Source organism: Gossypium raimondii, chromosome 9, assembly GCF_025698545.1.
Source record: "Gossypium raimondii isolate GPD5lz chromosome 9, ASM2569854v1, whole genome shotgun sequence".
Taxonomy (NCBI): Eukaryota; Viridiplantae; Streptophyta; class Magnoliopsida; order Malvales; family Malvaceae; genus Gossypium; species Gossypium raimondii.
The window spans coordinates 1,465,604-1,537,692 of NC_068573.1; the positions used below are offsets into that span (position 1 = coordinate 1,465,604).

Below are 72,089 nucleotides of genomic sequence, written 5' to 3' on the forward strand. Positions count from 1 at the left end.
GAGTTTAGATGCAATCAAAGAATATTTTGAAAAAGAAGAAGAAAAGATAAAAAAGAAAAAAGAAGAAAAAAGAAAAAGACAAAGGAGAGGTGAAGGCGAAAACCCACAAAGGGCGCCTTGAGACCAAAGGGGCTTGAGTTGAAACTCGAAAAGGGCGACTCAAATTTTGGATCAAATTGGGGCATGAGGTGATCAGAGCAGCTCATATTTTGATCAGATCGGGGCATGTGATGATCTTGCTATACCTGAATCAATAGGAAATGGTAGGCAACATCTTGGGGCATCGACAAAGTCCTGTAGATCTCCTAAACACATGTCAAACTCAGAATGATCTTTCAAAGAGTTTGTACAGAGAAGTTCAAGCTGCGATATTTGGGGCATTTAGTCCTCATACTATTTATGTTGAATTTCTTGTTCTTGAAATACTTCATTCTTTTTCAAGATACGTGTTCCCAATTAATTCCCTTTTTATTCTTACTATCCTTAATAATTTATCCACTTCGGGCTATGCACTCAAATTAATTCTCTTTTATCCATCGTTATGTTCTTTTTGCAATCATGTTGCATTAGAATAATGATTAATGGACTAATAATACTTTCACAAGGGAAGTTTTTCATATTACTTTAGGGGTTTCAAAATAATATAGGAACCTGAAACAGGACTATTGTTTAGAAAACACCAAGTTTAAAGGGTGAAATATCTAAGAAAGAAGAGTCTAAGTTAAAGACTGTCCTTTCAGATTTTGTTGTCCAAACATTGGTTGAACAAAATGACAAGATGCCGTGTTGGTGACAAAACTTCAATGAACAAACAAGCAATGATCACCGAGTGATAAGAAAAGGAAGTTCTGCAATTGTGCATAGTCATTTGGTACGACACCTTGGGAGTGGTAAGGCCAATGAGATTCAGATCCTGTATCTTTGAATTGCAGTGGGAAAGATTTGGGAAGGAGCCAGATCTTATACTCAGTGGGAGAAAGATAGTTCAAAATTTATGTCCCAAAATTACATTGGATTGAACCTTGAAGATTATAGTGGGGGCAATCCGGTTAAGTAAGAGATGAGTGTTACCTGCCGAGCAAGGTAGCATCCTGACGTATTGGTAATGTAGCCTTGATGAAGATCGAGCAATAACAACTCAAACATTAGTGGATTATTTTCATGACATTTTACATTCATATGCATCTAGTTAGGAGCATTTGATTCATTCTGATCATGTCATCCTAATCACTAGGCACAATTAGGTTCATAAAATAGAACATACAGGTCATGTTCCTCAGAGAACAGATCAATAAAGATAGCAGATCATGCCTTCCTGTACTGATGGCAAAGCAGATTGAAGAAACCAGCCTTGCCTTCCTGTACTGACAGCGGAGCAGACTGAAGATAGCAGATCTTGCTTTCCTGTACTGGCAACAAAGTAGATCTAAGACACCAGCCTTGCCTTCCTGTACTGACAGCAGAATAGACTGAAGATAGCAGATCTTGCCTTGCTGTACTAACAGCGAAGTAGATTGAAGCCATTAGTCACTATCTCCCTAAGCAGTAGTGAAGTAGGTTGAAGATTGTAGATTCTATCACCCTAAGCAGTAGTGGAGTAGATCGAAGATGGTGAATCTTATCTTCCCAAGACAGTAGAGAAGTAGATTTAAGCCATTAGACCTATCTCCCTAAGCAGTAGTGGAGTAGGTTGAAGATTGCAGATTCTGTCACCCTAAGCAGTAGTAGAGCATATCAAAGATGGTGAATCTTATCTTCCTAAGATAGTGGAGAAGCAGATTTAAGCCATTAGTCCTATCTCCCTAAGCAGTAGTGGAGTAGGCTGAAGATTGCAGATTCTGTCACCCTAAGCAGTAGTGGAGCAGATCGAAGATGGTGAATCTTATCTTCCCAAGACAGCGGAGAAGCAGATTTAAGCCATTAGTCCTATCTCCCTAAGCAGTAGTGGAGTAAGTTGAAGATTGCAGATTCTGTCACCCTAAGCAGTAGTGGAGCAAATTAAAAATGGTGAATCTTATCTTCCCAAGACAGTGGAGAAGAAAATTTAAGCCATTAGTCCTATCCCCCTAAGCAGTAGTGGGATACATCCGTACCTATGTCTTCGTGAGATTTTCATCTCCGTGCAGCCATAGGGAAATGTATTCCCCTGAACCGAACTCGGTCTATATGAGTCTATAATGGGTCAAGATCGAGGAATCTGCTGGTTCAGGTACCCTTACTTTAGAGCCAAACCTCATATAGTGAACCTTAGGAGCCCACCCTAGGTAGAACCACTTCAAACCCACCCGAATAGGTGTTCTATTTATTCTTGCTTGTTTTTGCCTTATACTAACCTATTTTCTTTTGTTATGATTGCATTGCATTTTCATAATAAAAAAGAGGTGTTGATTCACGTTCGGTTGTTAAATAGAGAGCTTGTCATAAGGAAATGGGTTTCTTGATAAAGTGGATGATAATACGGTTGCCCGAATATGTTCTGAGAAAACACAACGAGAGAAGGATGATAGTTTAATGGAGGAACACACAACTATTGTTCCGTTGTCCGAGGATTCAAGATGAAAAATATTATTCGAGAGCCTCTGAACTTTCTTAAAGAGAAGCCAATGAGTGTCACGAGGATAAATGATTAACGAGTCGCGACCCGGATCAAGCAAAAGGGAGATAGAAGAGACATCCTTTTGAAGAGATCTTGAGATTTATCTTAATGCGAGAATGAAGAAAAGGATTGTTGTGCTGGGTTTCGATTTCTCTTTTAGCCAAATAGCCAAATACGCTTTTAAAGTTTCAAAGTATAGGTTTTTGAAACGATAAGGTAATCTTGGTTTTGAGAGTTTAAAATATCGTATCCTAATGTGCTGGATGTGATATTCTTTCGGAACAAGAGAATCTTAAATTCCAATTCATATTATTCAAAATTTATTTAGGATCGTATTTTTAAAATTCTTCAAAGTTTTCAGTTTTTCGACACTAAGACATTAAAAAATCAACTAGGTACCAATTTTGGGCGTATCGAGGGTGCTAATCCCTCCTCATGTGTAACCGACTCCCGAACCTATTTTTTTGAATTTCGTGGACCAAAACCGTTGTTTTAATAAAATCAAATCGTTTATTAAAAACAACTACTTTTCAAGGTGACCCGATCACACCTTATCAAAAAGGATTGTTGACGACTCCCATTTTTGTTTTCATTTTCAAAATCCAAGTCGACCCCGTTTTCATCAAAAAAATGGTGTCAACAATAAGCATTAAAAATGATAGACATCCACCCAAATAACTCCAACCCAGAAAAGATTTAGTACATGGGTGGAAAAGTAAACACCAAATTTAAATCATTCATCAACGTTTAAAGAAATTTAAATCATGAGAAATCAGGAAAACTAAAGGCAGAACTACAGTATTTCTCGCCACACTCCAGCTTGTCTTTTATCTTTCGATCGTACGTGAATCCAGGATAGATGTCTCTTCCCCTTCTTCACGTCTGTATTTTACTCTTTTTAGCTGCTACCCTTTCTTTCTTTGAAATTCTCCAATGGAGTTTTTCTCTGTGCAAAGAAAGGATTGTTGTCACCAGTCTTTTTCTCATACAAATTCTCCTCTCCTTTGTTTCTTCTCTCTCCTTCTTTTATTAGGTAGATACGTCCCAACTCAACATACTTTTTTCATTACACTTTTCAGGTTGGATTTTCTGGTGCATGCACAGCTGACTGAGAATGACGTAGATAAAGTGCTGAGTCATCTTCTCAGAATTACCATGGCAAATCTGCTAGCAGTCAATTTCACCATTTTCCATGGAAATATTTCACTTCCTTTATTTTCCCTCTTCATGTTCTTGCTCTTGCTACACTTGTGTTAACACAAAACCACACATTTCCTCCCCAAATGATAAAAGTAACAAATAATGACCATTATATCACAATCCAAGCTTTGTTATGAAATGTTCTAAAAATATCCTAAAAATGAAAATGTATTCACTTAATTACAACCAATTAATTCTATTTAGAGACCTTAAATATAACTCTTTTCAAAAGTTATCACCACCTAAGTTGCTTTATTATCCCTTTTTGTTGTCTTTACCCATTCTACATTAATAATTTACATTTTCAATAATTTCAATATCCAACAAGCTAATTTCAATATCCATATCCAACCAACATTTAAAAATAACAATTTTAATACAATAAACATACATAACATAGAAATGTTAACCCTAAGCCATGACCCTAACAATTGCATTATGGTCTTGATTACGGTTCATCTACATAAAATAATGTCACACAAATATTTGATCATTACAAAAAATAATTTCAATTTGTATTTGAGATCAAAAACTAACAAAGCCAACATTAACAATAAACAATACAAACCAAAAAGATTTTTGAGCTTTACAACAAGTTAAAACTTCAAAAAAAACATAAGTGAGAAACTAAAAATAAACATTCAACTAAAAATAATTGTAAAACCCAGTTTTGGCGGGTCTCTAGATGGCGAGTAAACAAGAATAATCAGTGTGGCGGGATCCTATTCGCTTAATCGATGCTTTTGGCAGATAGTTGGGGCGCATAGTTAATGATAGAGTATAAGGTAAGGATTGTTCTCAAAATGTGTGGATTTGTATAAAAGAGGGGATTGGTAGGAGTATTAAGGATTCGTGGGTGATGAGGGTATCGCCAAAGGTAAGGTACGTCTAGTTGGTCTAGTTATTATGCTAGTTACGTTCTAACGAGATGATCAGGATTGAACAAAGGGATAACTCAGGGATACGTAAAGATTTTGGATCCTTGTATACATTTCTTTACAGCTGTAAGCCACTAATAGGGAAGTTTTGAAAGTTGGTTACACATGTTATGTTCCACTATGAGAAAATGAGTTTTATATATCTATTGACGTGAGCTTTATAAGAAGAGAGGGAGTTATCTTCTTCTTTCTATTTGAAAGCACCATTGCTAACTTACTTTGAAGTTGATCAAGGATATTTCTTGCTAAACTGAAAATAAGGAACAGAGTTCATGCGAGGGGTTGTTTCATATCCTGGGTAAGTATTATGGACTTGCATGTTGACTTCTTAAAGAATAAGTCTGTTTTATGTGCATAAATAGTAAGGTGAGGGAATAAGGTGTTGCATGGAGGTTATTTATGTTTCAGATGATGATAAAAGTTATATGAATGAGTTTTAACAATACCCCTATATATCAAAAGCAGTGATTGAAGGGTTTTCATGTTGGATGTTTGGGATCTGGAGATCAAGCTACTATTCGTAAGTGTCAAGTGAGTCCCGAAGTTGACTTATGTTATTGTATGTTGTTCATTCTAGATATTCTTGTGAAAGATTGTATGAATTGTGACTTGAAACTAAAAAGGGATGGTATGATGAATATGCTAATATATGAATGTTGGATAATATTTGCATATATTGTTGGTATGAATCTGATAAGTATAAAGCATGTGATAAGAAATCTAGAGTCGAAGATATTATTGAATGAGCATGGCTAGAATGTGTAAAATGAGATGTATGTTAAGTTTGGTGCTAATGCATGAAAGGTTTGTTAAGTGTCTCTGTCTGTTCATTACGGTGGAGTCTAAAAGGGTCCGTCAAGACTTTAAATGTGATCTTTGAAAGGAAAGCCCATGGTCATGGCACCATATTATGTAAGACCATAACTGGTGGGCTATGTCATCATATGGAAAGAACTAAAGGAATGTTATTACCTAATGGGTTCTCTGCATGACCCAGGACAATGAGAGGCAAACCTAAATAAATATGAGTCTAGGCGGATCCTTATCGTGAACACGCCAGAAAATGGAAGCCTTTGTGGAAATCTATGAAATAGAAGCCTTTGTGGAAATCTATGAAATGAAAGCCTTTGTGGAAATTTATGAAACGAAAGCCTTTGTGGCAATTAATGAGATGGAAGCTTTTGCGGCGATTTAAGGAAAGGAAAGCCTTTGTGGCAAATGATGAAAGGAACACCTTCGTGGCACACACAAAAGAAGGACCCTTGTGGCATCTATCTAAAGGGATAGTATGTTTGTCAGAATCTAAAGGGATATTATGTATGGTGAATTCTAAATGGATAATATGTCTGGCGAACTCTGAATGAGCGGTAGGCATGATGAACTCTGAAGGAAAAACCCTTGTGGCATATTAAGCTACACTTTCAATAAGATAATCTAATGAGTTTTCTTTGTGGAGAGTGACATGTGAGTTGTTGGGGTGGATCTTGCATGGTCTTAAGATAAGAACAGAGAAACTAGAATGCGCCAGAGCATATGGTGAATTCGGAATATGGGTTAAATAGACTTGAAAAACAAATCTGGGTAAATGCTATGTCTGGTAAATTGAATAAGGTTATCTATCCGTAATTATCATAAGAAAAAGGGATATTCCCCATAAAGAATCAAATTGTATAATTAAAGAATGTATCTTTTAATTGTGTATGAGAGCATGCTTGGATTTCAAAGAAATTATGGCTTAGAGTATGTAAGTAAGAATAACAGTATTTTGTTTGTATAGGCTTCTGAAATGGGTATGGTTAAGGAATCACAATTGTGTAGGGCGAATAACATGAGTAATATATCAAGATGTGGAAAGTAAGGCATGATTTCAGAAATTAGGGGTGACATCTATAGTACGAAGAATGACACTCTAGGAAGGTATTCATTAGAGACAAGTTGAAGAAAAAAGAACAATGATGACGAACTTTATTACTAGATGAGAAATATTAAAACGGTTCCGATAAATGGGTGTTTATCTCATTAATTTCTCATGAACTTACCTCTGTATTTTATGTTACAGGAATGTTGATTTGGGTCTACGCCAGAAGGGACAATGTAAGAACCTTAACCCGTCTCCGTCGTCGGATCAAGATTACGAAGCATTACTGTACAAAACAGAATATTTAACATGGAAACATAATTAACATGCAATTTATATATTAACATTTGATAACATAATTGAATTATATCATAATTACTTTTTCGAGCCTAAAATCGAGTCTTAAAGGCCTTAAAAATAGTTTGGAAACAATCAGGGACTTATTCGAAACAAATCAAAAATTTTAGGCTAAACTTGAAAATTTTCAAAATAAGGGTCACACGGCCGTGTGGCCAAGCTATGTGACATAGCCCAAGCCGTATGAGCATTTGAACTATGGGACACACGGTCGTGTCCCAGCCTGTGTGTCAAACCGTGTAACTCACTGACTTAGGTCACACGGTCATGTCGCGGGTTGTGTGAAGCATGCACCTAAATTAATATGACACACGGCTGTGTGACAGCCCGTGTGCAGCAAAATGTGCCCCTAAAACAAGCCATTTCAAATTTAATTACTTGCATACCGATGCGCACCATATCTAACCTATTTCACATGGTTAAAAGTACATTCAAAGGATAAAAAACATGTCAAATTCTCATTCAACCTATGACAAACCAATATGTCATCAATAGACTCTCCAATTCACACTCCAAAGCTATTCATGAACTAAATTACAATATCATATCTCAATCATATATCATGAATACCAAAAGACCATTTCTTTTCAAATTATACCATCAAAACTTACCAATTTAGATAGGCAAAATTAAAACGACCATATTTATAAAAGTTTAAACATATACAACTCAAATCAAACTATATATATACTACTAGACACAAGAAGAGCCAAAATACACTATGTGATCAAACAAGATAAACACCTATTACATGCCAAAGCACATATATCATTTAATCACTTCAATAAACCAAAAACATGTCAATCAACCATTTCTTTCCTAATTTCAAAAGACGATGCACAATCAGTAACAAAAGATATTAAAACATACCAAAGCTTGGCACAACCCAAAGCATACCAATTTAACATATAACCCTATACATGCCATTTATAAAAATAGGTTAAAACATTCAAAAACCACCAAAACGGATCGATTGATAGTGTGATCGTGCTCTAACGATGTTCCCAACTGATCGAGCTTTCCAATGACGTGCAAAGAAATGAAATAACTAACATAAGCATTAAGCTTAGTAAGCTCGTATGACATGAACTTAGTCTTACCGAACATACAAAATTTAAACCATTCAAACATGAATCCATTTATATGTCAATTGCACATCTTTCATTTTTATACACACACGTTCAAAAGTTAGCAAATAAATCAAAAAAACATATAAATACAACCAATCTTGAACGTGCATAATAAGATTTTCCTTCCAAATTCCATTCAGCACTTAATTCACCATCATCAAATCCTATATCAATTCTTCGCAACATTAATTTTCAATTTATAAATTATAACCATGTAACATTCCATACATATATTCATATTCATTCCATTAATCCTTGATTACCAGATGTACCTAATGAAATAACATCGAATACTTAGAAAATACTCATATATCCATTTTACTCTCTAAACCCACCACAAACATAACTAATTAACATATTTAAAGACTCATGAAACATATAATTACAACAATGCATTTATATTCATCACCGAACTATACTAGTCAAACATTCATCTCATATTCCTATTTGTGATACAAATCTCACCCGAAACATGTTACCTGAATAGCGAATAATTGAAAGATGAGATATCGACTTTTTCGTTGATATCTTTTTGACCTTTTTATTTATATCCTTTTCAACCTTCTTCAATAGATCATTTATACATCATCAACATGGATCAACCTGTTATTGGCACCCGATGCCCGACGGATAAATCGTAACAAAGTTTTGCGCCCAGCCCTAGTCGGATAAACCAATGATAGGTGTGCCCTGCACTAGTCGAATAGATCAACAATGTTTTGCACCCAGCGCTAGTCAGATAAACCGATGATATCAAATGTGTGCCCAACACTAGTTAGATAAACAAACAATCAGTTGCGCCCAATGCTAGTCGGATAAACCGATGATATCAAATGTGTGCCCAGCACTAGTCGAATAAACCGATAATGATTTGCGCCCAGCACTAGCCGGATAAACCGACAAATACATACATAATTACATAATTCCACAATTCTTCAATTCATAATTTAAATCCTTTACATTAATCTTCTATATTAAATTTCTATAACCCACTCCATAACCATCTTCATATATATATATTTCCATAACATTACATTTAAAATACTAATCATTTGAATACATATAATTGACTATCAAATTAACTAATAATCAAACTAATTGCATAAATAAAGTTCGAGTGTAAGGACTACGAACTTACCTCAACTACAACCGTTGTAAAAACTTAATCGAGAACTAATCCAAAACTTTAGCTTTTTCACGATTTAAGTCCGGTTGTTGTATATCTTAGTCTAAATAGTAATTTAATTCAATTAAACAATTCAAATAAATTAAAATAACTAATTCAAGCCTATAATCCATTTTAAGGTGAATTTACTGAATTACCACTAACATTTTAACTTTTGTGCAATTTAGTCTCTAATCCCAAAACTTGCAAATTCACTATTTTAAACTAAAAATCATGCTAGCTGATTTTTAATAGATTCACAAACAGCCCATTTATTCTTCCATTTCACATAATTATCATTAAATTTTACTATTTTTTAAAATAAATCCTTAAACACCAATTCATCAAAAATCACTTAACAAAATAAGTTTATTCAACAACCAAGCTTACTATTATATCAACCAAATTCAAAACACAACCAAACTCATTCTTGGTGAGTCCCTAAACTTTTAACAGTTTTACAAATTGACCTCCGAGTTAGTTAAACTAAGCTAAAACGATCTCAAAAACATAAAATTCATTAAAAACATGGTCAAAATCACTTACCATGCATGAACAAATGTTGACCGAAGCTCTCTAATTCTCTAATGAAGGGTTCTGCTATGGTGAATTAAAGGAAGAAGATGATGACAATGAAATTTGTCATCTTTTGTTTTAAATGTTCAAATACCTATTTACAAAATTAACCTTTAAAAATAAACGCAATATCACCAAATGTCAAGCCACAACTTCCACTATCTAATGGTATGGGATATTTACCATTTAAGCCCACTTGTTTATCTTTCCTTAACTATTTGACAACTTTAACTAATAGAACTTATTTTTGAAGCTTTTATAATTTAATCTTTTTACTTAATTAACTATTTAAATGTTAAAATTTCTTAACCAAATTTCAATACACTTATATAATTATTCTGTAAATATTTAATAAAAATATTTATGGGCTCAATTTAAAGAAATGAGGTCCCGATACCTCACTTTCTAAAACCACTTGACTTGAGGGATATACCACTTGAACCTAATTATTCATTCAAATAACATAAATTATCAAATCAAAATTTATTATATTACTATATTTGACTCGTAAATATTAAATAATAATATTTACGGACTCACTCGTTAGATTTGTGGCCTCGAAACTACTATTTCCGACACTACTAAAAAATGGGTTGTTACAGACGACACCAGAGTTGCGCCAAAGAAGTGGCAGGGCGGGCTATTATGCATACAAAGTGAGTTAGTGAGATAAATGTAGTCAAAAACATTACTTAAGATTTTCACCTTAATGTAATTAAGTTTTGAGGTTTGCTTGGAAGTCTTTGTAATAGAAATTCTTGTACAATAATGGTAATTGTTCATTGTTATATTCAATTGAAATTTTGGGTTGGGAGATTCTAAGTTGTAATAATTTATGAAACTTAGTTATGAGTATTTAAGTAACACCTGAGATTCCGATCCGGCGAATCGGATCGGGTTGAGGGCGTCACAAAAATGATAGCAAATCATTCAACTAAAAAAATCATAAAACTAGAATATCCAAAGATTATGTTTATCCCATAATGGATAGCATAAGAAGATGTTAAAACTACAAATCAAGTTCAACCACGAAAGATTATATTCAACACTCCAAACTAAAATATTCAATGGTCAATCACGGGACACAGAGAGATTGTTTCAACTGCAAAAATGATTAGTATATTTGCCTTGAAATATCGGCATAAGGCTTGCAAACCAAATACTAGGTTTCGTTTCGAAAACATAAAAATTAACAATCCTAGATCGATAATGATAATTGAAAATCATCTCATTTTTCCTGCATAATCCACCCAAGCACCAACAGGAGAAACGAACAAACAAAACAGTGCTACTCAAGAAACATGATCTCAAAGTAATGAAACCCTCAAATCAAAGAGATGCATCTTATAGAGGTCACTGCAGATGAGTGGAAGCATCGACTGGCCCCCCAAGTTATGCAATCGAGATAAATAAAATACAACACAAGTTGAGTAACAAATCAACACAATTAGTGGAGACATTTGCAATGGTTTTGCAGAAATCAGTGAACTTTTCGTTGCAATGTCACAAGAACTGGAACATGATCAACCGCCATTAAGGCAAACTGTGAAACCAAATTAACAATAGCAATGTTTCTTAAGCACCCTTAAACATTGTTGATCTGATAGAACATAATAACAGCAACCTAGATTTTGCAAATTTTATATTATGATCCTTAAAGCAAAGCAAAGCATAATTTTTGCCTTTAGAAGTAGGAACTTCATGGTCGTGCATGCTTTCAGTAATACTCCCTTCTAGAAAAGAAAATAAAAAACAGGAAAAAACCCCCCAAATATTTCATCGAACTCACCAAAAAAGGGGAAAAAAGAAAAGATTAAAAGAAAACCCAAAGGAGAAAAACGAACCCAACAAACAACCCAGATTAGAGACCATAAACAAAAACCAAAATTATGGATCAAAAACGGATTTTTTTATCAAACATGGACCCAATATAAAAAAAATATTGGAGATGAGAGATGAAGCAAAAGTAACTTGTAAAATAAATAAGGAAAGAGAGTGAGCTGCAGAGTAAAAGGCCGGCGAAAAAAAAGCTAAAAATTCTATCAGAAGTAATAAAATTATCTATGTTTGATTCGTGATTGTTCAAGCTTACACTCGAAGCGAAGCGATTTGTGATACGGGAGTAGCGGAGAAGATTGGTTCGATTGAAAACACAAAGCACAAATACTTTTCGGTAAAAATTTATTATTATAAATATGACAAACCAACATAATTTTTAAAATTGTAATTTTCTAGCATGAATTTTATTTCAACATCAACTGATACAGTACAATGCCCACTACCATAATCTAAAAAAACAGTTTTTACCATCAATAGAGCCATAGAAAGGAAGGTTTAGGCCCCGGAAGTACTATAGTTATTTTATTTTTTTATTTTTTAAATTTAGTTATCTTTAAAAAGAATAAATAATCATTAATTGATTATCTAGGACTTGTTTCAAGCAGAAGTCAGGTTGTCTCTTGATTTCGCCTTTGACATTGTACAAATTTCTTAAGTTGAAATGCCTCGAAGCTTATCTCGGTCTCCGTCTCCGTCTCCGTCATACCGGTCTAGGCACAGCCGCCGTAGCCGAAGAGAGCACAGCCGGAGAAGCCGTTCATCCTCTCCACGTCGCCGCAGAAGCCGTTCGCCATCTCATCGACGCCGAAAAAGTCGCTCTCCGACTCCGAGGAGACACCGCCGGCGAACCTCCTTATCTCCTTTGCCCAAATCTCCCTCCCCACCTCCTCCCATCCCTCAAAACAAAAACAATAGGTATCTTTTTTATTTTTCTTTAATTCGAATTTTATTTTTGTTACTTTGAACGAAAGCAAAAACAATAGAGCACAACGTGAAGTCAAATTTTAATAAAATCTAGTATATGGCTAAATCATTGAGCATATTCATATGTAATCGTTTAGTTTTGTTGCTTTGGTTTGTAATTAGGCTTCATCAAGAAGCTGAACTAAAATTATTAGAGGAAGAGACGGCGAAGAGATTGGAGGAAGCAATTCAGAAAAATGTTGAGGAGAGGTTGAATTCGGAGGATGTTAAGTTAGATATAGAGAGACGGGTAGTGGAAGGGCGTAAGAAATTGTTCGATGATGTTTCCACTCAACTCCAAAAAGAAAAGGAATCTGCTCTTGCCGAGGCAAGGCTTAAACAGGTAAGCATCTTCACCCCTTCCTTCTTGTTCTTTTAACTCAAATGTTCTTCCATTTGTATTCTTATATTATTTGGATTTGCATTCTAGACTACAAAATTTAAGCTGATATTAGTGACTTTTTTGGAATAAGAAAGCGTTTGGGAAGAATGTCCCACATAGATATTAGATCCATGGTATGCCTTGATTCATTAAATGAGATTCATCACTTAAAAATTTCTTGGTAAAAGAGTGGTTGGTTAAGTTGGTTTGCTATTTCAAGTTATAATATATACCTATTTTACTTGAACTTGAGGGTGAGAATTGGGTACAAAAATGTGTTTGAAATGAGTATATTCGATTTTATATGTTTTTTCTATGTATTTTGGGTAGAGTGGGTGGGTCTTGGAGATCATATTCCCATATCCATGTCTGGAAATGCATTTGACATGAGTATTGGGCAATATGTATTTCAAGAAAATTGGAGAGTCAAAGCAACATAGTAGTGTCCTATAAACTTGGTCTTAGATCTCCTATGGCGTTTGGTACTTCTTGTAATTGACGTATTGAGATGATGATGGTGATGGTGGCGATGGGGTTTCTTGGCTCATGTGGTGATTAAGTCAACAAGTAGAAAATTGATGTCTCAAACTAATCTAGAATATAATGTACAAAAACTGTGATTGAGATTTTTGAACAATTTACTTAAAAATTAATTTAATAAGCAATTAAAGCAAATAAAAGAATAGAGATAAAAGATCAAATACTATTGATTTATGGAGGTTCAATCTCGTGCCTATGTCCTCTTCTTTAGTCTCATTTGCCAAGAAGTTTCTAATTTGCTATCTTGAATTGATACTTTTAAAGGACGAAGGATATTTTCATAATTCCAATCTTTTATCTAGGTTAAGATAGCAACCTCTTCTATCTTTTCAAAGCTAAGATGTATCTTCTCTACTTTTAACGGCCTAAGTTGAAACCTCCTCTTTATAATAAAGATGTTTGTGTAAACAAGATGAATCTCTAATAGGCTAGATGTTTGTAAGGTTGAGCTCAACAAAGAGAAACTATATATAAGGTGTTTTTATACAGGAATGAAAAGAACGACATGAAATTAAGTTTAGATAGTGAACTTGAAAACTTTGTGAGAGATAATGATATTGCTTTGATCTTTCTCTCTTGGTGTTTCATACTCCTGGAAATGTGGGAGACCCTTATTTAATGCATGGAACATCGAAGTATATGAGTCATTGATATGCAGTCATGTATTTGCTAGAGTTAAAACACATTGTAAGTGAATTTATTTTTAAACGGATTTAAGGTCATTCAACCCAGGTCCAATCCAGTGTACTCCCAAGTCCAGACCATACATCTCTATCTCTACTTAGAAATCCAACTAGCTCCGATAGTTAAGAAAATCTATCTCCCACTGATAGTATCTTAGACAAAATAATAATCTTCACATAAGTTACTTGCTCATTTTAACCCCTTGTAGTACGGGCATATTTAGATTACTAACTATGAAAAGTTTTCTTCCCTCACACAAAAGACCATTGTATGTTTCTATCAGTTTAACTCGGGTAATCAGGGAACCATATTTGTTTTACATTGCTTTACATGCACAAAAATTTTGTGGACAATATATTGCAGAAGAAGTGAATAATGTGTTTGCTTCCAATGATAATCAGTTTGATTGGTTACATTAACTTAAAGTTTAATTAAATTATAAGACTATAGCCTAACGCTTCTTTCTTCAATTTGTTAGTAGGGTGCTATTGTGCTTCTAATGCTGTTATTTATATTTGATGTTTCGATGTTGATTCCCTTTTTATCTTGAAGATTTGAATTCCAATTTTAGGAATCCAGATTGTTTTCCATGTGAAGTTCTAGGAGAAGTGGATCTGGTTACTATTGCTTGAACCAGATGTGTTACCCGTGCCTAACTAACTTTCTCTATAAATTTATATTTGTCCTTGTGTCACATTTTGGTCCCCGTCTTGTTTTGATACGATATCAACAATTTGGGCAGGAACAAGCACGGAGAGAGAGAGAAGAGCTGGATAAGATGCTTGAAGAGAACAAGCGGAGGGTGGAAGAGGCTCAGAGACGAGAAGCATTGGAGCAACAAAGGAAAGAGGAGGAAAGATACCGGGAGTTGGAGATGATTCAAAGGCAAAAGGAAGAGGCTGCACGGAGGAAAAAGCTTGAAGAGGAAGAAGAACATGCAAAGCAGATGAAGTTGGGTAAGAATAAGTCCAGGACAAAGGTTCCATTCGGAATTGGGTTATAACAAAAACATGTACCATATCACGGTATTGTATTGATCTTCAATCTTTTATGTTTCTTTGGCACTTCTGTACCAAGCCCCAATGCCCTTGTTCTCTTCTATACCTTGAGTACGATATTTGATTTACAAGAAAAGGAACTAAAACCTACTTCCTTGGAAAACTGGAAGTGAATTTCTTATGGTTGGTTGGTAAGCTATTTGCCGAGAAAATCAATTGCAAGGATTATGTTTTTCCTTTGGATTTAGGTTGTTTGCTTCACTTTCATGAGTTTTGCAGGAAATTCACTTTTGGGTGTTCTAATGGTAGCTTCTTAAAAAGAGTCCATAGTGAGCTATAGCTTCTGAATTCTATACCTGTTTTTTTTTTTTTTGAATGAAGCAGGTAACATGTTAAATTGTTGTATGTCTTGTAACTTTGTAATATTTTCGGTATACTACTTAATTTCTTACTACATTAGAAATTATTGAAATCTTACCAATTTATTCTTTTCTATTTACAAAATTTTGAATTCCTTTTAACATTGTAAAAATTTTAGAAATTTATTTACTTTTTCCAACTTAATTTATTGAAATTCTTACAAAATTTAATCTCTAAAAACTTTATGATAGACTTAATATATTATTTGGCACATGAGTTTGACATTTTCTCTAATGTGGTACTCGTGACTTTTATGTCCAATATTTGTATTCGATGAAAATGCTATAAATTTAGGTATTGTTTAATTGATTTTAGGACTAATTTGATGAAAATTAATAATTAATAAGTAATCTTAGCAATTATCTTTAATCATATCAACTTTAAAGCCTAACAAAAAAATCACAATCATCAAATTATATTGAACAAATTAAGTATAACATTAAACAAATTTATAATTAATATTATTAGTTTTGATGAATGATGAAATTCATTAATCTAATAATGGAGTTAAATTGCTACAAAAGAATAGAAAAAAAAACACTATATAGTGACTTTAAGCTATACAAATAAATTAATAGGATCAGTTTTATTGATTGATCTTCCTCCTTAACGAGTCTGCACAATCTCTTTAATCTACACTAAGATAACGTCTTCAATCAAGAAAGATGCACCAAAATAGCTCTTTTTCCTCTATCTCCATATCACACACAAATATACACTCACAACAAGCTTGAATATAACAAAAAGCAAGGAATTTTCTTTAAGTTTCAATATTGCCCAAGCTAACTTTTGCCTTCAAGTTCCCACAACCCTATGAATGAAGCAAAGACACAAAACTGACTGCCACACCTTCCTTGAAAAACTGCACTCAAAGAAAATGTGATTACGTCTTTCTACAGCATCTATATAGAAAAAGCAACAACTATCAACTGAAATCCCAAAAGCAAGGAAGTGATCTCGAGTTGGGAGCCTATTAAGAATGACCATCCAAGCAATCCAAAGATACCCCTCTCCTACAAGCAAGATATGGATAAGTTACAAAAAACAAGCTTGATTTCATTCTACTATATTTTTTAGTCCTAAGCCCTCCTCATATTAGGTAAACAAATTGCCTTCCAACAAACACAAGCCCCTCGACCCAAGCCAACTTTCCCTTTCCAAAAGAAGCTAAGACAAAATTGACAAACCTTCTTAAGAACACTCTTATGCATTAGAAATTGACGAATCCAATAAGCTTCCACACTAAAGATCACAGCCTTAATGAGTTGCAGTCTACCAGCATAACTCAAGTGCTTAGTAGACCACCCTTGAATCTTGTCTAGAATCCTATTAGTTAAATCAGCACAGTTAGGCCGAGACAACTTTCGAGAAATAAGAGGAACACCAAGGTACCTCACTGGCAGCCTACCAACTTTAAACCCTATGCAAGTAGTCATGAAAACCAACTCCTTTTGAGGCACCTCAGCAACAAACAATTCACTTTTGGAGGCGTTGAGTTGCAACCCAGAAAGTAAGTAAAACTGCTAAAGAACACAATAAACACCAGCCATTGAATCAATAGTACCCTTAGAAAAAATAAGAAGATTAGCAACAAACATGAGATGAGTCAACAACACTCGAAGGCACTTAAGATGATCCTTGAAGACATTATTTATTGTAGCAACATCCAATAATTTGGATAACACATTCATTGCAAGCACAAAGAGGTAAGGACAAAGAGGATCTCCCTGCCTAATACCTCTCCTCCCTCGAAAAAACTCCACAAGGCTTCCATTAAGGGAGACAAAGAACCGAGGAGTAGTTAAGCAAACTTCAGTCCACTTCAAGAACTTTCCAAGGAACCCTTGAGCTCTAAGTATTGAAAGCAAAAAGCCCCAGTGCAAAGAATCAAACGTCTTTTGAAGATCAACCTTCAAGGCACATCTAGGAGAAATATGTCTTCTACCATACCCTCGCATTAGCTCATGAGCCAATATGGTATTATCAGTGATACTACGCCCTCTAAAAAGGCACACTGACTATTAGAAATCAAAGCAGAAAGAAAAAGAGTCATTCTATTAACCAAAACCTTGGTGATGCACTTATAAATTGCGCTGCAACAAGAAATAGGCCGAAAATCCTTTATATAGCCAGGATTAATCACACTTGGGAACCAATGAAATTGAAGTAGCATTAAAGGCAGTTAAAAGAGTGGAGGATGCAAAAAAAAAAAATACTGAACAATCTTAAAAAAGTCAGGCCCCACTATACTCCAAGCAGATTTGAAGAAGAAAGTCATGAAACTGTCAAGACCAGGGGCTTTCTCATTCCCTTGCCCAAAAATAGTTGCATTTATCTCCTTATTGGTAATGGGGATATTCAACACACGATGAGCATTATTAAACAGTTTAGGCAGTAACTCCTGAAGTAAAAAATCTAGGCACTCAACAACATTGGAATCAACTGTACCGAGAAGATTCTGACAAAACCCCAAAACCACTGCAGAAATTTGATTAAAAGATTCCAACCGATTACCAGCTGCAACAAAAAGAAAAGTAACAATGTGCTTATTCCTCTTCACTGCAACAGTACTATGAAAAAAATTTAGTGTTTTCATCCCCCTCCTAATCCACAACACCGAGCTTTTTGCAGATAAAAACATGACTCGACCTCTTGTAAAACCAAAAGGCTAGCTCTCACCTGACCAATAGGACCATTTCTAACTAGATCATCCCATAACAAAGCAACCTGAAAACTCTCCAGCTTTTCAGCCTTAGCCTTAACTCAAGCAGAAATATTACCAAAAGCCTCAGTATTGAGCATCTTCAAGACAGACTTAAGTCTCTTAAGCTTGGTAAGTAACTTCAACATAGGATCACCTACCATAGTAGGCTACCAAGATTCAGCAACAAACTGCAGAAACTTATCATGCTTAACCCAAAAATTAAAGAATCAAAAAGGATTTAGTAAGGATTGTACAGGCCGCTCCAACCAGACAATAGAAGGACAATGATCCGAACAACCAAGAGTAGCAAACTCAACCCATGAATGAGGCAAAAACCTCAACCAAGCTGCATTAACAAGAACTCTTTCAAGCTTCTTCACAATCGGCCTATCCAATTTATGATTAGACAAAGTTAAAACATGACCAAAATAAGCATGACCAAAATAAACATGACCAAAATAAGCTTGAAAATCCTTCATATCAATAGTAAAAGATTGAAAACTATCAAAAGAAGAACTCTTTTGATCTGTCGTAATTCGGTGTAGTAGATTAAACTAGTTTTTACACTTTAGGAGCTTGAAATTAAACATTATCATTAGGATTTAATTATTTTTTAGTAAGTTTTATTAAGTTCAATAAAATGTGCAAATTGAGTCTTTTATTGACCTTGGGGGCCGAATGAGACCTAAGGGTGAGCTAATGAACTTTATAAGTGTGTAGTAGACTATTAGAAGGCATATTAAACAAATACTGGCTACTATGTCACAACACAAAATGATCAATGTCGTAACATTGGGACACTGGTCCTGGTGTCACGACATACCCCTGAAGATATTCCAAAAGGAGTATACTGATTCCTATGTTGCGATACAGGTCCTGGTGTGTTGCGACATCGACTCAAGACAGGAATTAAACACGAGCCAGGGGGTGTTTTGGTCTGCATGATCAAACTTTAAGCTTGAGAACGTTAGCTAACCTAGGGTTAAGGACGACAACCACCTAAGATCTATAAATAGGCTCCTTTGTCACACGTAAAAGAGACCATTCACTTAGCTTATAATTAGTCTTTTAAATTCAGTTTAGTTCTCTCTTTTCTTACGTTAGAGTTATTTCTATTTGTTCTTTCTTCTATTTGGAGAGATCTGAATTATGGAGACAATCAAACCTTGTAGATTCGCGATCAATCTTAATACAACCAGGCTCCTTCGTGAACTCTATATTGTCGATTTATTTAGCATGCTTTCTATTTATATTGATGTTATATTGTCTATGCAGACCATGAGGAACTAATCCATCTATGGGGGATTAGCGAGTGGAGGGATGATTTGTTAACTATTTTGTAGGGATACTGAACGGATCATCTATTTGGGAAAGGAAGAACGTAAAACAAACCCTATGCCTGACAACCTTGGGAAGTTATCAAGGTAGGAATTAACCTAAAATTGGTATGGCCAATCCGTGAACACTTTCACCTTAAACTAGTATGGACTGTGAAGTCGAAAGACAAGTAGTCCTTGCTGACTCATTGTTCAAGTGGAAGATCGAAATATCCTACTGGGATAGCGACTAGTTGATTGATGAAGAACCCGAAATGACAGTTGATGAGGATTACCGAAGCAAGCTAATCACCCATAATTATATTCGATTATTTATATGCTTCAATATCTTGAATTTTATTTCTTTATGATATTTTATTTTTTATTCATAAAAACCATAAAAACTCCTTCTTACCTTTGCTCTCATTATATAACTGACTTAAATTACTAATTAGATCTTTCCGTGTTTAGGTTAAAATCGATCTAGCACCCGCCTCCCTTGGGTACGATCCTCGAAGTAGTTACGTACTCCGTTGTAACTATATTACAACTAGACCCATACACTTGCAGATACTGACTCATTTTTATATCTTTTACTGTAGTATTAACACTGTGGACATTAGTATGTTAGGAGGCGATCAAGTTATTGGCCCCGTTGCCAGGGAGGCAACATCATCAGTTTGATTTTAATTTTTGCACTCAGAAAGAATAATTAGAAAATTTTTAAGTCATAGATACGATCTTTAATTTATTTAACTAACTAACTTTACTATTACTCATTTTTTTAAGAAGACCGTAGTGCACATCATGAATCAAAACTACAACTAAAGGAGACCGATCAACAGGAGAATGGATGATTTCGATTATATATGGTCAGGTGAAGACTTAGATTACGATGCCGATATTTACAAAGAAAGAGTTTATGAGGACTACGAGATACAGGAGAACCAACAATTATTAATGCTTGAATTAAGCCAACTCCGAGAAGAAACCCCAACTCTTTCCCCAGATGATAACGATCACATTGGTATACCCTCAGAAAGGCATCACGAATCGTCAAATTCATAATTGAACAAAAGAGAGAATACCACTGTAAATGCTTGTGAAGAAAATAAACTCTTAGACTACTATCCATCTCAGCAAACAGAAGAATATCCTGATCAATTGAATGAAACTGCAGCAAGAAAAGATATGGAATTAGTGGGGGAAATGATTAGTGAATAGACAAAGCAGATAGGCATGGAACTTATTGTCCCAACAATCTAGAGTCCTTTCGATAAGACTAAAGCACAAGAGCAAGATAACACAGACCCGCCAATAGAGACAATGATGTTCATGGCTAACTTAGTGGAAGAATGTCTGTCGATTCAGGAAGTCACAGAGCAAAATAAGGAGAAATTAACAGTCCATCATGATAAGCTTGAATTGACCTTAGTTCTAAACCAGGCACATTAGAGATTTGATGGTCTAGGAATTTTCCAGATACTAAACAGAATTGGAAAAATATATGTAAACAGGACTTATGATCACCTAACAAGCCTCAATCAAGCTAGGCAACTAATAAGCATGAGCCTTGAGCTGCGAGTATCTTGGAACGTTCGGACATTACAGGAACCATTCAAGAAAACTATCTATAACAAAATGGACAAATTAAAAATGCCACAAATCCAGAATCCAAGTCTGGTGGTTCAAAATTCCTTACCAATCATCACCTCAAATACCCTGAACAACCATTTCTGGTCGATGAGATGGGCAGAAACATCATAAGTAATGAGTATGAACCGCAATTCTCAACCTTCATCCAAAGAAAAGATGTTAAGCAGAAATAAAAGTGGTTATGCGATTACGTAATACTACCAATAATTAATAGCTATGATTTAAGGAAAGAGCTGTCAGTTGTGAAGGCAAGCCGGAAAGGCAAGTTCAAGGAAAGAGACAATCGCAGACGAATAGAATGGCATGATGGGTGTTGGACCAATACAGACAGAGATAATCTACAAGGAACATCATCGTGTACATTGACTAAGCTGACGGACGAGTCCGGTAGCAAAACCTAACTTTTTTTTTCTTAAAGCCTCTTACTAACTGTACTAAATTGTATATTTCGCTAACCAATTCTTTAAAATATTACAGGTAGATCAAATTCAAAATTTTTTAAAGTACTTGCAAGCACTCTGAAGAGAAAAAATTTGGGAAATTGGCATCAATGTCGCAACACGGGCATTCCGTATCGCAACACAACAGACAGAAGCAAAGAAACAAAAAAAATCATATCAATGTCGCAACACTATTGTCCTGTTTCGTGACATGGTAGACATTATCCAAAATTTTCAAAACTACGGAGTTTGTCGAAACACTGAACCCCGGTGTCGCGACATGGGCGATCTGCTAGGGATGTCGCGACACGAAAGCCCTGTATCGCGACATCACTGCAATTTTAAACATCCCCAATCACGCAACCCAGCATTTTAACCCCTACAATACCCAAATTTTAACCCTAGAAACACTAATTTTAAACATAAAAATACCCCATTAAGTTAATCCAACCTAGTTTTAACATCCCAACTCTTCCAAAACCTCTAATTTCAAAAACCCTTTTTTCCACCAAAAACCTAGGTTTTCAATCCTTCATCCCTAATTCCAAAGCCACATCGGATGAAGCTTTCAACTATCAAAGATGAAGTGCATACGAGTCCACAGAGGTTGAGGTTAAGTGTTTTCGACTCTATTTTATTGTTCCATTGATTACTGTTCATCTATCTTTCTGTTAGAAACATTGTTTATAAAATGCCTCTGCATAAAAATAAGAGAACGACTGTTTCTGACACCAGACATTTCAGACTCCGTTAGATTTCATCATTTGAATGTCGAAAAATATTTTCTCGAGTTAAAAGGGAGACCTTTCATTCAGGAATGAGAGTTCAAACCCACTATGGCCTACTGTAAGGAAATCTAGACTTTAGTTCAATGTCAGCACTGGGAACGGTTATGTATCATTCCCAAAGAAAATGTTGTTATCCTAACAGTTCATGAATTTTATGCTTCTCTTAAGCATCAAATAGTTCGAGATGGTGCTGGGGCATATGTGACTATTGTTACAGTCCGAGGGGTTCCCTTATTCCCTAGTGATATTTGTGAGTTTTATGACATTCCGTTATATGAAAAAGATTTCATTGATGGAGTAGATTTGGATAGATTGCAAAATATTGATATGGATAATGTTATAAAATATCTGAAACAAGGTAGGGGTAGATGAAACTATAGGTCAGATTCGAGTATGCCGACTAATTTCAATCAAGCAATTATGTTCCCGGTCACAAAAATGTGGATTCAATTCACTGGAACCAAAATTGCACCCGCATTAAATTTCTCTAATGTTAATGTTTTTTTAGCTGTTTTGTTGTATGATATTTTGTAGCGTAAACAGATTTGTGCAGGATGTTGAATTTTTTTAGTAATGAAAAGATGTGTCCAGAGTTAGAAATCTAAACTCTTCTTGCCTCACCTAGTGACAGCATTATGCCGAAGGGTGAGTGTGGCAATCAGTGAAAATAAATAGTTCATGAAGCCAACAAAAAGCATAATTGAAGACACATTATACATACAATTCGTTGAGCTTTAGCGAGAGCAAATCACTGAATGGAAACAAAGGAGGAAAGAAAATATGGATGTTTTGGCGTCGCTCAAAGAACAAACAAAAGCCCGAAGAGGAGCTAAACAGAGCATAGGGACAAAGCTTGATGGAATGATTCGATGGATGCAAACGACAGGACTGGTTCTATAGGAATTTGCACGAATGAATGGATTACGAGCCCAAAACTATCCACCTGAACTATTCAATGCAGTACCAACCCATCATGATAAAGGAATGAGTTGTGAAGGGGAGGATTCCGAAGATGGAAGGGATGCTCAAAATCCCCTAGGAACAGAAGATGAATATGAAGCGACTTTCTAACCGCAATTTTTTACACTGAATAGTCCCGTTATATGAAGCCCAACCAACCATGCACCTTCAACGGGCGGGAGCTCTCACTAAGAATCTACATTGGGAAAAGGAAAAGCCCCGATGGAAAGGAGGCGGTTGCCATAGTGGGGCAATGAAGAGGATGATTGAACTTTGTTAAAATTTTGTTTTTAAATACTTGTAATAATTTTTAGATGATTTTGATTTGAACTTGGTAGGAGTAGGATTAATAATAGATTCTTAGTTATGTTGCAATTTATTTAAGTTTTCTATGTAGGAACCCAACACGAAGGAGACACAAACAATTCGAGCTTTACACTATCAAAGGACGAAACACCTACCATTAGTAGTTAGAGAAACCATGATCAATCGGGTAATTTCTTTCCTTATCTTTTTATGGGTTGCACATTGAGGACAATGTGTTGGCTAAAGTGTGAGGGGTAACATTGAATATTTGTCTTAAATTTTTACGTTTTTCTTTGATTTTTCATGTCTTTTGTATGCTTGAGCTTGTAGAAATACAAGTGATTGGTTAAGAGTATATACAGAGGTTGTTTATGTTTATAAATTAATTTGGCATGATGATAGGTGATTTTAAAATTTTGATTATTAGACTATTACGTTCTATATATTACACTGTAGATATGCAGTAAGCAACTGACTGTACCAAATGATATAAACGTTACAAGGAAACAAGCATGCTAGTATGAATGATAAATGGTTGAACTTGAGTTTGTTTGATTGATTAAATTTGTACATATTAGGATATTAAGGGATGACCTAAGGCATTGTTTGGAAAACATCCAGAGCTAAAAAACTGACCTATTTGTGTTTCACCTTTAGTACCAATTTTTTTAGCTTGTTGACACTTCTTAAGGAACCTCATTACAAACCCCGAGCCTGAATCATTAATTTGTATTTACCCTTTTTCTTTGGTCGTGCACTTCACGACTATAAATGTCTGACCATGCATATTGAGGGTTAAGTAGATACATCAACGTGAAGTTTGCAAAAATAGAGAGAAATAGGAAAGATTGGTGTGAAATGGGAACTATAGGTTAGCCTAAAAGTGCAAAACAAAATAAAAGCTCAAAAAGAAAATCAGTACGAGTAGAGAAAGTCTTGAAATAGTGAAAAAAGCACTCGTGAGTGAGATAAGCTGAAAAAGAAAGTGACATAGTCATAAAAGGAAGAAAAACTCGTTCATGACTGCACAAGAAACTTGTAAGCTAGTCGTAGTTATTATATCATGCTATGATTTCCTATGTGGAGAAAAAAGGAAGGTGAGAGAAGGACAAATAAGGCGGTGAGCGGGTAAGGGTCACTAAGGGGGAAGAATAGGGATTGATACGATGTGCCAAACTATTTTTGTGTTTGTAAACAAATTGATGCTTGCTATTTTGAATTCCATACCTGTCCTAAGCTTCAAAATGTTACAAGCCGAGAAGTCCTATTTGACCTAAATATCCTTATGCATGAATGGAAATTACATTAAACAATCACATAAACAACTATTTATATTTTGCTCGGAATCAAATTACTTGTATGATTTATTGATGAATCTTTACAGGTGAGACCCTTAGTGTTTGTATACTGTGTAACTTATTGAACTTAGATGTTTGTAGTCAAAAGTGGTAAGTCAATTATTCATCATGTTAAAGTTACTAGTGGATATGAAACACTTAGTCATGTGCTCCAAATTCAATACTTGTATGATATCTGCTTAAGGGACGTCTTTTGTTTCTAGTCTTTGTTCATGTTGCCTGAGGACAAGTAATGACTTAAGTGTGAGGGAGTTTGATATGCCGTAATTTGGTGTAGAAAATTAAACTAGTTTTCATACTTTAGGAGCTTGAAATTAACCATTATCATTAGGTTTTAATTATATTTTAGTAAGTTTTGTTAAGTTCAATAAAATGTGCAAATTGAGTATTTTATTGACCTTGGGGGTCGAATGAGGCCTAAGGGTGAGCTAATGCACTTTATAAGTATGCAAGAGACTGTTAGAAGGCATATTAAATAGATACTGGTCTTTATGTGGCAACGCAGAATGATCGATGTCGCAATATAGGAGTAGAATAGAGAAATCACAAAACTGCCTTCGTTGTCATGACACAGTGTAACCCCCTAACCCGTATCCGTCACCGGAACAAGATTATAGAGTATTACCAAAATAAACAGATCAAATACAAAAATTCCATATTATTTAACATTCATTTCATATATTATTCATAAAGTCCCTTATATGAGTCCTCGAGACCCAAAACATGCATTAGAAACAAGTCGGGACTAAACTGGGTACTTAGAAAATTTTTTGTGAAATTTTAAAATTTTTCCTTGGTGTAGGGAACACACGCCCATGTGGTCAGGTCGTCCACACGGGTGTGTGGGCATTCGAAATAGGGCACACGACCATGTCCCAACCCATGTCTGTACCTGTGTAACTCTCTGACTTGGGTCACAAGGCCAAGTCACACACCCATGTGCTAAGCCATGTGTAGATGCAGAGGTCACACGGCCAAGCCACACGTCCTTGTGCCAGGCCGTGTGAAAAATCCTGAGCATTCTATTTTGAAATTTTAAGATGCAGGGGACACACGGCCAAGCAACACGCCCATGTACTAGACCATGTGTCACACACGGCTGAGACACACGCCCGTGTCTCTGCCCTTGTGGATGAAAATAGGCCTTTTCCAAGGCCACATTTCTTACCCAATTTGTCTTCCACCTACATCAAGACTTTAATACATTCACCAACCAATTCAAGACATTAAAACCAGGCCAAAACTAAGTCTTATGAATGACATATTATCACATATGTTCAAGTGTTCAAACTTACCAAATACACATATGTGCATATAGGCATATTTTACCAATTATGCTATATTAAACCAGTCATCAATAGGTTTATAAACTTTCCACCATTTAACCATTTCAAACTCACACATCAAACATGTTTAGGCCATATATTTACATATCCAAATATACCAAACACAAGCCATACCAGTGGCTAATTTGAACTAAATATTTATATGCCATCCATTTGGCCAATTTAACCTATACATGCCATTATATCCAAAAGAAATTTTGCTATTTATACCAAAACAAGCTGAAGGATAGTGTGATGTTGCTCTGGCCCGCATCCAACCTTTACGAGCTTCTGAATACTATAAAATAGAGGAAATACACAAGTTAAGCATTTAATGCTTAGTAAGTTCGTATAACGGGAAATTAACTTACCATTCATTTTCATTAAAATAAACATATAAGATGCATCCAAGCAATTTGGCTAATAGCCTAAACACACAACTTCATCAAACATGTTAGTCATTTACTTCACATGAATTTCAAGAATTGTGTATAAGCTCATCAATACCAAATTTCCATGTATTTCATGTATATACAAGTAATAATTCATTTTGAATTCATTTATTTACTTCTATTAGGGTTTTACCCGTTGAATAATTTAAAATATCGATGGATACCTAGGTAGTACACATAAAGTGTACAAATCTATACTTTGTCAATTCATATTTAGGAATGCTCATACGAGCACATAAACGGGAAGCCCTTTCTCGAGCTATATAACGGGAAGCTCATATAAGCCATGTAACGAGAAGCTTATCCAGGTTGTCTAAGGGGAAGCTCATAAGAGCCAATAACGGGTAGCTCTGAAGAGCCATTAACGGGAAGCTCTGGATAGCTATATATCGGGAAATTCAAGCGAGCCATATCGGGAAGCTCACAAAGAGCCTTTAATCGGGAAGCTTACAAAGAGCAATATAACGGGACACTTATAAAAGCTGCGGTGTATCTACAACACATGCATAATCACAACCGATCGGGATGCTCCGAAGAGCTATTATCAGGAAGCTCGTAGGAACCATATAACGGGAAGCTCGAGAGGGCTAATATCGGGTCAATCTTTCGAGCTATGGTGTGTCTACAACATATGCAGGACTACAACCGATTCGGGAATCCTGTATCCACCGAATCTTATTTATTTTAAATGGAACTTAATATTTATCAAACATTGTCGAATATGTAATCAATTTCATATACATGGCATTTACACAATTCAAATATGTAACATTCAATTTAAACATATAAATATGCAATTTAGTTATACGAACTTACTTTGACAAGTGTTCATTGATTTGTTGACTACTAGTCTGACACTTTCTCTTTTCCTCGATCTAATTTCGTATTTTGTCTATCCGGATCTATATGAGTAAATTTAATTCAATTTAATACAATTCATAATCAATTCAATTCAATTCACATCCTAGGAAAAATTACCATTTTGCCCCTATACTTTTAATTAATGATGATTTCGTCCCTAGGCTCGGAAATAAAATTCATGCAATTTAATCCTTATTTCAAGCCTAACCAATTTCTGCATGTAACATTTGCAGCCCAAGTAATTCATAAAATTTAAAATTTTTCCATGAATTTTACATCTTTACAATTTAGTCCCTAAATCACAATTTCATCAAAATTCACTTTACAAAAGTTATTTATCTATCAACAACCTTTCATTTTCTACCATAAATTTCATAATTCATGAATATTCAACCATGGAAAAACCCTAGTACTTTGATAACTTTACAAATTAATCCCCAAGATAGCTAGATTAAGCTATTATGATCTCGAAAATATAAAAATTACTAAAAACAGGACTTGAATACTCACCTAATTAGGCCAAATAAGTTTTATCTTTCTTCAATTCTCCATGGCTAGGGTTTCAGATTTTTTTAGGAAAGATGATGATAAAATGATGATATTTTCTTTATTTTATTATTTATCATCTTTATTTTTCATCTTTCCAATTTTATCCTTTTCTTTTCTAATTTTCCATGGATGAATCATCAAACTTATCTACTAACTTCTCTTAATGGTCTATTTGTCATATAAGGACATCAAATTTTGAATTACATAGCTATTTGATCCTTTTAGCTACTAGAATTCAACTTTTGCATTTTATGCAATTTGGTCCTTTTATCAATTAATCATGTAATTGGCAAAATTTTCTTAACAAAATTTTTATATAATATTTCTATTACATGATACACCATAATATAAATTTAAAATAATTTTTCTAACGGACTCAGATTTGTGGTCTCGAAACCACTATTCAAATTTCACTAAAAATGGGCTGTTACACACAGACTAAGGGTGTCTCGACATACCCTTGAAGATATTCCAAAAGGAGTATATTGACTCCTGTGTCATGACACAGGTCTTGGTGTGTCGCGACATCGACTCTAGACGGGAATTAAACATGAGCCAATGGGCATTTTGGTCTGCATAATCAAACTTAAAGCTTGAGAACATCAGCTAACCTAGGGTTAAAAACGACGACCACCTGAGATCTATAAATGTAACACCCCTTACCCGTATCCAATCTAGGAACAGGTATTTAGTATGCTACGAAATTAAAATTTCTTGAACATATAAAACCGGGTTATAAAATTTCGTCAACATGTATCACACTATAATTGGACATCCGAATATCCAATTTTACATTCACATTCCCATGCAAATCGTCATTCATGAAATCATTTGTAAACCACCTCCACAACATTCAATTATGCAATTACCACATACATGAATAACCATATCATAGTCGTATTGGCCATCTCCAAATAGCCTTAATCAAAAAGAACATTTATTAAATAAAGGTCAACATTTTAGGCCATAAGAAATATGACATATATGACAAAATGACCAAACCTACTATACATGCCGTAACCCAAAAATTTATGTATCTAGATATACCAAGTGTTCTAATTGATAGTGTGAGCAAATCTCCGACGTCCACCGATTCCCGAGCTAACTTGGCGATACTATAAGGCAAAGGAAAAGAGAGGGGAAGTAAGCATAAATGCTTAGTAAGTTCATATGAAAATAATAAGAAATTATTAAACTTGTGTGGATAAATCCTCGCAATAATTTCTTATGATGATATAATCATTATATCACATGCTTACACTTTATTACTAATATTCACATTAATCTGTCTACTTGAGTCACTGTTACTAAATTATTTATTTCTCGAGCTACAGAACTCCAAATGAAGAACCGTAAATTTTTCTTGAAACTAGACTCACATAATTTCTTATTATAGGAATTTCATAATTTTTGGTCTAGCCAATTAATACAGTTTATTCATTAAATTTACCCCTGTTTCGCTGTCCAACAGTTCTGACACTTCTTTACAACGAATCAATTTTATCCTCGTACAAAATTCATATGATGTTCTCGTTTATTTCACTTGAAAATGGACATAATAAGGATTTCAAACATATAAATTATACTCCATATTTATTTTTTTACAATTTTTACTGATTTTTCAAAGTTGGAACAGGGGATTCCTAAACTCATTCTGACCTTGTCTCACTAAAATTCAAATACCTCATAATTCAAACTTCTTTTGCTTACTCTGTTTCTTTTATGGAAAAATAGACCCATTAATCTTTAATTTCATATCCCACCCAAACTTTAATTCAATTTCCACCATTTTTGATGATTTTTCAAAGTTATACTAATGCTGCTGCCCACAACTGTTTTAAGGTCACTCATTCATTAATTCTTGGTGTTCACTTTCATTTATATACACTTACACCAAAGCATATTATATCTTGGCACACAACAATCAAGTGATCATAAACACATCTTACTCGTTTGCATCCTTATCAATAATGCATCATAATCTGAGCACATTATTTATGAATCTCATATACATACCTGTGCCTAGTCATAATACTCACATATCCTACTCTTACTTATCTTGAGCATACTCCTTGAATTTCCCGTTGAACTACTTGTAATATTAGAGATGTTCGAGATATCTCGTACACCTGGTAGGACGCCAATGCCATATCCCAGATATGGTCTTACATGGGATCACATCTCGGTGCCGATGCCATGTCCCAGACATGGTCTTACACTGGCACTCAAAACTAATCTCGAGCCGATGCCATGTCCCAGACATGGTCTTACACTGACTCTCATCTCGAGCCGATGCCATGTCTCAGACATGGTCTTACACTGACTCTCATCTCGAGCCGATGCCATGTCCCAGACATGGTCTTACACTGGCACACTCACTGCCATGGTCCAACCATGGTCTTTTCTGTCAATTCATTACGAGTTGTAGTACGAATGTACTTGACCCTGCATTTCTCACGATTGATCCTTCAATCTAATCTCGTACTTGCATAAAGTCATGATTAGATAACAAATTTATATAAAATAATACATCATCTCAATTCAAATTTAATAATCGATCACTATAAACTAACTATACGAACTTACACATTCTCGTAACATTATCGAATACTCAATGTTTCATACACTAATTGCCATCGTATAGCTGAAGCTATCATAATCTCGCACACTAAGTGCCTTACATAGCCGAAGCTATCTCGGTCTCGCACACTAAATGTCATAAATAGCCGAAGCTATTCCAAATCGCACACTACGTGCCATAAATAGCCGAAGCTATCTCGAATTTCATATTAAGTGCTAAACATAGCCGATTTATCATTAAACGTGACTGTATTCTCGTGTATACAATTTATGCAACAACAAAGCATTAAAAACATAATTGTAACAATGATTAACGCGTACGAACTTACCTCAACGCGAGTCGATTATTTTGATTGACATTTCCCCGTATTTGGTCCAAATCTCGATTTCTTTGATCTAAAATGTCACATTTCACTTAATTATCACTCACATTACTCATTTTAATACAAAAATCATACTACGGAAAATTTACAATTTTACCCCTAAACTTTCTCATAATTACAATTTTACCCCTAGGCTCGTAATATGATTTTTATTCAATTTCCATAAAATTCAAGGTCAGCCAAACCTTTTTCTCTTCTAAAGCAACCTCAAATTATTATTATTTACAACTTTTAGGAGCATTTACAACTTTTACTAATTAACCCGTTTTAACCATTTTCAACGAAAATCACTTAGTAAAAATCGTTCTCCTAACCTCGTGCACCCTTATTCTATCATTAAACATCAAAATGCACAAATATCTAGCATGGGTCAATTTTTAAACTTCATTTTTCGTGCAAATAAATAGTAAAAATAGAAAGATTAAGCTTCTAGGATCTGAAAAATACGAAGAACATTAAAAACGGGGCTCCAATGCACTTACAATTGAACTTTGAAAAAGCTTGAAACCCTAGCCATGGCTTGCTGAAAGTTTCGGCAGCATGGAGAAGAGAATGAGCAGATTTTTGGGTTTCAATTTTGTCTTTTATGCCTTAAAACACCCAAGTGACAAAAATGCCCTTTTTAATATACCTTCAATTTTTACCCTTCCATGACTAGTTTTGTCCATAACAAAATATGATGGTCTATTTGTCATTTAAAGACCTCTAATTTAAACCCCCATTTAAAACAAGTACTTATGTTCTAGAACTCATATTTTGCAATTAATACAATTGGATCCCAATAATAAAATTGGGCACTTTATCAATAAAATTTCTTAACAAAATTTGCACACCATCACCCAAACATATCATAGACTCTAAAATAATTATAAATTAAATATTTCCACTTCGAGTTTTTGGTCTTGAAACTACTGTTCCGGCTAGGCCCTATTTTGGGCTGTTACAATCCTCCCCTCTTAGGGATTTTCGTCCCCGAAAATCTTATCAAAAGATAAACTTAGGATTTATTTCGCAAAACACTGCCAAATTCTCAGACAGCTTCGGCACCTCACTTCTTAAACTAAGATCCTGAACTGTACTTTCTTATCCTGGACAGAAGACCCACATCACTGAATTTTCTCAAGTTCTAATGAAATACACACTGATAAGTAACTGGCCTCATCCTATCAATAGTCTTATACTCTTCGATGAACCGTAACTCACTTTTCTTTACTTACCAAATAAAAAAAAATTTCTATCACTAGCATACTTTCAGAAGCACCTGTCACTTATCTAAGTTTTAATACTCTTACCTTTCGATTCTGTATTTGTCTCGAAATAACAAATAAATGGCCAGTTTCCTACTTGGAGTTCTAAATCAAAAGTTAGTTCCTATTGAACACTTCTAGCTTACTATTTACTGACAAAATTCTAAGTTTCACAAAATCATGGAATAAGCATCATTATTTCTGAATAATAATAAATTTCTAATTCACATCATAAGATTCTTTTCATGCAGTATTAACTGAGTGCTAGCATAAGCTACTATTTTCACGTTCTTGTATCAAAATACACTTTAAACCAATAAACTATTCAGACTGAATAATTGAATTGGTCTTGAATGTTTCACAGTACCCTTCTAAAGGAACCATTTTCATCTGGTTGCCATGATATCTCAGACATGTATCCTATTGCAATTCTTTCTGGATACAAATCAATGATCCTTAAATGAACTATATAGTTTCAATGATACTTAACAATCTCGTTTTAACTCTTTGAGATATATCAAATTACTCAGAAATAACAACCATAGTGCGGATTCCAGCTCAATCCTTCACTGTTTACTCTTTTATCAATGTTGATTCCTTTCCCAAAATCTAAAGATAGATCACATCTAATAAAATTTATTTTACTATTAATTCTCAAAATACTGAACCACATTGGAATTGCATTTCTTTGACTATTGAAATCGTAGCGCCATTTCAAGTCTAACATCTTAGTCACACCAATAAACAATATTTTAACCAATGTAAAAGCACAATCTTTACACATCTGACAACAGTAACATTAAACATTCACTATCAAACTAGATTTTATAATCACAAAAGTATGATTACTTCCAATAATGAAATATCTCTTGCACAATTCACAAAATAAAGTCGATAAGAAATCTAAGATAAAGATATCCAAGATTCGATACTATACTAGAAGCCTGAGAATATAGCTCATAAGAGAAATAATATTGACTTCAACAATTCTCAGAAAATTTCCAGCAGGAAAATAATATTTATAAGCATTGAACAATAACAGAAGCAACATAGTCTTCATATACACATTTCACAGAATAACAATCAGTGGAAACTGAATTTCAACATCATATGAACTTTACTGTCACTTTTCTATCAACTCATTTTAATAGAATACCAGAAAAGATAGAATAATACCGATCACAGCCCAGACAGATTAACACTACTTTCATTTATCACTGAAATCAACTAGCATTCTCATATGACAAGAACCCCTAACGAGTCGATTAGTCAACATTAACTTTTTTCCTTAACTGTAACATTGCGAAACTCGGATAATTTTCATAATAACCCGGCATTTCTTCTGTGACTGTATTAATTGTCAAATCATTTTTTTAAACTTCAATCACATTTTCAATCAACCTGTCCTTGAACTCTTTGACCTCTCACTTATGAACACATTTGACATGAATCTCATGAAATCAATTATGATTTACCTCATTAGCAAGGGGGTGAGGTTGTAAAGCCTCTAACTTACTCTCATAAATACATATATATATAAGACTTAACATTCATCATCAATGTAATATCATCATAACCACTTAGTTCATTCATATATTTTCTCACATATAGGGGTCACACGCCCGTGTGTCTACCCGTATGGAAAAAAAATCGGGCTATTTTTCCAAGCTTTATTTCTCACTCATTTGATCTTTTAACTTCACTACTTGTTCACTTTATAGCCATATCAATAATCATCATTTTCTTGTATTTCAGATAAATACATATAACCATACATAAGCATGCAGATCACTATTTCTTCTTGTCAATCACAATTTCAAATGACAGATTTATGTAAATGAGCTCAATATCATTATTTGTTTAACTTCTGTCACTTAAATTCACATACACATAATTTATTAACATAACTTGTCAAACATAATCTCTGAATGGTGAGATCGCATAATTGAGCTCAATTTCACTGTTCAATATGTTTTATCACATAAAATTTACTTAACACTTACCACAATTTGTCAAATTAGAGAACGTCTTACGGAATTGAGTACTTCGTTTTCTCGATGTCGTAGTCCAACTGTGGTCTTACACATAATCACTTATCACATACCGATGCCATAGCCCAGCTATGGTCTTATACGGAATCACATATCACTTACCGATGCCATGGTCAAACCATGGTATTTTCCGTCAATTTATCACATATTACTAAACGAAAGTACTCATTCCTGCGTTCTACTCAATTTGATCTTCCAATTCAATTTTCATACCATTATAATATTCATGATTCAATAATAAATACACAAAACAAAATATCATATTACCTCTAATTTAACAATTAAGCATAAGATTCTGTCATATGAACGTACCAATTTCACTTATTCAAGCAAATATACATAAACACACATTCCATCTGTTTAAGAAAATTTTGTTTCCATATTCACTTAACTAAATATATTGAGCACATAACATCATATGATCACTAACATACTTGGATGAGCTTATCACAACATAAACTTTCATTTTTTTTTACATGAACACATACATATCACAAATTTCTATTCTTACCTTTCCAAGTTCTAACATAACGTGAGCATATTTCATTTATCTCAATATCATTTTCAGCATTATCGAAAATAGCTCGATTGAAAATCATCTCTGTCTTAACAAAACAATTTCGTTAGAACCCGGAGATATCACACCATCACGAGTAATAACATGGCATGTATAGCTAGACTCACATATGCTACGTTCGGTCCGAGAATCGACTAAACCGTAGCGCTGAACCACTAAATGTAACACCCCTTACCCGTATCCAATACCGGAACAGGGTACGAGGCGTTACCGAAATTAAAATTTCTTGAACATATAAAACCGGGTTATAAAATTTCGTCAACATGTATCACACTATAATTGGACATCCGAATATCCAATTTTACATTCACATTCCCATGCAAATCGTCATTCAAGAAATCATTTGTAAACGACCTCCACAACATTCAATTATGCAATTACCACATACATGAATAACCATATCATAGGCGTATTGGCCATCTCCAAATAGCCTTAATCAAAAAGAACATTTATTAAATAAAGGTCAACATTTTAGGCCATAAGAAATATGACATATATGACAAAACGACCAAACCTACTATACATGTCGTAACCCAAAAATTTATGTATCTAGATATACCAAGTGTTCTAATTGATAGTGTGAGCAAATCTCCACGCCCACCGATTCCCGAGCTAACTTGGCGATACTATAAGGCAAAGGAAAGAGAGGGAAGTAAGCATAAATGCTTAGTAAGTTCATATGAAAATAATAAGAAATTATTAAACTTGTGTGGACAAATCCTCTAATAATTTCTTATGATGATATAATCATTATATCACATGCTTACACTTTATTACTAATATTCACATTAATCTGTCTACTTGAGTCACTGTTACTAAATTATTTATTTCTCGAGCTACAGAACTCCAAATGAAGAACCGTAAATTTTCCCTGAAACTAGACTCACATAATTTCTTATTATAGGAATTTCATAATTTTTGGTCTAGCCAATTAATACAGTTTATTCATTAAATTTACCCCTGTTTCGCTGTCCAACAGTTCTGACACTTCTTTACAACGAATCAATTTTATCCTCGTACAAAATTCATATGATGTTCTCGTTTATTTCACTTGAAAATAGACATAATAAGGATTTCAAACATATAAAGTATACTCCATATTTATTTTTTAAAATTTTTACTGATTTTTCAAAGTTGGAACAGGGGATTCCTAAACTCATTCTGACCTTGTCTCACTAAAATTCAAATACCTCATAATTCAAACTTCTTTTGCTTACTCTGTTTCTTTTATGGAAAAATAGACCCATTAATCTTTAATTTCATATCTCACCCAAACTTTAATTCAATTTCCACCATTTTTGATGATTTTTCAAAGTTATACTAATGCTGCTGCCCACAACTGTTTTAAGGTCACTCATTCATTAATTCTTGGTGTTCACTTTCATTTATATACACTTACACCAAAGCATATTATATCTTGGCACACAACAATCAAGTGATCATAAACACATCTTACTCGTTTGCATCCTTATCAATAATGCATCATAATCTGAGCACATTATTTATGAATCTCATATACATACCTGTGCCTAGTCATAATACTCACATATCCTACTCTTACTTATCTTGAGCATACTCCTTGAATTTCCCGTTGAACTACTTGTAATATTAGAGATGTTCGGGATATCTCGTACACCTGGTAGGACGCCAATGCCATATCCCAGATATGGTCTTACATGGGATCACATCTCGGTGCCGATGCCATGTCCCAGACATGGTCTTACACTGGCACTCAAAACTAATCTCGAGCCGATGCCATGTCCCAGACATGGTCTTACACTGACTCTCATCTCGAGCCGATGCCATGTCCCAGACATGGTCTTACACTGGCACACTCACTGCCATGGTCCAACCATGGTCTTTTCTGTCAATTCATTATGAGTTGTAGTACGAATGTACTTGACCCCGCATTTCTCACGATTGATCCTTCAATCTAATCTCGTACTTGCATAAAGTCATGATTAGATAACAAATTTATATAAAATAATACATCATCTCAATTCAAATTTAATAATCGATCACTATAAACTAACTATACGAACTTACACATTCTCGTAACATTATCGAATACTCAATGTTTCATACACTAATTGCCATCGTATAGCTGAAGCTATCATAATCTCGCACACTAAGTGCCTTACATAGCCGAAGCTATCTCGGTCTCGCACACTAAATGTCATAAATAGCCGAAGCTATTCCAAATCGCACACTAAGTGCCATAAATAGCCGAAGCTATCTCGAATTTCATATTAAGTGCTAAACATAGCCGATTTATCGTTAAACGTGACTGTATTCTCGTGTATACAATTTATGCAATAACAAAGCATTAAAAACATAATTGTAACAATGATTAACGCGTACGAACTTACCTCAACGCGAGTCGATTATTTTGATTGACATTTCCCCGTATTTGGTCCAAATCTCGATTTCTTTGATCTAAAATGTCACATTTCACTTAATTATCACTCACATTACTCATTTTAATACAAAAATCATACTACGGAAAATTTACAATTTTACCCCTAAACTTTCTCATAATTACAATTTTACCCCTAGGCTCGTAATATGATTTTTATTCAATTTCCATAAAATTCAAGGTCAGCCAAACCTTTTTCTCTTCTAAAGCAACCTCAAATTATTATTATTTACAACTTTTAGGAGCATTTACAACTTTTACTAATTAACCTGTTTTAACCATTTTCAACGAAAATCACTTAGTAAAATCGTTCTCCTAACCTCGTGCACCCTTATTCTATCATTAAACATCAAAATGCACAAATATCTAGCATGGGTCAATTTTAAACTTCATTTTCGTGCAAATAAATAGTAAAAATAGAAAGATTAAGCTTCTAGGATCTGAAAATACGAAGAACATTAAAACGGGCTCCAATGCACTTACAATTGAACTTTGAAAAGCTTGAAACCCTAGCCATGGCTTGCTGAAAGTTTCGGCAGCATGGAGAAGAGAATGAGCAGATTTTTGGGTTTCAATTTTGTCTTTTATGCCTTAAAACACCCAAATGACAAAATGCCCTTTTTACTATACCTTCAATTTTTACCCTTCCATGACTAGTTTTGTCCATAACAAAATATGATGGTCTATTTGTCATTTAAAGACCTCTAATTTAAACCCCCATTTAAAACAAGTACTTATGTTCTAGAACTCATATTTTGCAATTAATACAATTGGATCCCAATAATAAAATTGGGCACTTTATCAATAAAATTTCTTAACAAAATTTGCACACCATCACCCAAACATATCATAGACTCTAAAATAATTATAAATTAAATATTTCTACTTCAAGTTTTTGGTCTTGAAACTACTGTTCCGACTAGGCCCTATTTTGGGCTGTTATAATAAATATGCTCCTTTGTCACATGTAGAAGAGACCATTCACTTAGCTTAGAATTAGTCTATCAAATTCAGTTTAGTTCTCTCTTTTCTTAGGTTAGATTTATTTATATTTTTTCTTTGATCTATTTGGAAATATATGAATTGTGGAGACAATCAAACCTTGTGGATTCGTGATCAATCTTAATACAATTAGGCTTCTATATTGTCGATTTATTTAGTATGCTTTCTCTTTATATCGATGTTATATTGTTTATGTAGACCATGATGAACTAATTCCTCTGTGGGGGATTAGCGAGTGGAGGGATGCTTTGTTAACCATTCTTTACGGATACTTAACTGATCATCTATTTGGGAAAGGAAGAACGTAAAACAAACCCTAGGCCTAACAACCCTAGAAAGTCATCAAGGTGGGAATTAACCCAAATGGCCCATCCGTGAACACCTTCACCCCAAACCGATATGGACTGTGAAGTCAGAAGACAAGTAGTCCTTGCGACTCATTATTCGAGTGGAAGACCGGAAGATCCTGCTGGGATAACGACTAGTTGATTGACGAGGAACCCGAAGTGACAATTGACAGGGATTACTAAAGCGAACTAATCACCCATAATCAGATTCACCTTATTTAGTATCAACATGGCTGAATGATTCTTGAAGAAGTATTTTCTAACCAATAAAAATGCCAAGCTTAGAAGTGAATTGCCTCATTTTAGCAATTTGACGAAGAATCTCTCTATAATGCATGGGAGCGATTCACGGAGCTATTGTAGAAATATCCTCACCATGGCATTTCTTACTGTATTCAGTTGGAGACATTTTATAATGGTCTCAATGCACATACAAGATTGGTTGTTGACGCTTCAACCAATAGAGTTTTTCTTTCAAACTTGTACAACGAAGCTTATGAGATCCTTGAAACAACTATCAGTGACCGACTAATCGAGTAGCCACAAGAAGAAAAGTGGTCAGAGTTTACGAAGTTGATACACTTATGTCTTTGGCAGCCCAGGTATCTTTTGTGAATTCCAAGCTTAAGAACTTTACTACTAACGATTTTAATGCTAACATGTCAGGTCAGCAGCCAAGCTAGTTTGAAAACATCTCTTGTATTTGTTGCGGAGATGGTTATATGCTTCAAAATTACCCATCATACCCAGAATCCATCTACTACATGGGTAACTAAAATCAAAATAGAAGTGGGCTAAGACCGGAATAAAATTATTACAATTCTTCATGGAAAAATCATCCAAATTTCTCATAGAGCAACCAAGAGGTTGTTCTAGCAAATCATATATGCAAACCTAACCAAACCAACCGTAAGGGCTTCCTCAACAAGTTTAGGAGCCTCCACCCATTGAAACTTTGAACAACCTTGAAGATTTGCTGAAGGCATACATGACAAAGAGTGATGTCATGATTCAAAGCCAAGCAGCGATGTTGAAGAACTTGGAGAACCACATGGGACAGCTAAGCAACGAGCTCAAAAGGAGAGTAATGTTTAGAAGATTTTTTTTTTATCAAAAAGGAGGAGTAGAGAAGTAGAGCTAGCAGAAAGTTGTGTGTTGGTTGTTGGTGCTCCTAATGATGAGAGTTAATGTTTACTTTGATTTATTCATAATTTATTTTGAATATTTTAGTTTTATTTATTGGAATCTTTGAAATGATGAACTATTCTAATAGATGGTTATTTTTACTTTGGTTGTACAAACTCTTATCCTTCTTCTTACTTAGATATAATTCTAGTATTTGATTGTTGATGCACATATTTAAAAGGTATTAATGGTTTATTTAGTTGTTTATGTTTTAAGTTTAGTTTGATGGATTAAGGGGATTGTACTAAGGGGGAGCATGCATATCTTGTTACTTTTGTACTTCTTCCTCATTGTTTGGTTTTGTTCAAAATATTGCCAATGGGGAGATTGTTGAGGCAAGTTTTTTTTTTTTTTTTTTTGAAGTTTTTGCATAATGCCAATGTTAGTGGTCATTGCAACTAACACTACAACAGGCTGATTAACTTGCCATGTTTGGAGTTGCCAAATTTCAAAAGAAAATATGATAGCCTAGCTATGAACACCAATCTATTTGAAGCAACATATCTTAAGGATTGGATTGAACCAAACAATCAGATTTCTTGAATTATGGAGATTGGATTAGGACGACATTGAAGACTTATCGCAATTGATCCTACTTTATCTTGGACTTTATTATTATAATGTATATGCTATTTTAGCTGCAACTTAATAGGCGAAATTTATCGCAATTGATCTAGCATGTTAGCGTGCCCCAAACTCTTATATATTTGAGAGACTTGTATATGTTTTGTACCGAGAGTTGAGAGATCTTATTTGTTTATTAAGGAACTTGTATTTCAAAAGTGCATTTGAGATTGTAAACATATTTGCTGCTTGGTACAGAAGTAAGGGCCCTATACCAGAGTGTGATAGGAATTAAATCACTTGCTGTATTGTGTTGAAAGATGGTGGGTTTACTCGTTGAGCTAGGCTTCATAGACAACTTGTGTTCTTGTCACAGTGCTACCTTCAGTGGACTCTGTAGTCATCACTTCTATTCAGCCACTTTGTTTTCTTAGCATTTAACAACTGTAGGTTCCAGGAAAGTCAATTTTGATGTTAGTTTTATTAGCCAATACTGTATGATAGGGGTGTGTATTGTTTTTAGGGATTTTGAAGGCTTTGTCGTGGGAGCAACAACATTGAAGCTGTCGAATGTTACTCACTCCGCTATTGCTGAAGCTCTTGCAACTGTCAAAGCCATCGAGATTGCCATGGAGATGGGACATCCCATATTTTCTTGGAAAGTGACCGTTAACTCTAGTGAAAGGGTTGCCCAATAATGAAGAAGAATTTTCAGAGGTAGAACCTATTTTCCACCCTGCCAAATCCTTGCTACGACAACTTACAGAGGTAAAGATTGGCCATACGCGACGGGATGGAAACAAAGCAACCCATGAACTAGCAAAGCATAACCTCTGCATTTACGAAGCCATCTTGACCAGGGGCAAAGTCAAAAAAAAATTTGTGTGAGAGAGAGATTGAGTTGTATATTTTTATGAAAGTTAAAATATCATTTTGCTATTATATTGCTATATAGTTTTTGTAATTTTTTGAATCACTAAATTAAAATATAACTTTTTAGGGTGATTTTAACATTTATTAACTTAGAACTTTATAAATTTTCAAAGATTAAAAATATAATTTTTCATTTTAGGGAGTTAAGGCAGCTGCCCCCTCTCCCTTCGCCCAGAAATTGTCAATGTTTAATGATATTTGATGTTTCTTTTTTTTTTAAAAAAATCGTGAATTTGAAGACTTACATAGCGAACCCCCATATCCATGCACAGCCACAATTATTATATTTTCAGTACATAAAAGAAAACTCTAAAAGGGCAAAAGTAGCCTCACAAACAGAGTTAGGTGGAAAGAATATAGTTGGGATACCAGTTGAAAAACAAGAAAAAAACATGCGAGTTGGAGTCGGACATGGCACAGTGCGGCACCACCACCGCCCAAATCCAATTGCCATCTCTATTAAACCAGTCGGTCAATTCTTCCAATTCTCTCGAATTGGTTCCTTCCATTTGGCCTTTACTGTTTATACCCATACAATCTCTTTAATAAATGTCTTAGGCTTCATATTTGATTGCGACTAAAGATACTAGGAGAACATTAGTGTAGCATATTAATACAATTAGATTTTAATGTTGGAAAGGTGAATTCTTTGAGCAGAAATTTTCGATGTATTTTTTGTTGGGTATTTAATTGGACTCTAATTAATAATTGAAAGTATTGTCTTTCTATAGAGATTTTGCTCTTAACTTCTGTGAAAAGCCATGAACGATTCACGAAAGAGACATCTCGATTACTACTAGCAAAACTCAAAAAAATTTGTTAATATAAAGCAGGTAAATAATAATAGAGTTATCTAAATATCAACTATAAATTTCAAATTGGAATCCCTCGCAATCAAAAGAAAAAAAAGTTGATAGTATCGCGTATCTCTTGTTAGATTTAGGATGGGTTTCAATAGGTGGTGGGATGCGGTGCAGTGCGTTTAGTTTACTTTTTGTCTCACGCTAAGTATCGTTACAATATCTAATATCATCGCTATTGATGTTTTTACACTAACCACAGATAAACGTATCGCACATCCAAACTTACCATGTGGAACATCAATTTTAAAAGCTTAATTGCAACTGATTCATTTTTCAGAATTTATATACTGAATGCATTTATAGTTGATCACGCAATGTGATTTGTTAAAATTTAATTATTTGTATTTATTAGATTTTTATTTGAATTATTTTGAATATAGTATAATTAATTAATTATTATAACAAATATATATTTAAAAGAAAATATTTATTACATTGTTAGCGGAGTTTTTAGACTTCACAAACAATATAAAGAGGTTGACAAGTATCCTATTCGAGTATAGTAAATATTAAAAATAAATAAATCTTTTAAAAGAAAGACATGTGTCAAATTTTAAAATTGTTTGTGGAATAATAAAATACATGTCAATATATCAAATACTAACCTATCTAAAATTATCTTTGAGAATACATTTTCAGAGGAGTACCTTGACACCTAGGACTGAGGAAGAAAAATAAAAAATTTGACCTAAATCGAAGTATTTGGATGGTTTATGGAATGCAAGTTTAAAAATCACAATTACCATAAATCAAACTGAGTTCTATTTTATTTAATATATAATTACTTTTATTTTTATTATAAAAATAAATATTTTATACTGAAAATAGTGAAAATAATTTGAAATTTTTTTGTTTTTAAGAAATACTTATGAAAAAATCTTTGAAATTTTGTCAAATAATTATTCAAAAATCATAAAACAAAGCTCATTTTGCCTAAATAAGTCTAAAAATTCAAAAACCAAAAGTTAATATAGAAAAATCAAGAATCGAACCAAGTCGAACTAAATTAAGTTGGATGGTTAAAAAAGTCCAAAACACCTGAACAAATCGAACCAATATCAACCCTATCAAAACCATGAGCGTTAAGCTTAGTATAGGTTCTAATCAGCACAAAATGCGTGCCGCATCTGTTAAGAGAAAAATAATGTAATCATTTGTGCAACCTATAGGTGTTGATTTCAAGCTAGTAAACTTTAACTAGGATATTTATTTACTTGTTTGCCCAACCAACCCATTTAATACAAGGAATTTGACACATGGAAGTCGTGACATGCATCCTAAAAATACCTCGCAATTTGACCACCATGTCAGGCCCACAAAAGCCCAAAATTGCTCACACACTCTTAGACTGGAGAGGGAGTGAATCCAAGGAGATTTTGAACTTGATCCAACGGACACTGAAATTCTTGCACTATCTTGAGACATCAAGTGTCTGATACAATTGTAGAATTGAGAGGTTTGTGTTGTGCGGAAGCGAGTAAAAGAGTAAAATTATTGTACTAAACAATCACACTAAGTGCAATTCCCAGGAAAGAGAGGTGGATCACAAGGATCGCTTAAGTACCAAGTCTTTCCTAGCCAGAATATTCCTCAATCGTAATTTAATAGCACAATAAATCACTACAATCACACTCACAATTCATGTAGAATAATACAACAAAGAACACAAGAATTTAACAAGGTTCAGCAAATTTTGCCTACGTCCTCGGGCACTACCAAATATATTTCACTCCAAAATTCAAGTGAGAATTTACAAAGAGAGAGAGAGAGAGAGAGAGAGAGAACAATGTCTTAAGTAGAGAATGGCTAATATGAGATATAGAATGAGAGATGGTTATGCCTATTTATAGTTGAGGTTCAGGGATCAACTTGCAAAGTTACTTTACAATTAGGGACCAAATATTGCAAATATCTCAGATTTCTTATGCCAATATCTCGATACCCATATCTTTGACTTTCCATAAATATGGATGATTTCTAATAATCTCCACCTTGAAGATTTGATTCGAATAATCTTATCTTTACACAATTCTCTCTGCCTTTGTCAACAACACTTGATAGTGCCTTCTTCAACTGTTAAACATGCAGAATATTGATCAAGTTCAAACAATGTTCGAACTTGATTATTGTTACCACCTTGGTCATCATATCTGCGGGATTATCTGCATTCTTAATCTTCTGAAGGTGAAATTTCCCCTCATCAATAATTTCCCGCACAAAATGGAAACGTACGTCAATATGCTTTGTACGTGCATGATAGACTTGATTCTTTGCTAAATGAATAGCACTTTAACTATCACAATACACGTTAATATGCTCCTGAACCAATCACATGGTTTTAACCATACCTTGTAACCAAATAGCTTCCTTTACAGCCTCTGTTACAGCCATGTATTCAGCTTCTGTGGTTGACAACGCAACTGTAGACTGCAGTGTAGACTTCCAACTTATTGGTCCTCCAGGAAGTGAAAACACATAACCAGTGGTTGATCTTCGTTTGTCCAAATCATCGGCATAATCAGAATCAACGTACCCAATAACACCTTTACCAAGTGTAGTATCCTGCTTGAACAGTAATCCAATATCCATGGTATTCTGAATATACCGTAGAATCCATTTCACAGCTTGCCAATGTCCTTTCTAGGATTATGCATATACCTGCTCACTATACTAACTGCCTGTGAAATGTCGGGCCTTGTACACACCATTGCATGCATCAAGCTACCTACTGCATTAGAATATGAAACTTGTAACATGTATTCTTGTTCCGTATTCGCCGAAGGAGATAGTTGTCCAGAAAGCTTGAAATGAGAAGCCAACGGGGTACTTACAGCTTTTGTCTGCTCGTTCATGCCAAACTTCTGTAGTACCTTCTTCAAATATTGCTTCTGAGACAAACTAACTCTGCCATGAGCTCTATCCCTACATATTTCCATGCCAAGAATCTTCTTAGCTTCACCTAGATCTTTCATCTCAAACTCAAGGTTGAGTTGAGTCTTCAATCTCTCAATTTCAACTTTACTCTTAGATGCTATCAACATATCATCAACATATAAGAGCAAGTATACGAAAAATCCTTCTTGTAGCTTCTGAAAATACACGCAATGATCAAATTTACTTCTTGTGTACTTTTGCCCTTTCATGAACTGATTAAATCGCTTGTACCACTGCCTCGGAGATTGTTTCAATCCATAAAGCGAATTTGTCAGTTTGCAAACCCAATTTTCTTTATCAGCAACATTGAATCCATCTGGCTGAGTCATATAGATTTCCTCTTCCAAATCACCGTGTAAAAATGCGGTCTTCACATCGAGCTGAACTAGTTCAAGATCATATTGCGCAACCAAGGCTAACAAAATCCGAATAGACGAATGCTTCACAACTGGAGAAAACACTTCATTGTAGTCTATTCCTTCTTTCTGAGCGTAACCCTTTACTACCAATCTAGCCTTGTATCGAACTTCATTTTTACCAGGAAATCCTTCATTCTTTGCATATACCCATTTGCATCCAATTGCCTTTTTTTGGGTAGTGTCATCAACTCTCAAGTCCTATTTTTATGAAGAGACTGCATTTCTTCATTCATAGCTTGCTTCTACTTTACACCATCAAGGTTACTTCTTGCTTCTGTGTAAGTAGAAGGAACATCATCATCTGCAATTGGAAGTGCATAGGCCACCATATCATCAAAGCGAGCAGGCATACGAATCTCTCTTCTTGGCCTTCTATATGCAATTGAATCATGTTGCTGTAGAACTTCTTGGGTCGAAACTTCTTCATCATTTGTTTCTTCAATATTAGCTGGATCATCATTAACCTTTTCAAGCTCCACCTGCTACAAAGTGCCACTGGTTTTGTTATCCTTTTGTGAATCCTTGTTCTTCATCATGGTTGATTCATCAAAAGTCACATCTCTACTGAAAACAATCTTTCTTGTATCAGGACACCAGAGACGGTATCCTTTTACTCCACCGGTTATACCCATGAATAATGCTTTCTTTGCTCTTGGGTCTAACTTAGATTCTTTTACATGATAATATGCAGTGGAACCAAAAACATGTAAAGAATCATAATCGATGTGTTTACTACCCACCTCTCCATAGGAGTTTTTCCATTTATTATAGCTGATGGCAACCGGTTAATTAGATGGCACGTATATGTAATTGCCTCAGCCCAAAATTCCTTGCCCAATCTAGCATTGGACAACATACATCGAACTTTCTCCAGTATAGTCTGATTCATACGTTCTGCCACCTCATTCTATTGTGGTGTATCTCGAACAGTGAAGTGTCGCACAATGCCCTCATCTTGACATACTTGTAGAAATGGATCATTCTTGTACTCAGTACCATTGTCTGATCGAAGTCGTTTGACCTTTCGACCTGTCTGAGTCTCCACCATCTTCTTTCATTTCAGAAATGCATCCAAAACTTTATTTTTCCTTTTCATTTGATACACCAATACTTTTCTTGAATAATCATCAACAAAAGTAACAAAATAGTGCATACTTCCCAAAGAAGCCACTTTAGTAGGTCCCCATACATCACTGTGAACGTAGTCCAGAATTCCTTTTGTATTGTGAATTGCTGAACCAAATTTTATCCTCGTCTGCTTGCCCAGAACACAATGTTCACAGAATTCCAATTTGCAAGAATTTGCACCTTTCAAAAAGCCTTGCTTTGCCAAACTCTGTAAAGCTTTTTCACCAGCATGTCCCAATCGCATATGCCATAACCTGGTAGCCTCTGAATCTACATCTTTCGCAGAAGCTGTTGATGTTGATCCAATAACTGTACTTCTATTTAAATAGTACAGATTATTTCTTCTTGTGCTTTTCATCACCGTCAATACCTCAGCTACTACCTTTAGTAATCCATCTCTCAAAGTGATTGTGAGCCCTTTAGATTCTAGGACCCCTAATAAGATGAGATTTTTCTTCAAGCTAGGTATGTAGCGAACATCTGTCAAGACTTGAATTGAGCCGTCGTGATTCTTCAATTGGATTGTACCTACTCCCATTGTCTTACAAGCGCTGTCATTGCCCATAAAAACAACTCCGCCTTCTAGTTCTTTAAGACTAGAAAACCAGTCCTTATTAGGACACATATGATAAGTACATTCAGAATCCAAAATCCACTCATCTGTATGACATGCCATTGCCATGCCAACCAAACTAAAGTCTGACTCCTCATCATGCTCCGCTACACATGCATCAAAAATAGCCTTGCCCTTTTGTAACTTAGGACAATTCTTTTTCCAATGCCCTTTCTTATGACAAAAAGCACATTCATCTTTGGTAGGTCTCCCTTTGGACTTACTCATTCTACCAGATTTGTTGCTGTGCGAATGACCTTTTACTATTAAGACTTCTGTAGTTGTATCTCTTTGATCTTTTTTATCTTTCTTTCGAGTCTCAGATCTATACAACGCACTACAGACTGCATCAAATGTGATCATATCCTTCCCATGAAGCAATGTGGTGGTAAGATAATCATATTCATCAGGAAGAGAATTCAACAACAGTAATGCCTTGTCTTCATCTTCAAATTTCTCATCCAAATTTAGCAAATCTGCTAAAATTTTATTGAATGAGTTCACATGGTCATTCATCAACATACCGGGTGCATACGTGAATCAATAAAGTTTTTTTTTCATATAAAGCCTATTTTCAAAACTTTTTGTTAGAAACTTTTCTTCCAGTGTATCCCACAACTTCTTCGCTGATGTCTCCCTCATGATAGAGTACTTCTGCTCTTTGGCCAAACATAGGTGAATTGTTCCACATTCCTGTCTATTGATCTTAGCCCACTCCTTGTCATCCATCTTGTCAGGTTTTTCTTCAAGGGCTATATCCAGCTTTTGCTGACATAAGACATCCAGGATCTCATATTGCCACATACCAAAATTATTGGTACCATCAAATTTCTCTACTTCAAATTTTGCATTGGTCACAGTAGTCTTTGCTGATGAAGATACCTTTTCCATTTTTCTCCTCTATCCCAATTACTGTATGTGAACAGTGCCGTGAACGATTGTATTCCCCAAGTACGAATCTAGCTCTGATACCAATTATTGTGCGGAAGCGTGTAAAAGAGTAAAATTATTGTACTAAAAAATCACACCAAGTTCAATTCCCAGGAAAGAGAGGTGGATCACAAGGATTGCTTAAGTACCAAGTCTTTCCTAGCCAGAATATTCCTCAATCGTAATTTAATAGCACAATAAATCACTGCAATCACACTCACAATTCATGTAGAATAATACAACAAAGAACACAAGAATTTAACGAGGTTCAGCAAATTTTGCCTACGTCCTCGGGCACTACCAAATATATTTCACTCCAAAATACAAGTGAGAATTTACAAAGAGAGAGAGAGAGAGAACAATGTCTTAAGTAGAGAATGGCTAATATGAGATACAGAATGAGAGATGGTTATGCCTATTTATAGTTGAGGTTCAGGGATCAACTTGCAAAGTCACTTTACAATTAGGGACCAAATATTGCAAATATCTCAGATTTCTTATGTCAATATCTCGATACCCATATCTTTGACTTTCCAATATTTGATACCTATATCTTTGACTTTATTTGATACCCATATCTTTGACTTTCCACAAAAATGGATGATTTCCAATAGTTTGTGAAGAATAAAACATACTTTAATCATGTGATCCCTCTTGAATATTCCTGTCATTAACTATCAAAATGATCTCAACCCAAATGAAAAGAAAATTTTAAACATATTCTTTAATAAAACAGAGTAAACTCCAAATAAATGTAATCATTTTTACCATTAAATTTTACTTCATCATCATATATTGATTATACATTACGTTTCTATCCTCTCATAAAAAAATAACATCATTAGTATTTTGGCTAATTTGTAAAATATTTGACAAATTTAAGTATCAAATTAGACATAAAAATTATGAACCAAATTAAGAAAAAGTGCCAAATTCATGTAATAAATTAAAATATATATAATTTAGGTATCCATTTACTTTTAAAGAAAATATCTAATCTCAAAAAATAGTTTATGTTCTAGAAACTTTAATTTATTACATGACCCCAAAAAGAAAAAAAAAACTTTAAATTATGAAAATCGAACCTAAAACTAAAGGCCACATCTTCCAGCAAGAGCAAAACATGGAGGTTCCACGTCCTTATCCACGCTCACGCCAGGAAGAGTCGCTATCGAAAATAAAAAAATAAAAAATAAAAAGAAAAGAGGACGGCATAAAGGAATGAACGGAACAACAACAGCTAAATTTGTGAAGGAAATGAAATGCCCCACCTCTTTTGTCTTTATAAAGTACTAGTACCGTATACATATCACACACACACACATATATTAGTATTTAGTCTAAAATCTCTCCATACCTATCCATTACATTTGGATTTGATTATTTCGAAATTAAATTGGAAAATTTACTGTGTTTAGATTGAATCGGATTGAATCGATTAGTTGGACCGATTGATTAGGAATCAATTGAGGTATCGATCCAGAAAAAAATTTTGAACTGGTTACTTCGAAAATCGTTACGGACTGGTTGAACTGACTTTTTTAATTTTTATTATTTTTTATAAAAATATAAAAAATTTAAAGTTTGGAAATTTTGTTTTGCTTTCGTTTCCTCCTAATTGGGTTAAATAAAAAATTTAAGCTTCCTTTGATTAAATTAAAAGATACATCCCAACAAAAAATATATATATATATAATTCTTTATTTTCTCCATCAATCTAAATATAGAGTTAAATTGCACTAAACTCTTACTATTTAACAATTTTTCTTTTAAATACTTGAAATCACAATATCATATTATCACATTATGGTCTAATTAAATCCGAAATCAAGTCAGATTGGTGAAGTAAAGTTCTCCTAACTATTTTTTTCATAAACAAAACTCTATCCTAAAATTTTACTTGAAACAAATCGAATATCTTATCACTTATTTTTTCTAAGCCAAAAACATTACTAAAAATTCCCCACCATCACTGCTATAAATACCAAAATTTGTAAGCCTGGCTTCAAACCAACAGTTACATACAAGTAGAAGATGCAAGAAGACAAGAAGACGACCAAGGTGAAGAAAGGATGGCTCGCCGTTCGGGTTGGGTTAGAAGAAGAAGATGGAGGGCTTAAGCGGTTTGCGATTCCAATATCCCACCTTTACCATCCACTTTTCAAGCAGCTTTTAGACAAGGCTTATGAAGTATACGGCTACCACATGACGGGGCCTTTAAGGTTGCCATGTTCTACCGATGATTTTCTTAACCTCAAGTGGCGAATAGAGAGAGAATCCAACCATCATCATCACCACCACCACCATCATCATCACCATCATCATCCTCTCACTTTATCTTTCAACTCTTGTTGAATTTCTTCATCAAAACAACACATAGACTTGCTTCTCTTCTAGTTTTACTTTTTTTTCGTTGTTAATTTTGATACATGATTGATTATCAAGCTCCTTTATTTTACTTGTTTGATATTATAGCTCTGCCTTGGATGTTTTAATCTGTCAAAACTTTCAAAGTTTAAATCTAATTTCATGGTATCAATTTAACCCATTAATTATCATGTGGGAACCTGCAGGGATTGTTTATAAATCTTATAGTTTCAAAAAAAAAGTTGAGAAAAATCATACATCAGCTTAAAAATTGTATATCTTTTCAACATAATTCGTTGGATATTTTTTAAAGTACTAATGGTATCATTATAGTACAACAACAGTAATTAATTAACTCAAGCATGGTGAGAAAGTAGTACAGTGATCATGTTATAGCATTATTTCTCGGGAATAATCCCTCGAATACACTACTCAGTATGGCACTCATCTTGGAGTTTTGACTGCTCCTAATCCTTCCATTTCATGTTCCAACTTATTAGAACAACAACAGCTATATTTTGTCAAAACTCAAAGGTAGCATTTATGAGTCTTAAACCTGCATCCAAAGGCATAGAATTCAGTAGCCTACATCTTTTGTCGCATGGGAAAAGAGGGCCATTAGATTGATTAGCCCAATTGGGTGAATAGGAATGCGGTGTGATTAAATACTAAAGTTACATATTTTATGTAATTAATTTGGTAAATTTATGAAAGTGCACCACTAATTTTGCCATATTTATTGAATTTTGTGCAGGAATACAATTTGGGGCTAAATAGAAGAAAAAGGAAACAATCGGGCTAGATTGAAGAAAGAAGCAAAGAAGGAGGGCCAAAGAAGAATTTTTCCAAGTTTAATTAGCTGAAATTTTTGAGTTAGTGGGAGAATATTATGGGATTTATTTTATTATGGGATATTTTTTCCTTAATTTCCTATGACTAGTTGGCTCCTAATTTAGTAAATCCACTAGTATAAATAGAGCTTGTATTGTTCATCATTTCATCAATCAATCAAATATTAAGCTTTCATCTTTTCAATACATTTTCTCTCTTCTTGTCACGAATTCATTTGTTGTTTCTTTAGTTTCTTTTCCTTTAATTTATCAAATACCAACATGTCCCAAACCTTAGCCAGTTAAACCCATTTTCAGCTTTAGGTCGAAATTAGCCTCGTCAAAACCCGTGAGTTACGAACCCGAGCCATTTAACTCCTAAAATTCCAATACTTATTACTTCTCCGGATTAAGAGTATGATTTTGTCAGCTCATAAAGTCAGATCAACACTAAGTCAAAAAAGACGTCGTTTGATTTAGTGTGGTTAGACGTACAGTTGGAATTCCGAAAGGAACGTTTCCAATCGATTTTCTGTGAACACATTGGCGTGCCAAGTGGAGATTGCTGTTTGGTTCAGTCAAGGGAAGTAGTAACCGGATTTAAATGTCTCACGCGGTTGAGGGCATTGGTTCGAGCTAGGCTCTTCTAGAACGCAAAGCTGCCGGAGTTCTAAATCATGAACGTTTCGTGGTTGTTCGATCGGTAAGGGTTAGTTATTGGACGTTCCTTAACTAATTTACACAAGGAAGAGTTGGTGTCCGAGGCGTCCTTGGTAGCTATAACTAGCTTATTGGAAAAGAGGAGTTCATCCAATTTCGAGGATCGGTTCAAAGACGAGGAAAATTCGTGTCTAAAGCTGAGCTCATTCTAATTAATTTTTCTTAATATTTATTTCACGGTTTTTATTATTCTATTTTCAACCTTTACTTTTGACGTTATTTTTCATTAATTTGTGTTTTCAAATTTTATCCCCGAACGTCTTGGGCACGACAGATGCCCCGACATAAATCTGGTCAAGCGAGCAACAATTTACAGTAAACCAGTCTCTGAGGGATCGACCCTACTTCCTATACTGCATAATTTGCAAATTAAGGCATAGGTTTATATTGGTGGATTCGACACCCATCAGTTTTGGCGCCATTGCCGGGGACTGGCAACACTCACAATTGTTTAAATCATCTTCATGACCAGATCTTCATCCAGAAATCTTGAATACGACCCAGAGATCGAAAAATCAGCACGAGCACAACGAAAAGAGCAGAAGTTCTTAAACGTGTAGAAGCAATTCAAAGTGGAAAACAAGTCGAAGTGGTTGAACCTGAGACCAAACCACTTTGTGAAACAAAAGAGGTAAGAGACAACCTCGGTGAACAAGAAAGGATGGCGAATCGAACCATTCGACAACTAGTCGCTGCTCCCAACGAGCAAACACCGTTATGCATCAGCTATCCAGTCGGAGAAACCCCGTTCGAGTTGAAGTCAGGCCTGATTCACCTTTTGCCCACTTTTCGAGGCTTGAAGAATGAGAATCCACATACCCACTTGAGAGAATTCCACATGGTCTGCTCAAGCATGAAACCACAGGGAGTAACCGAAGATGAAATTAAACTTCGGGCCTTTCCTTTTTCTTTAGTTGATACAGCAAGAGAATGGTTATTTTACTTACCCCCTGGTTCTATTACAACGTGGGATGACTTATCTCGTGTTTTTCTTGACAGATTTTTCCCAGCATCGCGAGCAGCTGAACTTAGGAGAGACATAGTGGGAATTCGCCAAATGGAGAGTGAATCGCTCTACGACTATTGGGAGCGATACAAAAAATTGTGTGCAAGTTGTCCTCAACACGGTTTGACCGAACAATCACTTCTTCAATATTTCTACGAGGGTTTGCTCCCTATGGAAATGAAGATGATTGACGCTGCAAGTGGAGGGGCACTTGTCAATATGACTCCTCAAAGGGCAAGAGAATTGATATCCACCATGGCGGCAAATTCTCAACAATATCGGCCGAATTCAGAACCCACAAGACGAGTTAATGGGGTAAACGTTTCATCCTTAGAAGATAAATTGGATAAGCTTACTAATATTGTTCAATCTATGCTTACAGAAAAGAAGAATCGGACCCAACCGTGTGGAATTTGTACTACATCTGAACATTCGACGGATTTGTGCCCAATCCTTAACAAAAATTCAACGGCACATGTTGACACTATCGGAGGCTTTCAGGGACCTCCACAAAGTTGTTATGATCCTTTCTCTAACACCTACAATCCTAGGTGGAAGGATCATCCTAACTTGAATTACGGAGCTAATCCCCGATATAATCCATCGTTCCAACCAAGACCTCTGCAACCGCCCACATCTCTAGAAGCTGTTATGGAAAGACTTATCGTTGATGTTGCGAAGTACCAACAAAGGACAGACGCATCAATACAAGAGTTAACTAATCAAGTTAGTAAACTCTCGATGGCGGTTAATTGTTTGGAATCTCAAGGTAAATTACCTTCCCAGACAGAGCCGAATCCTAGGCAGAATGTAAGTGCAATAACTCTTTGTGGCGTAAAGATTCTGGAAACAGTTCCAGACAAAAGTCATGGGCAAGATAAGGAACGGGAAAAGCAGATCTCTTATCCAAAAGTCAGACCGGAATCAAAAATTCAGAAACCATTCGTGATGCCACCTCCTTTTCCAGAGAGACTCGCAAAGGATAAGAAAGCGAGGGAGGAAAAACAAATCCTCGAAACAATGAGAGAGGCAGATGATCAAGACAAAAAAACTTTCACGTGCCCTTCCGGAATGTTTGCATATAGACGAATGCCGTTTGGACTCTGTAATGCTTCGGCCACCATCCAGAGATGCATGGTGCGCAAATTCTCCGATTATGTCGAGAAAAACATTAAAGTCTTCATAAATGATTTCACGGTGTGCGGATTTTACAGACGCTTCATAAAAGACTTCTCGAAGATCATGCAACCGCCTTGCAGTCTATTACAAAAGGATAAAGAATTCGAATAACACAGGTCGTCGAGCTAAACGACGTTAAACAAAGCGCTGTTGGGAGGCAACCCAAATTTTCTTTTCCTTTATGCAAATAAAATTTTTGGTAAAATAGAAAAATAAAATGCATATCGAGAATTAGTTCTGTCTAAGGAAAGACTTGGTACTTAAGTATGTCCGTTGTGACTCACCTCTGTTTCCTGGGAACTTGTTGCATTTATCACGACTATTTTACTAAATTGCGTGTTCTTTGTTTTTAATAATATTTCTCGAGTTTATAGCTTAGCTAATAAATTTGAAAAAAAAATTCCTATTATTATTATTATTATTATTATTATTTATTTTTACTATTTTATTTTATTTTCATTTTTATTTTTGCAGGAAAACATTCCAAGACAAAATTAAATTCCACATGTCAACCGACAAAATTCTTTTTCAGCCAAGGCCCACTCTACCTACGAGACCAACCTCCACGACATTGAAATACATGGGGAGTTTCTTTTTTCTCTCTTTCTCCTACTTATCTTTACTTTTATTCTTTGAATTACATTGGGACAATGTAAAATAAGTAGGGGGAGGGAAACATAAATTGGTTTTAATTTGCTTATCTGTCATCACTATTTTTGCATGTTTTTGGTAAAAGGTAAATTTTTTCTTTTATATTGGGATGGTACACTTATGGTTTGACCTATTTAGCTAGTTAATTCTTTACACATGAAACTTTTTCAATAACCTAGACTTATTGGGTAAGAAATTTTTGGGAATTATAAGTTTGCTTGACTATCTACTTTTTATCATATGTCAAATTTTTGAATGTAAAAAAAAAATACTCCTCTGATACTAATGTTAAGAGTGAAAAATTGGGGCTGTACATCGGGCTGAGTAACCGAAACGTGGTGCTTGGGTTGTCATTACATCTCGCGTAAAAATGTTCGTATGGCTGCTCAATTTCTTTGCACTCACTCCGCTAACAAGTTATCATGAGTAGGGTGAAATAACCCGCTTAGAGACGTCTGTATTGAGTAACCGGAACATGGTGCTTGGGTTGTCATCATGTCTCGCGTCAAAAAATTCAAAAAATGTCCTAAGTACAAAAATAAATAAATACAATAATAAAATGAAGGTAAGTCTATCAAACTCCAATAAATTTTGAAATATATTTACTTACTTCTTAGGCTAGGCTATTTGAGATGTTAATGTGCTAGGATTAAATTGTTGAAATGTGCAAACCATGGGGGTCAAGTCCTATTTTGGACAAATTTTTTTTTCCTTTTACAGATACATACAAAATGCTCGAGGACTAGCATAAGCTAAGTAGGGGGAATTGATTAAATACTAAAGTTACATATTTTATGTAATTAATTTGGTAAATTTATGAAAGTGCACCACTAATTTTGCCATATTTATTGAATTTTGTGCAGAAATGCAATTTGGGGCTAAATAGAAGAAAAAGGAAACAATCGGGCTAGATTGAAGAAAGAAGCAAAGAAGGAGGGCCAAAGAAGAATTTTTCCAAGTTTAATTAGCTGAAATTTTTGAGTTAGTGGGAGAATATTATGGGATTTATTTTATTATGGGATATTTTTTCCTTAATTTCCTATGACTAGTTGGCTCCTAATTTAGTAAATCCACTAGTATAAATAGAGCTTGTATTGTTCATCATTTCATCAATCAATCAAATATTAAGCTTTCATCTTTTCAATACATTTTCTCTCTTCTTGTCACGAATTCATTTGTTGTTTCTTTAGTTTCTTTTCCTTTAATTTATCAAATACCAACATGTCCCAAACCTTAGCCAATTAAACCCATTTTCAGCTTTAGGCCGAAATTAGCCTCGTCAAAACCCGTGAGTTACGAACCCGAGCCATTTAACTCCTAAAATTCCAGTACTTATTACTTCTCCGGATTAAGAGTATGATTTTGTCAGCTCATAAAGTCAGATCAACACTAAGTCAAAAAAGACGTCGTTTGATTTAGTGTGGTTAGATGTACAGTTGGAATTCCGAAAGGAACGTTTCCAATCGATTTTCTGTGAACACATTGGCGTGCCAAGTGGAGATTGCTGTTTGGTTCCGTCAAGGGAAGTAGTAACCGGATTTAAATGTCTCACGCGGTTGAGGGCATTGGTTCGAGCTAGGCTCTTCTAGAACGCAAAGCTGCCGGAGTTCTAAATCACGAACGTTTCGTGGTTGTTCGATCGGTAAGGGTTAGTTATTGGGCGTTCCATAACTAATTTACACAAGGAAGAGTTGGTGTCCGAGGCGTCCTTGGTAGCTATAACTAGCTTATTGGAAAAGAGGAGATCATCCAATTTCGAGGATCGGTTCAAAGACGAGGAAAATTCGTGTCTAAAGCTGAGCTCATTCTAATTAATTTTTCTTAATATTTATTTCACGGTTTTTATTATTCTATTTTCAACCTTTACTTTTGACGTTATTTTTCTGTTAATTTCAGGTTTTCAAATTTTTATCCCCCCGAACGTCTTGGGCACGACAGCTGCCCCGACATAAATCTGGTCAAGCGAGCAACAATTTACAGTAAACCAGTCTCTGAGGGATCGACCCTACTCCCTATACTGCATAATTTGCAAATTAAGGCATAGGTTTATATTGGTGGATTCGACACTCATCACGGTGCTTAATAGAGGTGAGTAAAATTCAATTCGATTAAAAAAATAAAAAAATTAAAATTTTAAATTAATGGAATCGATTTATTCAAATTATTCAAGTTAACTCGAATAAGTAATTCGAGTTTCGAGTTCGATTTGTGTTGAATTTTACAATTCAAATAATTCAAATAATGATTGGTGTAAATACTTTTTGGTTCTGTCAAGTTTAAAACGAGCAAATTGATCTCTTAATAAAAGTTACAAAAAATTCAAAATAATTTTTTAAATTCAAAATATTTATAAAAACTCCAAAATTTATCATTTTTAAAAAATATGAAAATTTCAAAAATATATAAACGTTATAAAATAAAAAGACAAAAACTAAAGAAAATAAAATAAGAGAGCGGCGTATTTTATTGATCAATGCGGATATTTACAATGTTTCTCCAAAGTTTATATTTATAGACATAAGAAATATAAATGAAATAGAACTCTACTTCCAATGACTATTAGAATTTAAAGTATATCAAAACTTATTTAGATCTTGATAGACATTCACTTAATAAAATATTTATAACACTCCCTATTGGATGTTCATTTGTAGATAATGTGCCTCGTTAAAACCTTACTAAGATAAAAACCCTGTGGGAAAAAAAATTCCTAGTGAAGAAAAAAAAGTACATGTATCTATAATATGCATAATATGCTGCATCATTAAAAACCTTACTAAGAAAACCCAGTGGGATAAAACCTCGGTTAAGGGAAAAAAAGTACAACACGTATTTACTCCTCCTCATGAAAACATCACATACTTTCTCATATTCTACGTATTCAATCTTGAATACTAGTTTTTCAAATGACTATTTGAATGTATTTGTTAAGCATTTATATCACCATTCTTTTGAAAGTCATGACTGATGGAAAATTTGTGAGGAAATATATTTTGATGTCTTTAGGAGTTTCAACAATAATCATAGTAAACTTTAATCATGATTCTTTTATAAAAACACGATAGGTATTTTGGATCATTTCTTAATTTGAATTGTCTTAATTGCATAATCTGAAATTAATTATTTAAATAAGCAATCTTGCAAATGACAAGTTGCAAGTTGATAACACATATGTGATTATTTTGTAGATGCATCTACCAGGAATCATATAATATCAAAATCATCCACATGGTGGATGAGTGGGCTCATATTCATTTCAGAAATGCAAGACATTAAATCTCAATTTTAGCTAGTGAATTTCTAATAAGCAATTTTCATTGAGAACAAGCAACAAATGAGAATTCTTTAATGAATGTCCATATGAATTCTCAATTAATTTTCGCATCATATATGATCTAAGATGGTTTAACTGGTCACGCCAGGTAATAAATGCATTTGTATCAATAAACTTGTGGTTTACTTTAACATGCATTTCCATCGTACTAATAATGTTAATATAACTTGTAACAAATTGATAATTTTACTGTCATTCCTTGTACTTTGTATCTACATATAAGTACTAGTGTGACATTTACAACTGGAAATGTTTAAATCAATGTGAAGTCCAAATCACTATTTTTCAGGTGTACAACAGGCACATAACCAATGACTTTTCATATATAAGTTTTCTCTCTTGCGAGTTCTCATCAGTAATATTTTTCCACGTAATTTTAATTAAGAACTTATTTTGAATACTGTGGGGTTATACTCACAATCACTACACCAAAACAGGGTTTTAGCGGCCTTTTTTTAGGCCTTTAGTGGCGCTTTTTAGCGCAAGCGCCGCAAAAAATACCGCTATAGACAACGGCGCTAATGTTTGCAGCGTTTATAGAAATCAACGCCGCTAAAGGTCACATTCTTTAGGGGTGCTTCCACAAAAACACCGCTAAAGGTTATGACTTTTAGCGGCGCTTTTCCCACAAACGCCACTAAAGAAAATGACTTTTAGCGGCGCTTTTCCAACAAACGCCGCTAAAGAACATGACTTTTAGCGGCGCTTTTCCCACAAACGCCGCTATAGATCATGACTTTTAGCGACGCTTTTCCCACAAACGCCGCTAAAGGTCATGTTCTTTAGCAGCGCTTTTCCCACAAACGCCGCTATTGTTTGGTGACTTTTAGCGACACTTTATCTAAAAACGCCACTAATTTTGAGATTTTTGTAAAATAAAATTTTTTATATTTTCAGCCCTCCTGCAGCGACAAATCAAAAGTAACCAAATCTAAACCAGCCAAAAGCAATAAATCTATATAATATTTCAAATTAAACGAATAAAATAATATTAATATCAATAAATAAAATATAATTCATATTATTTTTACAAAAATGTTAAAAGCTAAAATGATAAAAATATTTATACAATACACTATGACGGCGGATGTTGCGACTGCTGAAACATCTTCATCATATTCTGAAGCTGTTGTTGGAGTTCGTCGTACTTTCTGCTTGCTCTGCTTCCCTCGCTGCAGCTTTTGCTTCCCTCGCTGTCGCCTCTGCTTTAAGTTGTAGCTGGAGTTCTTCATATTTCTTTTGAACCTCAACTGTGGTCGCTTGCATTTGAGCCATCTGGTCTTTTAACCTCTAAACTTCAACTTGAGCCTGACTCCCCGAAGGCATGTATTGCTACGACCTGGATCCAAAATATTGGGTTGGGTTAACAAAAGATCCTTGAAATCGAACCCGACCATACCTTTCAGAACCCAAAACTTCAGTAATAATCCGGTTATCAATGTCTTCAAGATGAACAGAACTATCACCGAAAGCAATCGCTTCGTACTCCGCCTTTTCATCCTTTAGTTTTTCCTAAAAAATAAATCACATAGTTAGGAACGCAATATATAGTAAAAAAAATGCAACATAACTTAACAATAGTTACATTATAAGCAATGAATTAAACCATTAGAAACTAAACACTATAAATAACTAAAATAAGTCAAATCGTATTAAGTAAACGTACCATAATTTCTGCAGCTTCAGGAGTCATAGGAGATCCATCTTTCTTCCTATGTGTAATTTCAAAAAGATGAAGGCGTCCAACTTTTTGACCGGACGATAGTTCTTAAAATATAGTAGTAAAAATATTATTTAATGGAAAGTAATACATATTTGACTATTAAAAAATTAAAAATACCTCGGCCTTAGCTACATAAGCAAAACTTTTCGACCCGGCTGTGTGAGTGAATTTTTGTTTCTGCCTGCTGCTTTTTCCAACTCGTTCACGATCCTACGTTATGAAATTATTAGTACGTAAATAGTAAATACTATAAACCAAAATAATTACAAGAGTTTGGAAGTACGTCATACCTCGTCTTTCTTCGAATGCCAAAATCTAACCGCATCTTCCCATTGGTACCTCAGCATACCCGGCGAGACATTTTGCAATTTCTCTTTGAGGGTTGTTTTTGTCTTATAATAATCTTTCTTTAAAGTACTTTTATGGTCTCTCCATCTTTTTCCCAATGCCTTCTTTACATAAGTATCTAAGACCTCTAAAGCAAACCTCGTCTACAAAAAACACAAGTTAAGAAAGTAAATATAAATGAAACTTAAACCCAAGTATTACAAATGACATTAATGTTTTGTTACCTTAATATTATCGAGGGCTTGATTTTTGTTACTATCAGGCATTTGACGCCATGACTCGTAGTTGATAGGCAACATATTTGCATTTCGTGCTAAAATGTCCAAGTATCCTACTAAAAGTCGAGCTTCTGATCCAACAGGCTGACCAAAACTGTTTTTGCATACTTTGACACGCTCGACTGGACCTAACCCGTATAAATCTCTAAGTAGCGTAAGTCATCGACCTCTGCGCGTCTCACCATTTTCAGCTGAAAAATGGTATATTATAATATAAGAATTTGAAAAATAAATCAATTATAAGTCAACACGCATGTAAATTAAATGTAAAATTACTTTGAACTTCTGTAGGATCCTCAGGTGTAATCGGAACATTCGAAGATCCAATAGCTATCTGTTGTTCACTATTTGTTTCTGCCGAGTTTGGAGCATTTTGAACAATGCTTAGATCTCGTATTTTTCTTCTAGGCATTTTATCTGCAATACACATAAAATAGTTGAAATATATAATAAGACCAAGATTTAAATTATGATATTACATATAATTAAACAATCGTAAAATCTTACTACATCATAATTCGTAAATATCTTCATCTGTATCCTTGCGAACCCATTGAAATTGTGTACTAGTACTAGGGATATTTTCGTTTAAGTTTTGTTCTGGAAAGGGCAAAGTTTCTGATCTATCGTCGATGTTATCTCTACTTCCACTGTCTATGTCAAACAAGTCTCTAGGGATGTTACGGAGTACAATGTACCAACCCTCATCAGTTGGATCTTTTGAGTAAAAAACTTGTTTGACTTGAGAAGAGAATACATACGGTTCATCTATCAATTGCTGTCTTGTGTGAATCAATCGATCGAAGTTCACTATTGTAAAACCAAATTGATCTTGTTTAATTCCACGAGCAGTATTAACATTGGCCCAATCACCTCGAAATAAGACAACTTTCCATTTGCCGGAGTAATCCAACTCAATTATGTCAGTAAGAAGTCCAAAATATTCCACATTTCCCTCGACAGAATTATTGTCCCTAGCACTAGCATAACTTTTAATTGAGGAATTAACAACTATTCCACAATTTTTGCGTTCTCCTCAATCTCTCGCGATAGTTTGCATGAAATCTGACTCCATTGATAAGGAACGTACTATATCTTTTAACCACTCAATTTGGACCATGGGAAAGCCATTTAACTTCATCATTGACGTTCTTCCCACTCCAAACCTATTGAATGGAGAGTAAACTGAGTAATTAAAAATGTTATGAGAAAACATTATTATTTGTCAATGAAAGCTCCAATTGCATACCGTTTGGCTTAACAATTCATGAAAAGATTCTGTGAACAACTTATTGATATCTCGATGTTGTGTTCTTCGGGAGCGCGAACGAAATCTCAATATTTGTTGGTACTCACAATGTTAAAAAAAGGTTCACTTTGTTAGAAGATAAATATTTTGTAATTGATGAATATTTTTCCAATTTCTAGAACTTACTTCCGTAATGGTTCCATTGAATCGTGGTGAAACAGAACATATCGATATGCTTGTACCCACGATAAATCATCTAATTCTGCAATTTCAACTTTGCCGATTGGTTCTCCAAAACTTTGAAATAAATAAGTGTCGGCGAAGTTATGGTCTGTGAGTCCAGCATTTCTACTTGGTCCGTTCAACCTTGTTTCAACATATTCCAAATATCTTGAACAGAAGGTCATACATTCCTCTGCCAAGTAGCCTTCAGCAATCGATTCTTCTGGATAACGCTTGTTGTGGCAGTAAGACTTCAATTTGGATAGGAACGTAAACACGATATACAACATTATTCGAAGTTTTAAGTAAAGGCATATAGGTGAATTAAGGAAAATTTTACAAATAAATTAACACATTTCTATGGGATACATCCATCGATAGAAAACGGGTCCACCAAGAATTACTTCATGCGGGAGATGGATTATCAAGTGAACCATAATAGTGAAGAAGGAAGGTGGGAAGATTTTCTCCAAGTTGCATAAAGTCAAAGTGGCTCGATCTTGTACCTTCTAAAGTTCTTGAACATCCAAAACTTTGCCACAAATGACTTTCATTATATTGGATAGTTCAATTATACAAGACGTCACCTTCTTCGACATACAACATCGTAGAGCAACTGGCAGTAAATCTTGCATTAAGATGTGATAGTCATGTGATTTTAGGGAATATAGTCTTTGATCTTTAACACTAACACATCGAGATATATTTGATGCATACGCATCTGGAACCTTTATATCCTTCAACACCATGCATAACACTTTTTTCTCTGTCTTCGACATTGAAAAAATAGAAGGCGGCAACCGATATTTTCCATTCGGAAGTGGATTGGGATGAAGATCAGGACGAATTCCCATGTTGACTAAATCAAGTCGACTCTAAAGATTGTCTTTTGATTTTCCATCGACATTCAAAATTGTACCGACAATGTTCTCGCAAACATTTTTCTCAATGTGCATGACATCAAGATTGTGTCTTAAAAGTTGATGCTCCCAATAAGGCAACTCAAAAAAAAATACTTCTTTTTTTTAACAAGTCTGCCTCATTAGGATCATCCTCTTCATCAGAGTCATCATCAGCTTCATCATTCGATCTCCTAGTTCTTTGTGTGTTTGGCGGTTGGTTCATCTTCCCATAACTAAAATTCATATCCTCTAACATGAACAAGATTTCAGATCCACTGGTCTGCGAAGGAGCTTCTCTGAACTCTTCAGTACCGTCAAATACAGAACTATGAAATCTAAATCTATGATTTTCGGGTAACCACCGACGATGCCCCATGTAAGAGAACTTATTCCCATTATATAACTATTGTGAACATGTTGCGCAGCATAACAAGGACAAGCATAACGACCCTTGGTACTTCAACCAGATAAATTTGCATAAGCGGAGAAGTCATTAATAGTCCACATCAAAGCTGCACGCAAATTAAAGTTCTCCTTTCTCAGTGCATCGTATGTCTCAACACCATCCCATAAATGTTTTAACTCCTCAATAAGTGGCTGTAAATAAATGTCAATGTCATTCCCGGGACCTTTCTCTCCAGGAATAATCATAGATAATATAAGGGAAGATTGCTTCATGCAAATCCACAGAGGCAAATTGTAAGGAACAAGCACTACTGGCTAGGTACTGTACGCAGTGCTCATGATCTTGTATGGATTAAATCCATCAGATGCTAGCCCAAGCCTCACACTCCTAGGATCGCTTGCAAAGCTTGGAAATTTATTGTCAAATGATTTCCAAGCTGCAGAATCTGCCGGATGCCTTAGGAATCCATCATTAGTCCGTCCATCATGGTGTCACGTCATCGACTCGGCCGTCTTCGACAACATGAAAAGCCTTTGAAGCCTTGGTATTAGTGGAAAATATCGCAATATCTTATTTGGCTTCTTCCTTGACTGTGCGTCATTTTCATCGTCATTCCCATCATCTGTGTTTCTATTCATCCAATGGGATTGGCCGCATACATGACAATACTGTTGGTTTTTCTGATCACCCCAATACAACATGCAGTCATTCAGACAACTATGAATTTTGTTGTACCCACGACCTAAATCTTTTATCATTTTCTTCATATCTTTACATGAGTGAGGAATTTTTGCAAATGGAAACATGTCTCTCAAAAACTCTAACAGCATTGTCAAGGAGTTTCCAGTCCACCCTCCCAAAGATTTTAACTAAAAAAGACGAATACAGAATGACATTTTTGAAAATTTTGATCCCTCATAAAGTTCTTCGTTCATGTCATTAAGTAGCGTGTAGAACTTTGCCGCTTCTCCATTCGGCTCTTCATGAGGTACACTTCTTCCCGGTTCGGTAAAAGCATTTCTACCGAGATTACAATCTTCAAATGCCATAAAGTCTGCTGCGAACGACTGCAAACCATAATTGTGCATATTAAATGCATCCCGCAACATCCCTTCAATGTCATCCCCTCTAACAGACTGATGGTAAGCAGTACCTAGATAAGATACATCCATCCTTGAAGAGGAAGTACTAGGCGGGCATTCTCCATGAAAAAGCCATTGTTTATAACCCCGAACAAACCCATCAACAATTAGATGCTCGTATACAACTTCACGATAATGCCAGTTTATGTTAACACAGTTCTTACACGGGTAAAGAATCATGTTCTCTTGGCTTGCATATTGAAATGCAAAATTTAGAAAAGTCTGTATTCCATTTCAATAACCGTTGCTAACCCTTGACAAATTCATCCAAGACCGGTCCATTTCTTAATTCTTGAAGTCTGACATTGACAATAATCTGCACGAGTAAGTTGTTCAGTTATAACTATAAATGAGTTATGTAAGTTATTATATGATATATTTTTATGTATTATGTAAGTTATGTACTAAGTTATGTATTAAGTTATGTATTATGTAAGTTATGTGAGTTGTATATTATGTGAGTTATGTAAGTTGTGTATTATGTAAGTTATGTATTATGTATGTTATGTAAGTTATGTAAGTTATGTAAGTTATGTATTATGTATGTTATGTATTATGTATTATGTAAGTCTTGTAAGTTATGTAAGTTATGAAAGTAACATATTATGTAAGTTGTATATAATGTAAGTTAGGAAGGTTATGTATTATGTAAGTTATTATGTTATTATATAAGTTATGCAAGTTTATATATAAGTTTATATATTATATATTATTTAAGTTATGTATTATGTAAGTTTATATATAAGTTATGATATGATTGATAAATTTGAGTTATGTAAGTTATGATATGATTGATAAATTTTGAAAAAAAATATAAATTTTAAAATATATATATGAAAAATGTATATAAATATTTATAAGTTATGTAAGTAATATATTAAAAAATTGGTTATGCAATTTATGTATTATGTAAGTATATCACTTTTATACTTCTTATTTATAATTATTTTAAAATTTAAAATTGTTTACTAATAAATTTGAAATATAGGTTATATATCCATACCATATATGGGGTGACATATTAAAATGTAGGTTTTAATATTTAAAAATAGCATTTACATTTATTTTAAAATTATAAAATTTATTATTAATAAAATTGAAATATAGGTTATATATCCATATTAATATATGTTATATATTAAAAAAATTTTGTCTTATAATATTTGAGTTATAATATTTATGTCCCAAATTGATTACGTTTTTTGCACAGATGGTTGCGTTTTTTGCACGAATGTAGCAAACCATATTCCTTTCTAAGCTGCAGCAAAACAAAATTTGTTAGAGGGTGGGAAAATTCTGTGTTCATATTCCTTTCTAAGCTACAACAACTATTACCAAGTAAAAGAAAATATTTTCAACAAAGAAAACCGAACACATGAGGTACAATTTGTGATTTAAGCAAAGTCTAAATTCGATTCATAAAAACTTTAAATCAATTCAGTTCACAATTGAAAGGTTTGGTTAAAATTGATTTCAATTTGGATCTTTACAAACCGAAAATACTGTATAATAATTGCAAATATATTCCACAACCGAAATTAATTCAAACACTTAGTAGAAAAATGGAGCAAAAGAACAATTTGAAGACCAAAACATTAACCAAGAATAAATACACTAAGCAGCAACATTAACCACAACTTGCAGCAAAAAAGAACTCGCAGCAACATTAACCCCTAACATTAACCAGCAACATTAAGCAGAACTTCTAGCAAAAAAGAACTTGCAGCAACATTAACCAAATACCAAATTAATACAGTCCCAACTACAAATATACCAAATTTAAAAACAGTCCAAAATCAAATGTAAATTTATAAAACAAAAAAAATAAAGGATAAACTAACCTTCTAGTTATCTAGGCTTTCTATGTATTGCTTCAAACTAGTGAGAGGTACCAAATTTGCAGACTAGATTGCTAAAACTAAATTGCTACAACCAAAATGGAAAGAAAAAACTAAGAAAAAAGTAAACTTGTTCAACTTGATCAATAAAACAAATTTACATGAACTTAAGTGAATAATAAAGCATCAAAGTATTTAAATCAAAATATTATAATAGCGTATTTTATATATAAAATTTTCTTAAATTATATGAGTACTAATCAGATAATATAGTATCTTGATTAAACCGTAAATAGAAAGACAAAACAAAGGTCCCGATTCCTTTAAACAAAAATAAATAGAAATACAAAACAAGGTTTGGAATATGATTTAAAATCGTTTTTAATTTAGAAAATAACTTTAACCACAAACAAATTAAAAATATATATCAATACAAAAAAGATTTAGGCATTCGAAAGCATACAATTTATGGTCAAAATGTAAGACAGTAACTGCTTAAAACCCTAAACAGACTAAATTGGTAAAGCTAGAATTAAGAGAAAAGAATTTCATACCTTTAGGAAGATGGAGAGAAAGTAAATCGGTTCGGATCAGATTCCACCACTAAATTCAAAACTGAGATTGTTTTATGTGTCCGAAAACCCTAAAACCATGGACGAACATCAATGTTAACGATTCAAACAAGTAAATTCCACGAAAAAGCTCACTCAAACATGAATAACCCAAACCCTAAACATGAAAAAAAAAGGGAAATGAAACTGGTTCATGCTTACCCAAAAAACATAATCCCCACTGGTCTGTCTTCATCTAAATGCTATGAAGAATCGAATAACTAAACCGATGAAATGAAGAATCGAATAAACTAAAATAAAACCAGCAACAGTTCTACAGGATCGACTCAGTGAATGACTGGAATTAGGGATGTGGAAGAGATTTTGAAAGGGAATTAGGGATTTGGAAGGGGAAGAAAACTGAATTTAAGGGCTGGGTGCGGGAAAGGGGAAAAAATGCGACACTAAGCAGAACGACGACATTCTGAATAGTTGAACTGTTCCTCAAACGAAACGGCAATGTTCTAAACATTTTCTAATACACAGTTGCGGCGTTTTCAGACAAAACGCCGCTAAAGCTTATAATTTACGGCGTTTCTGAGAAAAACGCCACTAAAGAGTTAAAGTCATTTAAGCAAACGACACCGTTTTCGTACACTTTTTGATATATTTTTGCACCGTTTCTATAAAAAACGCTGCTATTGCATACCTTCTGTGGTGTTTTTATAAAAAACGCCACTAAAAATCAAATTCCTGTAACCAAACGGCACCGTTTTATATACTTTTAAACACATTTTTGCGGCGTTTTTGGTCCAAAAGCCAGTAATGTTAAAAATTTTCAAATATTTAATAATTTTAAAAAATTAAAATATGATACAATAATATGACATTATTTTTAATTCTATTAAATGGGAAATTTGATTTATAGTGCTTGTATTTTTCTTAAAATTTATAGTAGGAACTTAATCCGTATAGTGTTTGTATTTTTCTAAAACTTCAAATTAGAAATTTAATTCTATGAAGTTAGGTTGTATTTTTCAAAAATACTAATTAATATAAACCCTAAACCATAACCCCTATCCTGAAAACCATAAACCATAAACCCTATTCCTTAGACACTAGATCATAGACCCTAACCCTTAAACCTTAAACCCACAAACCCTAAATAATAACCCATAAACCTTAAACCCTAAACTTTAAGCCCCTCTTATCCCTTTAACCCTAAATTTTAAACCTATAAATCATAAACCCCTAACCCTTAACCCTTAACACCTAAACCTTAAGCCCTAACCTCAAATGATAAACCACAAACCATAATACATAAACCCTAAACCCATATCCTCTAAACCTTGAATCATAAAACGTTAACTATAAACCCTTAAACCCCTAACCTTTAACCCCAAACACCTAAACCTTAGATCCCCACCCTTACACCAAAATCCCTAAACCTCTAACCCATATTTCTTAAACCTTGACTCATAAAACATATATAAACTATAAACCCTAAACCCTGAATCATAAAACATATATAAACTATAAACCTTAAACCTCAACCCTTAAATAATAAACAATAAACCATAACCTTTAAATTCATAATCCCTAAACTGCCAATGCGTCTAAAGCTCAACAAAAAAAGAGGTTATTTTGCTTAACTTTTTTGCGGCGTTTTTTTGTAAAGCGCCACTAATGTCTCTAAAGCTCAACAAAAAAAAGACGTCATTTGTTTAAATCTTTTTGCGACTTCTGCGGCATTTTTATAAAAGTGCTGCTAATGTGCATAAACCTTAACAATAAAACGTTGTCGTTTGCTTAAAAACTTTTGCGGTGCTATTGTGAAAGCACCTCTAATTCTTGCCTTTTGCGGCGTTTTTAGGAATGCGCCACTAATATCTCGAAAGCTGAAAAAGAAAACATCGTCGTTTGCTTAAAACTATTGTGATGCTTTTGATAAAGCGTCGCTAATGCTTGACTTTTGTGGCGTTTTTAGTAAAGCGCCACTAATGTCTCTAAAGCTCAACAGAAAAACGACGCCGTTTGCTTAAAAATTTTTACGGTGCTTCCCGTAAAGCGCCGCTAATGATTGACATCTGCGGCATTTTCCCTAAAACGCCACTAATGTGTCTAAAGCTCAACAATAAAATGACGTCGTTTGATAAAAACTTTTATGGCGCTTTGGAGAAAGCGCCGCTAATACATGATCTTTTGCAGCGTTTCTTGATAAACGCCACTACTATCTCTAAACCTAAAAGAAAACGACGTCGTCTGCTTAACAGTTTTGAGGCGCTTTTGTAAAAGTGCCGCTAATGTTTGACTTTTGCGGCGTTTTGTTTAAAGTGCCACTAATGTCTTTGAAGCTCACCAAGAAAACGATACCGTTTACCTAACTCTTTTGCGACGCTTTTGGGAAATCGTCGCTATTGCTTATAATTTGCGGCGTTTATTTAAACTCGCCGCTTTTACTCAATTTTTGACAGCGTTTTTTGTTAAAACGCCTCTAAAAGCCTGTTTTGGTGTAGTGAGTTTAAAAAAAAAACTTGCAACTTTAGGTGCATCCAACCATAATGAGCTTTAGATAGAAATACCAGATTCTATTACTCATAAGTAGATCTTTCACAATCAAATATTTTGCTTTCAACCCCTTAACGGGATGATGACAAAAGAATATCACAAAGATAACCACAATCAGTTCAATTTATTAACAAGAGTAATCAATAACTCAATCCTCTTTTTTTTCATCCTTTCAAAATAAATATTTATAGCAATAGTGATTCATATGAAATATAATCTTTTCTTAATTCACAATCTCAATATGATGTCCATTACAATGAATATCTTTTAAAACTAATACATTAACCATCACAAATTTTGTGCTTTTCTAGATATTGATATATTAGCTCTTCCGGAGCTTTCAACTAATTTTGTACTATCAAATATTAGAATAATATTTGTTTGTTTTAGTATCAAATAAGATAAATATTTTCTATATATAATGATAGAATTCATTACTCCATTATCATATCCTTCCTCAAAGAAAATTAATGAAACAAAATATTTGGGCATACGCTACATATATGGCCAATAATCTTTCATATCACATTGATAATATAAGTTATCTTTACCCTTTGAAGAGTTATCTTGAGAACTCTCATTGTTCTCTTATTTATTACTATATTCCCACTTTTAATGGTTCATGATTATATCTTTTATTTTCTTTATGTTTGCATTCACTTTGGGGAATGCAACAAATCTAGTAGGACATACTTCTAAATGCCTCCATTGATTCTTTATTTCATAATCACCATCACAAACATGCGTTGATTTCAAATTAGAGTCTAGATAAACTAAAAGACTTCCACAGCTTCTTCGATTAGATGGTCCAATCTCTCCATACACAACACAAAAAGATATGGTGACGATGGGTCTCTTTGTCGAATTCCTCATGAAGGAATAAATTTTTCCGTAAGAGTATCATTCTAGCGAACTTTAAGGGATGATAATGTCAAACAATTTGAGATTACCCTAACCAGTAAAGGTGGCAGCCCTACTTCCAACAATGTATCCTCCAAAAAATCTCATCTAATTCGGTCATAGGCCTTTTCCAGGTCAATATTCAAAGTCATCCCAAACCTCCTACCCCTGAAGTGCTTTAAAGAATGCACCGCCTCCTGTGCAATAATTATATTATCTAAAATGTTCCTACCCATCAAAAAGCTTGCTTGGTTTTGCTTTGTGAGTTTCACCAACAACGGGCGTAATCTATTAACAACCGTTTTCGTAATGATTTTATATAACACTATACACAAGTTGATTGGCTTAAAATGCGTAATCTTGTCCAGAACTGAAACCTTAGGAATCAAAACAAGTAGATTTCTATTAAGCCAAGTATCCATCGGTTGTCCTTCCAACACCCGCCTAACCAAAGAATAGATCGAAGGCCCAACAACATCCCACTGTGCTTGGTAAAACTTTGCATGAAAACCATCCACCCTAAGAGCCTTAAGAGGAGCCATTCCAAACATAGTACGACGCACCTCCTCACTTGAAACCACCAAACATAAACTATCCTTCTCCATTGTTGACAAAGAAGGAAACCTACCCCTACATGGAAAAACCCTATCAATAGTATAGTTAGTGGAAAAGAGACCCTTAAAGTACTCTACGACATGTTGTTTTAAAAGCTCGTTTTCAAAACACCATTCATCACCATCAATCCTTAGCCCTTCTGTTAGAATTAAGTGACCCGAATCCTTATTTAAATAAAATACTGTGGTAAAATAAAATAAAAGTAAAATTCCTATAGAATTATACTTCTTTTATTTTATTTTAAAATAAGGTTTTTTAAACCTTATTAAACTCCATCTATTTGATATTGATTAGAATAAAGTGTTTCACTCCTATTAGAATATGATTTTACAAGCCTATAAATAGACATAGTCTACTCCTCTTGTAATTAATTCGAATTCGGCATAGTGAATTTTCTTCTCTCTGCCCGTGGTTTTTTCCCGAAAGGATGTCCACGTAAAATCTGTGTGTTCTTTATTTTTATTTTTATTTCTATTTTCTTTGCGATATATTGCCATTACCAAAGTTATATTTCTACACCCTCAATTTTGTTATGTTTGCATCTAATTAAAGTATGACTATGGAAATATCGCATATTACGGTCACAGCTTGCAAGCCAAACCATTCTGGATGTTTGGAACCACAAAATCTCCTCATGCTTTAGAACCTCATCAATATCCTGTATTAATTTCAGCTCACAATTACGAAGTCTAACAGAATTTCTTAACTCATAAAATTCGTTGAACAC

The 72,089-nt window shown here is 34.3% G+C and overlaps 1 protein-coding gene, 1 long non-coding RNA gene and 1 other non-coding gene across 5 annotated transcripts; 1 reads left to right on the plus strand and 2 right to left on the minus strand.

The window, feature by feature from the left end:
- The first annotated feature begins 12,220 nt into the window (after nt 1-12,220).
- Nucleotides 12,221-15,469, plus strand: LOC105798075 (uncharacterized protein At1g10890). Its single transcript, XM_012627975.2, has 3 exons — nt 12,221-12,574; nt 12,746-12,965; nt 14,971-15,469. Exons 1-3 carry the CDS (start codon nt 12,321-12,323, stop codon nt 15,229-15,231), a joined length of 735 nt encoding a protein of 244 aa, XP_012483429.1. The 5' UTR covers nt 12,221-12,320; the 3' UTR covers nt 15,232-15,469.
- Nucleotides 15,470-29,276: 13,807 nt separating this feature from the next.
- LOC105798076 (uncharacterized) lies at nt 29,277-38,159 on the minus strand. 3 transcript variants are annotated; one of them, XR_008188479.1, is made up of 3 exons: nt 38,099-38,159; nt 31,271-31,337; nt 29,277-29,476 (listed from the first exon to the last, which is right to left on the minus strand). It is a non-coding gene; the product is annotated as an uncharacterized LOC105798076 (long non-coding RNA). The 3 variants fall into 3 exon arrangements; XR_008188480.1 differs by lacking the exon at nt 31,271-31,337 and adding an exon at nt 37,569-37,635; XR_001134907.2 differs by lacking the exon at nt 38,099-38,159 and adding an exon at nt 31,807-31,901.
- A 1,082-nt stretch (nt 38,160-39,241) lies between these two features.
- LOC128032902 (small nucleolar RNA R71) lies at nt 39,242-39,347 on the minus strand. The gene has a single exon (XR_008189242.1). It is a non-coding gene; the product is annotated as a small nucleolar RNA R71 (small nucleolar RNA).
- Nucleotides 39,348-72,089: the final 32,742 nt, after the last annotated feature.

Excerpts from the sequence above, each read along its gene's own strand:
- LOC105798075 (XM_012627975.2), top strand. The coding sequence starts at position 12,321 with ATGCCTCGAAGCTTATCTCGGTCTCCGTCTCCGTCTCCGTCATACCGG. Across the intron at positions 12,575-12,745 it reads CCTCAAAACAAAAACAATAG|GCTTCATCAAGAAGCTGAAC; the intron begins GTATCTTTTTTA and ends GTTTGTAATTAG. Across the intron at positions 12,966-14,970 it reads CCGAGGCAAGGCTTAAACAG|GAACAAGCACGGAGAGAGAG; the intron begins GTAAGCATCTTC and ends CAATTTGGGCAG.